The sequence below is a fragment of the Passer domesticus genome, chromosome 6 (assembly GCF_036417665.1).
Source record: "Passer domesticus isolate bPasDom1 chromosome 6, bPasDom1.hap1, whole genome shotgun sequence".
Classification (NCBI taxonomy): Eukaryota; Metazoa; Chordata; class Aves; order Passeriformes; family Passeridae; genus Passer; species Passer domesticus.
The window spans coordinates 9,432,402-9,504,490 of record NC_087479.1 but is presented as its reverse complement, the minus strand read 5'-3'; the positions used below and the strand labels follow the sequence as shown (position 1 = coordinate 9,504,490).

Below are 72,089 nucleotides of genomic sequence, written 5' to 3'. Positions count from 1 at the left end.
GTGAATAAACAGAAAGCCAATTGTCAACAAACCAGTTTCTAAGGTTGGACATTATCATCCACAGGTCCTTTCTACTTCCTTAATTTGATCCATCTGTGCACCTCTGTACCTAATTTTCTTTTCATCCATTTATTTTTGTTTCCTGTCCAAGATGATCAGAACATATTGCAAGTTTTAAGTTCTCCAAGCTCAATTTGCAATTATTTTATTTTAAAATTACTCCTTACATATTCACCTAGTTATTTCTCTGGTATTGAGTAAGAAAGAATCCTTACATTTCCCCTTAAAAAAAGCTGTATTTCCAGGTAAAGCTGATGAATTTGAAGACAGTAGGCATGGCACAGTGAGATTTTATATTCATATTGCTATCTGAATTGCAGCAGTTCAGAGTGTTTTGTAAATATTAGTGAATTCAACCTTAAGCTTCCTAGGGGGCATGGATTGTCATCACAATTTTACAGATATAGTAAAATGGCTGAATTACCCTAAATCTACACAATAAATCAGAAAATAGACATGTCTGTAAATGAAATGTGATGTCTTAAAGACCAATTATTCTAGATACAGGGTTTTAAAGGTGTCCTGTCCTGTGAAATGGGTTCCATTCTTTGCTGCAGTGGACCTGAAGGCACAGCTCAAAATGACAGTTTGTGTTGAAGTCACCAAAATCTGGAATACTTGCTTTGAAGGAATTAAAAAACAACACTACTGGTTTAACTTGCTTTTGGTGATTACTAGCGTCAATCTCAGACCACTTTCAACCTAAGCTGAGAAAAATAAAAATTTTAAGAGTAGGTATACCCCATGATTTGGTCAGGTTTGGGTCTGTGTTGGCTGTTTTGCACTTTTATTGTGATAAGTAAAATATTTATTCCCTTTCTCACCTGGATCCTGTGCTGGGCATATTGGATATGTCTAGGGGCTGGTCACTACTATTTAATGATTTAATGACAACTGTTGCAAATAGCCTGATTTCCTGATTTTTCTTTTCTTTTCTTTTCTTTTCTTTTCTTTTCTTTTCTTTTCTTTTCTTTTCTTTTCTTTTCTTTTCTTTTCTTTTCTTTTCTTTTCTTTTCTTTTCTTTTCTTTTCTTTTCTTTTCTTTTCTTTTCTTTTCTTTTCTTTTCTTTCCTTTCCTTTCCTTTCCTTTTCTTTTTTTTCTTCCTTTCCTTTCCTTTCCTTTCCTTTCCTTTCCTTTCCTTTCCTTTCCTTTCCTTTCCTTTCCTTTCCTTTCCTTTCCTTTCCTTTCCTTTCCTTTCCTTTCCTTTCCTTTCCTTTCCTTTCCTTTCCTTTCCTTTCCTTTCCTTTCCTTTCCTTTCCTTTCCTTTCCTTTCCTTTCCTTTCCTTTCCTTTCCTTTCCTTTCCTTTCCTTTCCTTTCCTTTCCTTTCCTTTCCTTTCCTTTCCTTTCCTTTCCTTTCCTTTCCTTTCCTTTCCTTTCCTTTCCTTTCCTTTCCTTTCCTTTCCTTTCCTTTCCTTTCCTTTCCCTTTCCTTTTTTTCCCCCCTTTCTTAATCTTGTGACATTAAGTTCCAGATATTCTATGCTAAACATGCAATTTCAAGTCTTAATCCAAGAGACAGCATTGGGAATTGCTGAGAGTTCTCCTCGAAGGGGGTGGGATCAGTACAAAAGCCCCATGGTGTGTTAGAGCATTACATCAGCTACTTATCAACACCATTTCTGTACTGTTTGTATTCAGACAAGATTAAGCCCAAGTATGATTCTATTCTGGCTTCCTTTAAATTAGATTAGTGCAAACCAATTGAATCCTTGTTTCAAAGAGGTAATTTGTTGCAGATATCTTGTGGGATCTACCTCTGAAACAGGATCAGTTGATAGAGCATTCCACACAGCTGATCAGCTGGGCTGAAATGGTTTGGTATTCATTAAAAAATGCATTGCTTCTGTGGCTGATGGATCTCCTTTTTGGATCTCCTTTTTGGAACTCCTATTTGGAACTCCTATGTATGATGGAAGAAGTCCACAGCAACACTTATTATTTGCTAGTGTTGGGTACTCGTTTTGGAAAAGAGCTGAGTTGGAAATCATGCAAGCAGCTGTTACATAGTTAGATTAGATAATGTAAATGTTTAGAAAATGCAAATTAGGCTCACGATAATTAGTAATGATGCTTTTCTGCTCTTATTAATAAGGTAATGCTTCTGGCAATTACATTTAAATTTCATATGAATGTTCAAAGCACTGGAATAGTTTCTTGTTTAGAATAGCAGAACTCAGTGTGAACTGTACCATGGGTTCTGAACTGAACCAGAAAATACACATCTCTGTTTCCAATCACAGAACTTTTCTTGATACATCTGATGCTGGGAAGAAGGAGAACCATGTATGATTGTGAATGATTGTGTTAGTTTTTATACAAAGGCTGCTGTAATAACATTTTGAAATAAAAGACAGCCCTCTGTGTGTTACTTTTAGGAGATGCAAACATATAAAGTGACATCTGTCCTGTGCAGGGAGCAGAACTGAACAGCCGTCAATTTAAAGCAACCTTGATGTGGCACACTTCTTAATTTAAATGCACATTTGCAAAAACAAGCCCTTTCTGAAATGTCTGGGACCTGCTCAGGGTTGACATGTAAGTCTGTGTTGTTGGCATAAACCAGTCCAAAATTCTGGCAGAGACACAGAAAGGAAAGAACACGGAATGTTAACAAAGGCTTCATTAATATTGATGTGTAATTCACATGGCAGAGAAAAGCTGCATTATTAGCCACTATTGTAAGGGTTCTGGCATTAATATTCAATGAGGCTGTGTGGGTATTGAGATTCCCTGACTTCTGGGTACACCAGTGGTCCAATAATAATGACAACAACTGTGCTAGAATTAGTGGGAACCTCATGCTATCTACAAGCTCTGCTTTGTTTTGTGCAGATTTCTGAGCTTATACTGATATCTCTTGTGGAATGGAGGCACCCATACTTCATTCTGCATTTAGGAATCTCCTGCATTTACAGATGAAGGTAAATCCTCTAGAGCTCCATGCTGGATCTTGGAGAAAATTTTTACAGGAGGTAATTTTATAATGGGTCAACTGAAAACAACCCATACTCACTTCTCCTAGGAAACCATTTATGGGCTACCAAATAAAATAAAAGTCCTTTTTTTCATCTCCTATTATAAATAAGGGTTTTTTAAAGATGTGTGTAAGTAAAAGAGTTCATTCACATCAAACAGTGGTTGAATAAAGTGTCTGCTAATTGGATGTGGCCAACTAAATATGTGAACAGGGAATCCCTTTACCATTTGTATATATAAATGAAACTGTGATAGTGTATTTGCAGGCTGTGATCTATTGAGACCCATGGAATATAACTTTATCCATGAAGGCAGGTGCAGTGACATCAGTGGCACTAATTGCAAGGCTGAAAGGCAAGTAACTTCATGAAGTCTTTGCAGGATGAAGGCCTCAGTGTGTGACTTAAAGGCTCCATTTTTTAAAGTCTTTACTAGGACTGTGTTCTGACTATATCAATACAGTGCTTTTCCACTGAATCCTCACCATCTTTCTGAAAGAGAATTTAATTTTAAAAAGAAACAAACAACTCCATGTATCTTGAAAATCCCATTATTCAGGAGCAAACCATACATTCCTTGAGATCTTAATTCATTTATGTATTCCTTTATAAAATGAAAATACAGGATCTTTCCAAGAAATCGCTAGGTGCATTGGCTTTACAGATTCTGTCTTATATATTTAGCTTCCCCCCAATATCATTGGTAGACACAGACATTTTTTCATCCTTATTTCAACAATATATTGAGACAAGGATTTCTTCCCTCCTCCCCGTGGCAGTTACCAGCACTAAAACAGCCAGTCCTCTTTAGTTCCTCACACCATTTTTACAGCTGAACATTGGGCTTTCTGCCTTCCAGTGAGTTCCATCATGGAAACCAAACCTCAGCTGAGGCCACAGTCTCAGGTATGGATTGTGACTGTACTGCAATTTTCCTGTCTGTCCCATGCCTGTTCCACGCTGCTGGTGGATTCAGATTTGTCTTTTCATCCTTCCCCAAGAGCACTGCCTCATGTTTTGCCAGTGTTTGCCTGGCAGGGCAGTTTATGTGGGGCAACCCTGAATGGTTCACAGGTTACTGCAGAGCACCCCAGTGGTAGGTGCAGTTCTCTCTTCTGTCTGCTCCCAAGCAGGGACTCACCCAAGTGTGAGTGACAGTAACACAACTACACAACCATGGTGAGGCATCCAAACCAAGCCAGAGCTCTGTGCTGGCCCCTTCCCTTGCTTAGGCAGCATTCAGAGATGGGTTGGCAGCTGGGGATGGGAGAAGAGTTGGGACACATTATGACATGTACTTTGTTAATTTTTTCTTAGTACTTCCATGCCATTCATAATTCATGTTGAATAATACTTGTGCTGTGCCACCAGCTGCTTGTTGTTTTATAGCAGTGCCACTAGCTCACTGCAAGAAAATGACAATGAACACCAAATACAGCTGGGCTGCTGGTGCAGGAATAAAATGACAGAATGAAATTGAGATCAAGTGAGTATACAGAAGCACTTGCTCCAGGATATCCTAAATGATTAATAGCATCATGGGGAGAATTATTCTACCCTTGACTAATAAAAAACTTAAGTCCTGTTGCAAATTCTGAAAATTTAAGACGATAATCTGCATTTCTTCTTACCTTCAAGACCTTATATAGGAATTAAATATTTACTTTTCTTATCCTCCACTTCAGTCGCTTTCAACACTTAGCAACAGTCTTAGTTTCATTTTTTGCCCCAGTTCATACTTTCTAATAAATTTTTCCATGTTGACATGGAAGATGTGCTCTTCTATCTCTGCAGACAACTGATGCAAACCATCTGAAAATGAAAAATGGCAGGTAATCCCTTCACACTGATTATTAATATAACCTTAGTCTGTTTTGTCCCCAGCTGGTCCTCCACTCTGCTTTAGCCCCCAGTTGTAAGCTCTAGCCAGGTATTTCCAAAGTCATGTCAAGACAGGATTCACAATATCCTCCTGATTTTAGCCCTTCCATACTGGCTACCCTTCTAAGTTTCCCTTGTGTATTTTTATTTTCCCATTTCCAAGGTTACAAGTAATGTTGCCTCTGCTGCTTTATGTCAATAACATTAGTTTTACATAGAGAATTTATATTTGCATGAGAGGGGGTTTTCTTAAAAAAAAACTACTTTGCAATGCTTCATTGTAAATGATGCAGTGTGAGACCATATACTCACATCTGGATAGTGGCTGTCCTAGTATTTTGCTCTGAGATGAATGCTGCTCACCCTGGTAGTTTGTGCATTTAGCTAAGTCCATTTATCCTTTTGTATTCCCAGACGAGATTCTCAATGCCTTCTTCTAATCAGAATTTAAAGTGAGTGATACGCAATCAGGAGGGTTTTTAGAGAACAATAAGGTGCTTGTCGTTCTACCTGTGCACTTAACAGGCTCTCATTTTTCCCACCAAATAGCAGTGGCACTCACAGGCATGAGGAGCTACCAGGAAACACTCATCCAGGCTCTTTAATGTTGAGCAGGACATTTTGCTGGAGCAAATTTGCAGTATTTCTCTATAGCTGCAGATTGGCCATAACTTGGTGTAGTCACCTGGCACTCTGGGGCCAATGAGAGCTCATGGCTATCTGTATGTTCTTTTGTTACCAAAAGATAAAAAGCTTTTTACAGAATAATGACTACTTCTGTTGCCATGCCACTTTAGGAGCCTGATTTTTAAGCCTTTTTGGGATTCAGTACCAAGGAGTGGGTGTGTGCTAATTCCCTGCGTTTGAACTGTGTAAGGAATGGGATCACTGGCGTGGAAAGAGTTTCAGCACCATCCTGTGCAAAGTAACCAACCTACAAGGTAACCATCCTTCAGGGCTGAAGATTTAAATCTTCTTAAGACTTATAGGTGCAAAATGTGTTTTACAGACCTTAGACAGGAAAGGGAAAGGAGAGGCTTGGACAGAAGTTTCAGGAAACCATAGTTTCACTTACTGAAAGGTCAAAAGTTGGACTCAATGATCTTAGAGATCTTTTACAACTAAATGTACAAGGTGCTAAATGTAAATTATTCTGTGATTCTGGAAAGAGATACCAGTGAGTTGACTGGGGTCTCCTGCACTGGATGGGCTCCTGTGGTTTGAGGTTCACTCAGCAGTGCAAGAGTTTTCATAGTATCTGTACCCAAAATCCACAGAGGCCCTGACATGGCAGCTGCATGATCCTTGTTGGATAAACTTGGCTTTTCCACTCCTGTGGTCTGCTTGCACTTGCTGGGAGATGTGTTTTTGGTGATAAAAGCAACAAAGCAGCAACAAAGGGAAATTTGCAGTGGATGGCACAGCACATCTCATCAAATCTGTCCTGAAAAGTGGCAGGCACCTCTCAGACTTTTAAAGACACAGTGCACAGCAAGGAAAATCACAGCAATTTCATACGCCACATGAGCAGTGGTCTGAATTAATGGAAGCAATTTCTGTGTTGTGCTTCCTTCTAAACTTCTGTTAAATGTCTTTCAAGAATACTGTGTAATTTTAGTCTATGCTGCTCTTTTTCCCCATCGACCAAACTGTAGATGTATAAAATAGCATATTACAAGGAATCATACTTAAATCTATCAATATTTCCCAGTGAACCTGTATATTAATTCAGATTAGATCTCCTGCTGTTTTAATTCTGTAACCTGAGTAAACCACACTCCCAATACATCATGTATTATAAAAGATACATACCCAAGACGCTGTTAAGCTAATCACTATTATTTTTCACTTGACACTCTGCATTTATATTTTTGATAAGATTTTGTATCATCTGCCTATTTTCTAGACCTTTGAGAAATACATACCTACAATACATATTCACTCAGAAATCTATATTTTTTCATACACAATTTTAAACTTCTACAATATTTCAAAGATCTGATTAACTTTTTGAGTATTTTTGAATCTTGGAATATGTATGAAGATCTTACAAGTAGAAAATCAAATATTTTCCTTAGAATTAATACTTCTTTATGGGTCTGGAGTTGGAAATAATTTTTAGAATTATGGTTCCTTCTTAGAAAAAAGCCAGTAGAACACATAATTCCTAATTTCTGTGTATAATGAGAAGTAGTCCCTTTCCTTATTGGTCAAGTGACATAGGACCCTAAAAATATAGCTAAATACGAATTAGCCAATTACAGTTAGTATTCAACAATACTATATCTCAGATAAGGATTTTCCAAGGCTTCAAGAGGACTCAGTATTTGTCTTTAACTTTTCTGCATATAAGTACATTGGGATGTCTTCTAGCAGCATTTTCTGAAGGATGTGTCTGCTCAATACACTTCTGTGGAAACCTTGTCTGCATTGGATTTTATGAGGCTGAAAGAGAAACATTATCTAGGTAAGGTCACTGAATGAAGACAAAATCAGATGAAAAAATATGCACATAATGCAGCATGAAACTTCCAACATTATTTTTTTCAGCATTATTTTCCCTGGGCAAAGTCAATTTTTGTCCTCTCCTTTCAATATTTTACATCCCTCATCTATTTGTCTCCTTGCTCCATCTGATGTGAAATACCTTCTTTTGCTTTCCTGATGTTTAGAGGTTGGAAATGTGCTGAGGGTGGAACTGAGACCTCACCATTTGTAAGGCAGCACCGTGCTCCTGGAAGAGCAGCTAATGAGCAGGAGGAGGGAGTGTCTCTGCCTGGGTCTCTGCTGGTGTGGGACGATGCCTTCCCCTGATGTCACACCGCAAGTTCTGTTAAACTTGTTAAAAAATGGAAAAGGTTGTGGCAAAGTCAGATGAGTACCACAGACTTTCTAAATTTGATCTGGCTTTTTGTCTTTAGCTAAAGGAAAGTGGAAGGGCAGGAGGATGAAGGGCCAAGGAGGACAAAAAAAGGTGGATTTGAATAGCAGGCAGGACCTGAAAAAACCCATAAAAGCTGTTAAAAAATCCAGAGTCAGAGAAGACAGCAAGTGACGAGTTTTTAACAGTAGACAGATTTTATGGCAAAGAAGCAAAGCATTTCTGTGTTTAACTGTGCTTACAATTAATCAACTTTTAATTCTGTTCATTAAGCTTCATTATTATGAAGCAGTGTATTATCGTCACAAAGGAGTGGATTTGATTAAATTTTGAAGTAGAGCAATTAAAAAATAGTACTGCAACCTAACAGAGCTTGGTAAAATCCACACACACGAGTTCTCTCACATTAAATCCAGTAGAAATGGTCCCTTTTTATCAGATAAAAGTTTGGCTGTAGGTCCTGGGACCTTCTTATTTGTCTCTCTATATTTATACTACATGCATGTGTGTGTTTATACAGTTTCATACACAGCTACAAGATTGATTTTCCCTGTTGCATATCAGCTCAGGTGCCAGTGTGGTGTTGTTAATGTTCTGATGTGTGAATGATTTTAGTTACCCCAACACAGACATATAATGGGGTAGTTTTCTCAAGTTCTTTCTTTCTATCAGGACATTTCCTATTTTATGGAGTAAGTTAGGAAGCAGTCCCTTTTAATTAAAGCCAATTGGCATGTGATATTTTCTTAATGCAGAATTCAGTTTTCACCAGACTAGAAAACCCCAAGAAATCTGGACTGAGTGTATGTGCTGACTTTCCTCAAGCAAAGATGTGACTAGCTACTCTGAGCACCACTTCCAACCTATGATAAAGAGTTTGCTGCAATGTTAAGGCAAAGAATTTTGTTGATTCTTGATCTTATAAAGAATTTGAATCCAAGTCCAACCAGTACTTCTTTACATTTCTGCTGGATATATAAAGCTCCTTAGACATCTTTTATTTCATTTACTCCTAACGCTTCTTGACTTATTTTAGGTTATCCTATAAACTTGGTTCTTCTTGCTGGTGATGCCCTGATCAACAAAACACACAAAATTTACCTCCTCTTGCAATGCAGACATTTATTTCTCTATTGTCCATAGACAATTGCACATGGTAGTTCTCCAAAGCCAAACTGTCATGTCCCATTCTGGGGTTTTTCTTCTTTTCTTCATTTCTTGTTGAGTAAGATGAGGGACTGGGCATTATTTTAGGACCTGCTCCAAATCCTGTTCACTTCCTGAGGAACTTTATGTCTTTCAAGTGAATGCTGCAGTTAAAAATGCACTTGGATGTATGAAACCAAACACAGAGTCTGGCCTCAGGAAATCCATGGCTCTCGTTTCCTCTGGATCCCTTGGGAAAATGTGCTTGTTATGAAATCTTAATGATGTCCTGCCTTTAGGAATTGCTCCTGCTGCCTTTCTCTCACATAATTACATTTGCTCTGTTGCAATCTGCAACGAACAATGTTTGGGACAGGCCAAGACTTGTTTGCCTTATTGACACAAACAGTTTGACAGAAAGCCCTGGGATTATTCATGTGAATGAACTCAGCAGGGTGTAGCCCACTCTCTCACTGCTCTAGCACTTGATTTTGGGGAATATTTACAGTCTTTCACAGATTCATGTGTGCCTAACTACTGAGGAGCACGCTCTGAGCACACAGACATATTCCTCTGTGTAGTTCTTGTCTGCAAACTCAGTTTGCTGGCCAGGAGATGATGTTCTGTGATAAAAAACATTTTCTAAATCAAAACCTGACTTTGTAATATGTCTTCATATGGTGCTAACAGGCTTTCAAATAGTGCTGAAGTGGCAGGACCTCTGCACTTCTGAGTTTGGAGTGAAGTCAAATGTTCCTCTCTGCTGGGCCAGGCCAGCGCTGCACAGCAAGGCAGGGGAGGGGATTGCTGGCTCTGGGCTCTGGATATTGAGATGCATGACAAAGTGGAGTGGCTCCAGCAAAAGCTTGGAGGCTGACTGCTCCTAGCACAGTCACCCTTCTAAGCCAGAGATGGTGCTATACATGTTGCTTTGTTAATCCCTTTCTGACTGGGCTACCCTACTTTTGACAGGATTCTCTTTTCAGAGAATTTCAGTTACAGTCAAGTAAACATGAACAAAACTGATTCATTTCCAACAAATGGCATTTTTTCCTGTAAATGTAATTGCTAATATGTCTTTCAACCAGTTTAATACTTGCTGTATGCTTTGAAACTAGTTCTGTCAGTATGCTCTAGAGCTAGCTCCTTAAAGCATCATTCTTCTCCCAGTTCAACAGTATTTAAAACTGGCATTTTTTAGCATAGATAGTTCAAAACTATGAAGACTTTTACATGAGCTTTGACTTTTTTCTCATTTTGGAAACCTACATCTTACTATGCCTGCTATGATGTAAGGGATTATGTGTCTTTTGTTGGATACAATATGGGGTGGCACCATACTACTGAGGCTTTTGGGAAGAACTGGTTCTCAGGGAATTTCCCTTTTTTGTTCAACAACCAGACAAATCTTCATGATGGCTTGGGACTAGTAGTAATAATAATAATAATAATAATAATAATAATAATAATAATAATAATAATATACCATGGGAGGTTTTTTCAACTTAAGTGGGAGAAATTGGAGATGGCTTTACACATGAGCATGGATGTCTAGAAAAAACTTTGTCTTTCTTTGACAAGGTAAAAAATACATACAAAAATCATAGTATAAAAATTCTTTTAGAGCTGAATTTTTTCTCAGCATGTATGGGATATTTGTCATTTTTGAAATTTCTTTCCTTAGATTTGCGACATGAAGGCAGAAGCAGGAATAGGAAACTGTGAATACCTGGTTTATCCTTTGAGATCAGGGTGGTGAAGTTAGTGTAAAGGTTGTTAAGGAACATTTTTTCTCCTCCCTAAATTACACGGAAAAAATAGGAACATGAGCACACAAAGAACAAGACATGGAATAAGATTCCTCTATAACTCCTTTCCCTCCTTTCCCCCAGGACAAAAGTCAAAACCACTTTAGAGGAAATTCTTATATTTATATGAAATAAGGTGGGTTTTTTTCCTGCTACCATCTAATTTCCAATGAATAAGAATTACTTTCAAGCTATGTCAGACGGGATTTTAGTTGAATTTACCCTGAGCTATATAAGCATTAGAAAGTGAAACCTTTTTTTCTCCATAGATGAGCCTGTTCATGGCTTGTATATTACAGTTTGCCTTATTACAGCTCACGGATTGAAGCCTAAGGCTCTTTGAGTTGCCCAAAACTGAAGGACCCTTACGAGCTTTGACAACCAACAACCTGCATTAACAAATGATGTGGATATTTCATTTGAAGTGGGAAGAATAAAGAACATTGCTTTAAGTCAGTGAGGAAAATGAAAGACTTAATACAGGTTGAGTATAAAAGATGAGTCCAAACCTGATTGCTTTCTGTAGAATAATTAAAAGGAGGTGCTCTATAAAAGGTACTCTTTGAGAGGTTCCTTCTTCAAGTGTTTTTCATTTATTTTCTCCATTTCTTCTGTTCTTTTGGCACACACCAATCCACTGACTGCTATCCTTATTAGCAGTTAATTCAGTGTAGTCTGACCAAGGCACTTTTCCTGAGAAACAGAGCTGGGAGACTTAGACCCAGCTTTTCATGGTGGCCACTTGGAAAAGTGATGTTCTGGTGTTCACACATGATATTTATACAGTGAGAGAGGCTCAGAAACTCTGTTTGTGGAGACACATAACTTTCAGAAGTTTTCAAGCACTTCCACTTTCTGAAATTTTTCACACAAGCTGAACCCCCCATGCACTTACTGCAATTGGCTGCAGTTACTGTCTCTGAAAACTGCAATGAGATTTTGTTAAATCCAGCTATAATCCTGGAGGTCTCATGATGCAAAAGCTGAACCACGTCCTCAGTGACATTTAAAAGTTATATTAGCCATCCCTGCAATAATAATGTACTAAATTCTCCGGGAGAAAGCAGGGGGCTGTAATGTAAGGTTTTTTAAAATACAGAAAATTTTGAGGAATGAGATGTATTAATCATAGAAATGGACCAACACACAAGAAGTAGAAGATGAATAATGTGCACCTCTGAGCTTCTGGAATAATAAGGTTCAGTTCATACACCATGAACTATGAAATGTGGTCAGTGGTTGGTATTATCTGAAAGTTATTTTGATAAAATGATACTTTCTATAAGGAAAATAGCTACACAGTAGGAAACATATATTACTCTTATTTTAAGGGATCCCATGATTGTGTTTTATATCAGCTCTTTAATCACTCCTGCTGAAATAAGCTCTACTCTGCAAGTGTACCAGAGCTACAAGCCACTGGAGCTGGGGAAGGATTTCTAAGTGGAGAGGCAGAGCTCTTGATCATGGTACAAGGCAGTTCTTCACAGCCCTTTGCCACAGAACTTCACTTTGTCTTGAGAAGGAGTTGACAAACTGCCAGAGGCACAACTAATGTCTGAAGCTCAGTCACTTCAGAAAGGGAGAGCTTTTAGGACAAGACCTTGTCAGGCAGAAGCAGATGTCCTTGTATTTCAGCTCGCCCAGGTCCTGGAGAACATTGTGCAACAGGTGTATTCCAGGATTACAGATTCCTCTGAAAACTCATTTTGAGGGATCATTTAAACCCCTGTTTGTTTGTTTTTTAATTGGACAAAGTGTTTAAAATACACCTTGAAAGATATGCAAGTGTCAAGGAAAATATTCAAAAGCACTCAGGTGCCAAACTCCTACCAAATATGGCAAGCTTTAAATCATAGAATGATGGAATGGTTTGGGTTGGAAGGGACCTTAAACATCACCTAGGTCCAGAACCCCTGCCATGGGCAGGGAATAAAACATCAATCTGGTTTTTAGGCTCATAAGAACTAGGAAAATTCTTATTTTTTGGGTTAGGCTGTGCACCAACTGAAGACAGCAACAGCATGGATCAAGGACTGTGTCCTCCTGGTTTAATCATAACCAGGTAGCAGCAGATTGAAGAGGTCTAGCAGCAAAAAGCAGCATTCAAGCTGCAGTCATGTAATTCCTGTGGGTTTTAATGAGCTATGAAAATTTATCCTGGTTTGTAGTGCAGGGAGAACCCAAATATCCAATAGTAAAATGCCTTGTCCTGAGCTCATTTCCATCATTCCCTGAACATAGCTCCACACTCCAGCATCTCACAGACCTGTTTTCTATGGTACAGCTGTTTCTCATCTCCTTCCCTGCCTTTGGAAAGTCTAGTGTATCTTCTTTCTACAAATCTTTTTTCAGTCTATGTCTTTGATATCACTGTGGCTTCTGGTAGGGTTATCCTCTGTGGATGAGTATTGGGCCACATGGGTTTTTTCATGGTATTACCTATAGGATTATTTTGATTTACTTTAAAGATTGATGGTTTGAGAAAAAAATAGAGAGAAATCCCTTGATATATTTAGGCATGGATCTGTGTCTAAAATTAAGAGCTTTTCTTCTGCCTACATCTGGCTGATTTTTTCACTAGATGTAAAATATGGATATTAATACAGTTTACATTTTATTTTTTTTCCCCCAGTTGAAATGTCACAGCAGTGAAAATGTTGTGACTTGTTTATTATTCAGGATTATTTTGCCAAGTGAATAGGAAAAGCTTTTAGGCACTAACTTGGTTTTGTGTTTAGATCATATAATAAGTCACCTCAATTATCAACAGCAAAAATGTCTCTCTCTTTAAAGAGACATTTTGATATTTATCAGTTCCTATTGTGTAGTATTATTTCCTATTCTACACTGTAGTTTAAAGGTCAATGATGAAGTCATTTGGGATTTAGTCATTCTAAAGCTCTAGTACTTTAATTTGACAACAATGATTAGGAGTTTGCAGTTGTTGGAAACCATGAGAAAAATAATTTAGCTGTTGGTCTATTTCCATGTTCAGAACAGAATTTCAGTCCTTTAATTTGATTTTATGCTTCCCTGTTGGATTTTGAATGGCAAGATGAATTTTCAAAAGTTCTGAAAATTCAGAAAATATATTGGTGGGAGTTTTTCAACATATTTTGTGAGCTGGTGAAACAATGGAATATTCTGCGCTCCTACTTCCTTTTAGATATGAATAGAAGTACTTTTCAGGCAAAATCATAGTGTTGGGGGGAAGAAAAACCCAAACCACTGAAAAACGGAAATGCAGGATATTTCAATTACCTCCTTACATTCTCAATGATGTTCATAGAAGGCATATGCATAAATTCCAGGTTTTTGTATTAAACTTTTTTCCTTTTATTTTTCTGTAGAAATAATCTCTAACTATAAAGCAATTATTCCATAGGAAAGCATAATTGAAGAAAAGACAGCACAGATTAAGGTACAAAATGTGATGGGAGAAGGACTAAAGGGATGGGATTTAGACCGAATTTTGTGGCAGGAAGACACATGTATGGGAAGTTTGCTGTTAAATTCCTGCCACTGTTGCACTATCATATTGTACCTTAGTCTCTTTAGTCAGCAAATGAAGAGTGTTATGTTTTTTTGCATAGCTAAAAAATGGTGTCAATTTGATGCACAGAAAGCCCATCTTGACTGACAGTCATCAAAGGGAAGGTATGATAAATGAAATATTTTATGCATTTAGATATTGCTGATAGGTTTAATGCTATCAAACATTAAATTTATCACCTATAATTTGGGAGTAAATAGTAAAAAATATTGCTTTTAGAATTGTAGGTTACAGCAATTCCATTTTATTTTATAGTGGGGAAAAAGAATATCCCTGAATTGTGAAGACCTAAGAGAAGACAGGTTGTATTTCCAGTCAGCCTTTTTATAATAACAGATCTTCACAAGCTGAATCTTACCAGAGTGGGAGAAGTGACTTCACTGCAGTCTGTAAGTGCCCTCACAAGGAGAAAATGAAAGTACTGAAGAACTCTTTAACCAATCTAAGAAAAGCCCTAGAAGAATGAATTGCTGGAAACTGAAGAGAGATGAATTTAGATTAAATATAATTTTAACTATCAGTAAGATTAAATGCTGGAATATGTTCCCAGGACAGAGATGTTCCATTTCCCAAGATTTTCCATCCAGGGTTAAAGATATTTTGAGCATCACTATTTTAGCTGAGTTGTTAGACAATTGCAAGGTGTTTGTTTTAGTAATTGGATGAAATTTAACAGCAGGGGAGGTCAGCCATGTACTGATCCCTTCACAGTCTGAAGTACTGTGAATCTTGGGGGGAAATCTCATATATCCGGGCACATGAAAGCTCTTGTGTTGCTTAGGACACAGCTAGATTCAAACTGTGTTTTGATTGTGTCACAGCTACTAGACCATGCTGCTGCCACATGTTGGCCTCAAGCAAACATTTATATTGGTACAAACAACTGTGTTTGTGTTCTGTAAAATAAAAACCCTTTCTCCGCTCCCTCTGTTTCCAAGGTTTTCTCTGCCTTAAGTTTCATTTAGAGGATTTTCCCTCACTGTCCTCTGATCTCCACTGTGCTTCCAGCACCCATGGTACTGCTGATCTCTGCCCTGCCCTACCCAATCACCCCTGGCTCAGTGGTGGGATTTCAGAGGCTGCCTTCAGATTCCTTCAATTACATATTTTCAAAAAATGCCTTGACAAAACTTCCAGATCCCTCTCTAAGCATGGAGTAAAGCCCAGAGTCCTACCTCACCTTTCTTCAAGTCTCAGCTATTCATGAAACTATCCCAGGTAAGGATAAATAGTGCCAAGATTGGCAAGCCTGCCCCAGTTTCTGTGCCCTCCATCCTGCAGCATTTCTGATCTCTTGTCATTACTTATTTTTATGGTATTAGCATCTTCTATGCTTTTTTGCTGATTGGGGAATGAAACACATACAACCAACAGCAGCCTGTTTTTTTCTTATCAGCTAAACATCAGTGAATAAGTGAATCTATGAATGAGTTTGAAATTCTTTCCCAAACATTTTTATTTCCTACTGTATTGCTGGACTTTAAATCACTCAAATGATCATGAAGGATTGCAATATTGCCATGATTAAGAGAAAATTAGAAAATTTATTTTCCTTCACTTTGTTCACCTGTCACTTTAGATAGCTCAGCAGAGCTTGTTAACACAATCTGGTTTCCATGCTACTTTTATTACTTCGGAGGTGCTGGAATGCCATGCCCTGGGATAAGAGCAGGCAGCCCCTAGGTTCCTCAATTCTTTTAGCAGCCATCTGATTTCATCCTTCTCTGTTCTGAGAGGCTCATGGCAAAAAAAGCCATGGACTATTTGTAGGTCAGGTATGACGGAAAGCAAACCCTTCATTCCCTCCACATGAGCTGGTAAAGGAGAAAGTAGAATTATATAATTTACCAAAATGCTGATGTTTAATTGTGCTAGCAAGAACAGCTATGCCATCCCTTTGTGCCATGGAAGGAGAATGGTGTCTGTGAGGCAGCACTGTCCACACGTGCCAGCTCAGCTCTTGATCTAATTTGTGCTTCTCTGCACTCAGAGTCCCTTTCTTGGCTTTAATGATGCTCCCTGAATGAAGAGTAAGAGCTGAGTTCAACCCAGTTCTGCACCTACTTTTCATCTAGGTCGTAGAAGTACAGATATTTTCTACTTGAAAAGCATTATGCATGTAATTCTTTCTGCCTCCCTTCTGTCATTTCCAAACAAGTGTCTAGCAGAAAATGATTGTCAAGGATCTATTCCCAGACTGAGACACAGACACAGCACTCTGCCTACAATTGTACCACCCATTCTGTTTGCCTTATGGTTGTCAATGCCTTTCACATCAGTTCATTTTCTCTCTTCCAACAGAAGGCATTAGCATATTCAAAGCATCTCCTTTCATTGTTTCATAGGGTGACCTTAGCAAAACCTCCAATCCTGAATAGGAAGCAGCACTGAAAAAGCATGTTGAACAACTAGGGATAATTGCAACAGATACTATAGATACTTCAATTCACTGTTTAGAGCTACTCAGTTGCCTTCAAATGCTTGTTTTCTAACAGTACAATAGGTTTGATTCTCTTCTGCTGATGGTCTTACATTGATAAACCATAACTGAATACAATTATCAATTTACTGAATGTGAGTGAGAAGCAGAGGTTCTGTATATTTAAAACAGAGGAATTTTTTCCATTGGTAAAGCTAAAATGGGTCTCTTATGTGACATGATTTATAGCAGTAGGTCTGATAACCACCCAGGTTCAGTCTATTGCTCATAGAATGGATAGATTATTATCTTCTTTTATTAAATTCATGCATGGCTTGCTGTTGAAGCTGTATATTAAAAGGAAAGCAAATACAGTATAGCTGTATCCTGCTATCAATTCAATGAATAGACTTCCTACCATGCCCGATCAATGGGGAATTTGGTGTGAAATCAATGTCCAGCTCTGGCCCCTAGCAGTCAGTTCTCCTGAGAACAGTATATCCATGTTAATGTCACATTCAAATAAGAGCAAATACCTATTACCCTGGAAATCAGTGAACCCTTTACTGTTGATTTAAAGGTGGGGTGGCTGTGGGGAGTAAGGCCTTGACACTTTAAGTAGAGTTTAAAAGGCTTTTATTCTCTTTATTGTTAAAGGTATGACAACTTCAGGTTTGCAATTTGACAGAGAGCTGAAAACAGCTGCATCACAGATCTGTTCCTCTGTGAAGTCAGGCAAAAGAAATTGGCTTTCTACCCTGTTGGTAATTTTCCATTATCTGCTTTACTTACTGACTGTAAAAGGTTTTTCTTTTTTTAGATCCATACATCCAATAACACCTATGCTAATACCGCTTTTTATTAGGAGGTGGGGGGGATTGGCAATGTCTGCACATCAATATTTCCTTCCTTTTTTTTTCTGACCACATGCACCCAAAGTTTCAGGCCTCCATTTATTTTGATGAGTTGCATCAGTGATAGATACATTACATCACTCAGGGCCAGTCATTTCCTGCCCTGAGCAGCAAGGCAGATGGGACTGCAGGGAGACAACTCTCCAGTCAGCTGGAATATCTTCTCCACATCTTCTGATTCAAGTGACACCTTAGGCAGACTTGTACAGATGTCATTCTTGGGATTGTAAGAGTACAGGTTGCAGGAATATTGGAAAAGCTGACACATCAGCAGGGAAAACTCAGCTTTCCAGGCTTTTGGCTGTAACATTAAAGACATTTCTTAAGCTTCTAATATTAGGTTAGTAATATATTTGTGGTCTTTCCATTATTCCTTACCTCTCTGTTATTGAAAGCATTGTTGTGTGGGTTTAGTTGATTATGGTCCTGTAGATTTTAAATGTTCTGCATTAGACTATATTTAAACAGCAGTAATCACAGGGCTCTGATCAGTGACTTGGAAATATGAAAACTTCATGGAAGGAAAAAGGGGTAGAAACACAGTGTTAAACTGTTACCTGGAGATTGTTTAAAATAGCTAGGAATCAGCTTTATTGGAAAAAGCTTGAAACCCTGGTGATTTTATTCAGCATTCCAGGTAACACAAGAGAAAGCAGTGAAGTTTTAATTACCCTAATTTAAAAATACAGAAAACATTCCACATATTGTGCTTTCTTTTTTTAACCTTGAAAGCTTAAAGAACTTGCCCAACAGATTCTCCACTGGTTTCTCTCCCTCTGTTTCTTGACATGTAAAGGCTTAGGAAAGTTGTGACTAAAGCTGGGCACAGCGTTAAGTTGCTTTATTGCATCTCTGCTTACCTCTGATGTAGAAGCAGTAAGAATAAAAATAGTGGAGGGAATGGTCCAGGCAAAAGAGGATAGAGAAGGAAGAAAAGCAGAAACACAGAATAGAAAGCAGGATTAGAGTGAAGAACCTCTCCAAACAGTAGAAAGGACAACAGTGAAAAGGCAGAGGAAAATACAGTGCAGGTCTTCAATAAACATAATTGTGACCTTGGGTCCAGAGAAGGAGAACAATGCAATGTCCAGTGCCTTTGACATCCCCATCCACACCACGTGCTGCAGTGCCCTGCTAATGAGACCCATTTTAGGGTGCAACAGGAGAGCCTTTCAAAGCCTCCCACACGTACCCTTTGACCCTGCTGATCATTAGGTGCTGCTGGCCTGATGGTGGGGCCATGAAAAACAATGGGCAGCTGCTTCTCCCCTTCCTCAAGGTCCCTGACATGAGAAATCCCACGTGACTCACCACTCTTATTTGATGTCTGTGCTCAACAATTAAGGGACACAGAGCAAGGAATGGGGCAAAGTGATCTTTTGAGTCATCAAGTGTGGTCCTCTGCTGTTAAGGTGTTGCTTCTTTCTCAGGCTGAACAAGGAGCAGCTCAAAATTACTTGTTTTCCTCCTCCTGCTCCAAACAGAAAGCTCTTCCACAACTGAAGTCTTCTGAAAATTATCAAGTCCACCCTGAGGACATTTCTGGTTAGTCTCTGCTCATTAATTCTTGTGACAACATTTTCCTTTAGCTTAATTACCTCATCTTCCTCCTCTGACATTTACCTCACTAATACGTTTACAGAGAACAAATTATCTTTCCTCTCAGGCTTTCTTTGGCTGGGCTGACCAGCACATACTTTTTTAGTTTCAACTCCTAATTTAGACTCTCCATTCTCTGGAGAGTTGTTTTGTTTTTTTTTTTTGGACCAAGATTGAAGAAAGCTGTATGTAGGTCTCACTGGTGCTTTACATGGTAGCACTGTGTCTTCTGGAAATATTGTCCTTTATACAGGCTTTATATGTCCTACCCTTTTGTGGCTGATACAGTACATCTCAGTTCCAGCTGCAGCATTTTTAACTTCTATTATAGGTTTTTTTTTGTTGTTTTTTTGGGAATAACAAGAATATTTTGTTTTCCTTTGCATTTCCAGCTCTGACTCAGAGTTGCTTTGGCAGTTACCACTTCCTCTTTAGTGGGATCAAATCAACACCACAGACTGTTATTCTTGTGCCTTTTTAGTTGATTTTTAAGTATATCAGAAATAAATCTGAGCTACAGTTTATCTCACCTGAGGCTGTTTCTCCAGCAGCAGAGGTTGAAGATTCTGCTAGGGTGAGCACTGGAGCCTGTAACATTCTTCATTCTGCCCCCTGCTTCTCCTCTTCCAGATTTATTCTGTTAGGGAGATTAGGAGATATGACCTTGCCTAGACGTTTTTGTATCCACTCAGGGACCTGCCTGTAGTCCATAAATTCTAATCTCTCTCTGACCATGCTGACACCTCGGTGTCCACAACCTCTTTGGCAGCAGGTTTGGTGAGTTCCCTGCCACAGTGCAAAGATCCCCTCACTGTCCTTCATCTTTTTTTGTACTGATTCCCTGTTGTTTCCCCTGAATGTCCCCTGGACCTCATTCTGCAGTATCAGTGAACAGAGTCTGCACTTGGCTCACCCACCCTTTCATTACTGAAATCCTTGATTATGCTCCACTCAGCCTTCCCCTGCACAAGTTCTGAGTCCCAGTCTTTTCCTCCTCACCCTTCACCATTTGCCTGCCTGTTTTCTTTTCCCTCATTTCATCACATCCTTCTGGAGACCCAGGTCTACACCAGTTGCATCATCTTGCACTTGGTATGAGGGTTCAACCTGGGTCTCTGTAGCATTAAAATTATTTCCTTTGTCTTTTTCTCAATAACTTGCTTCATGATGCCCACAATTTGCTTGTTATTTTTGGCTGCTGCAGCACAGTGAGGTGATGATTTTGAAGATTAATCCCAAACTTTTTCATGCTGTCTTTGCTTGCCTGTTCCAGGTAGACTTTGCATATTTCATTTCTGCAAATTTTTGAACCCACCTATATAATTAGTTTAGGTCACTGTTTTCCCTTTTATCCTCCTCAGCATTAAGTGGAAAATAAGAACTTGGCAGCCTTATTTGGCTCAGCTGCCCATTGACTTAAAATGAATTATACCTCACAGTTAAACCATGTGCCATTGCTATTTACAGAGGAGAAAGCACTGCACCTGCCCACCTGGTTGTCTGGTGTTTAGTGCATTTTGGTTCTCTTAGAATTTGGCACTGAACTGTTTCTTGGGCAAAGCTAAGAAGTACTGAAGACAACCTCAAAACAAGAAAATGTGTATCAGGAGGACAAGTACAAATTTACATCAGAGTGAAAAAGCCAGAGCTCCAGCCTAACAGGAGCGTGCTATGAGCAGAGTTCACCACAACAATCCCTAAATTTTGGAATACCCAGGGTAGGTAGTTACCCTGAAGATGAAGAGTAAACCCAAGCAGAATACTGATGACATTTCTATAAATTGTGAAGCCAATTCTGCATGACCTGGTCTGTACCATCCTCTTTAATGTGAATAGGTCAACTGAATTTAAATGCACACAGAGGAGGTCTTGCAGGAATCAGGACTCAGTTCAACTCTTGGTTATATAAAGCAGCTTTTATTTGCTCTAGGTTGGAATAACAAGCCTGTAACAGAGATCAAAATTAATTTCCTTGTATGTGTGCAAATAAGGCATTTCAGCAACAAGCTTTGCTAACTATGCAAAGCAGAACAAATGATGGTGGGGGCAGAGACCTTTTTCTTCCGTCTCTTCAGTGTTTCTTTAGAAAATGATTATACAAGCCCTAGTCTTTGACCCTTGTGCTGAAGTGGTAACTTTTAATTACAATAAATTGGCCTGCATGAAGAAGGGTAAACCAGTCGCTTAGTATAACATGTTATCATCTTCCTGCTATTTTGCTATTAGGAGTCCAATTTTGCTAGCAATAAAGATCACCAATTGTTCTCATATTAATGAAAAACAAACATACCGCACAATAAAAAAATCTAATTATAATAATTTAACTTAAACCTACAGGTGCAGCAAAATCAAGCCTAAAATTCTGAAAATTATTTTCAGATTTCAGTCTTTCCAAGAGCCAGTTTAATGTCCTTGGATTTATGCCAGACATAGGCTCTTCTTCAGTAAGTCTTTGTTGTGTAGCACAAACAGATTAAATCTGCAAGCACAAGCCTCATTATTATAACACTAATCAATAGTGCCCTTCCCCTTCCTACCTTTTGAAACATAAATCTTATTTCCTTGTGTTGCAAAACGAACCACAAAAACTTCGCTGGCATACTTATAATGTAATGTTGCAGGACAGGAGTATTATTTATTATTACGAGATTTGAGTTCATAGCATGTTAAATTTTTTGGAAAAAAAAACAAAACAACAAAGCAGAAAAGGTCTTTCAAGATCTTCAAAAGAACCTACCTGTTTTCTTGGTATATATGTCTCATTGAGAGATTTTCAAATTAAATTGTCAGTTTGGTCCTTATGTGCATTTGAACCATTTCCTGCCATTGCTGTATACAGGGGGAGGTCTATGGAGCTGCTCCCTATTCCCCTGCATCCTTACAGGGGAACCTGTACCCCAGTACTCAGTTTTTGGTTCTCAGTCTTTTACTGTCCCTTTCCTGGCCTTCCTACTGTGTGCTTACATTTGGATTGAAGTTCCTTTTTCCTCTTGGGCACCAATGACCAAACCTGTTGTTAGGAGCAGTGGAAGAGGACACAGCTGGAAGGAGAGCTTGGTAGAGGTGTCTCAGCTGGAGCTGCATGAATCCCTGACCTGTAGGCTCTGGGTATGGGATCAGCTGGATCTGGAGAACACAGCTGGAGCAGTTCAGGGGATCAATAAACAATCCTGCAAAGTAAACAATGAAGGAAGGAGATTTGAGAAGTAGGAGGAGCTGGAGGGTGACTGGGAACAAGATTGTCCAGAAGGTTGGACATGCAAACTGATACTGGTATGAGAAACACTCTGAAGGAACAGGAGGAAAAGGCAGAACTCAGAGAAAGGCCCTTATTGAGCTGCTCAAGAAGTTGTTCCAGTGGGAACCAAGTTAATTCCTGACTGCTTTTCTAGGCAGGATGGACATATACTGAAGAGTGTTGCTGAATTTGGGATCACGCAATCTATGGTCAAATAAAAGAAATTAACACCAAGAAAGAAAGATAGTGGAAATGACAGATGTCTTTTGACAAATGTCAGGCAAAAAGGAACCTCAAGACATCTTCCTTCCTGAGGCAGCACCAGACACATACAGAATGCCTCAGGTGGCTGCTGCCATCTCTTTAGCCTGGGTAGGCAGCTGAAGGGGAAGTTTAATGGTTCTCATAAAAAAGAATGAATTCTTCAAGGCATAACCCAGAAGGCAGGGGAAAGAAAAATGTGTCCAAGAGGGAAGATTTAAAAAACAATGGAAAACCAGGCATCTATGTTGAATCAAAACTTGAAGAAATGTATAAAAGTAGATCATTCTCAGTTGCTCCAAGAAGGTGTTGAGGAGAAACTGCTTAGGACAGCCATCACCTTTGTCCTTATAGGGAGATATTAGGAAAAGCAGAATAGAAAATATTTTTTACTTTTGCTGCAATGTGACATTCTCTCTTTTTTTTTATTTTTAATTTTTTTTTTATTTTCTTCTTGTTTTCATTTTTAAGGTGGGTGTTAGTTTTTTAATCATAACTTTTAAAGAAAAAGAAGTCATTAATACTGAGTTTCAGCAGGTCCAGGATTTCTGCTCATACTTTTCCATGGATTTCTTACAAAATATCTCAAACTAAAGACCTTGCTTACTAAAAGTCAAGTGGAGTTATACCAATTTTCTTGAAGCTGTGCTAGTTTGCACCAAGGGGGGGCTGTGGTAAGCTTTACATCTGGGTACTGCAAACCAACACTAAAAAGCAGTTTGTGAATAGCAGTTTGTGGCTTTTGTATTTTCCAACTGTGCTATTGTTTCAGTAGATGGAAACTTACAAAATAATTCCCTTGTGCAATATTCTAAATTAGTATAAGGAATGTATTATTTTGCTGGAATCCTTTATTTCTGCCATTTCTCCGAGCAGACAATAAGCAGTTTCTTGAGAAGAAGTGATAAAGCATGGTTTCCTGCAGCTTTATGATGAATTCTTTGCTGTTTTTCAGATGATCACCTAGAGAAAAACCCTTTGTTGTAGGAAAATACCAAAAGCTGTTTTCACTTCAGTATTCTCTATAGTTTAGTAGGAATTGAACTATTATTTCTGTAATTTCTTCAGTGAATGCATTAAATGGATCTTTCTTTATCTGTCTACCTTTTCTCATCACCTCTTACCTGTGGAAATGCATTCTTGAAATCCTTACCCTTTAGGGCAAATTTGCTCAAATTTTGAGTCTGATAGGTTCAATGTGAGGAGAAGACAAATTCTTATACACACACACACAGATGACATAATTGAATAAGCCTCCATTCTTATAGAAATCAGATTAAGGTAATCCTGTAATTGTTTTAGAAGATTTTTCTACATGTTTCTTGAACTTCTGGAACTTTGTTACACACTGCGTTAGAGATGAAAACATCCCTCCTTACCAGAACACCCCTGTAAATTTACTCCTGTAATTTTTTCCCTCTAATGGAAGGAAGTTTTTTCTGTTTGTGATCAGTCCTGAATGGGCTAAAGAAAGATAGTGACCCACAGTCTGCAGCCTGGCAGGTAGAGCAGCACTGAACAGTGTCTGACTTGTAACCAAATGCAACCAAGCAAATGGTGAGGAGAGGTCCAGGAACGTGTGTACATGTGTCTTCACAGCAACAAAATGGTAAATCAGAATGGTTTATAAAACAGGTCTGGGACAGAGTACAGCCATGGAGTGCCCAGTCTCTTCTGGGGAGTGTGCAGGAAGTGGTGCTGATATGGAGAAAAGGGATGGGAGAAGAAAATTGCTCCATGTGCCTTCATGTAGCCCAGTAAAGCTGGAACTTGAATGGATACACACAAATAGTGGATACACAGTGCACACACAAATAGGGGATGCACAGTGCACACACAAAGAATTGATGCACAGTGCACACACAAATAATGCTCTCTTGAGACCATTTAGCATAAGGGCTCTGTGCACAGGCAGCAGAGCACACAGACTGCATGAAGCATTGGGTTTCTAAATGTGCTCTGCTCTGTTGCATAAAGAGAGGGGGGAAGAAAAATCTTCAGCAGCCCCTGGCACTGCTCAGGGCTGTTTTTCTCTGTCCTGCCAATGGCCTGTGGTTCCTAAGATTGCCCCAAGTACTTCTCATGGTGCTGTTTCTCCTTTCCCCGAAGCCCAAGGCCAAGCAAATACACAAAATCCCACAGATATTTAGAGGAGAAATTCATTTGAATGTGCCCTGAAATCATGTGGAGGATGTAACACTACTCAGCAGAAAGAGAAACTTGTGATAGGTTTCTGATCACTTATTTTCTTGATGTGAGGATATATTACTGCCAGGCATTTGTGGATTTAAAATCAAACCATTCATGTTACTTTAATGTAGTTTGATGTATGTTAATAATGTATACATGCTTAATTCAGTGGGAACAGTACCATGTCTAAACTTGGAGAATATTAAATATGTGCATGCTATTAATTTCTGGAGCAAGGGAACAAAGAACTACCTATTTTTTCCAATTTTTTGACCTATCTCTAGTATTCAATTTTTCTTGGTTCATTTTATAATGTTTGATAGGATTTCAGTTCTTTATTCCATTGCATTTTGATCTTATTATTTCCCCCGTTACAAGGTGCTCTGACATTTTTGGGTTTTTGTTATGTATAAAACCAACATAGTTTTGTAAAGTCACAGCTCTTCTGTTGGCAGAATGCCATGATTATTTAGCCTGTAACTATAATCTAAATGAAAACCAAGGCTTCAAACAGATTACAATGTACCCTTTATTTCTTACCAGGTTTGTTTTCTGCTTCTGAATTCCTTAAACAATTCACAGTTATGTTAACTGCGACCATGTTTGGGACAGCCAGGGTTAATTGAAGCCAAATTGCTGAATTAGAAGTTTTGGCCAGACCTAAATCAGCTCTAAATCAGCTGAAATGGGTTTGCCTTACAGCTGCTGAAGATCTGGTTTACTGGATACAGAAGTGGGAGGGATAAAAGAAATGGTTGAAGGAAAACTCTTTTCTTTAAAGTTTGCTCATCGGAGCATTGATCTCCCTCCTGCACAAATCTGTTTCCTTTCTTTGCAAGGAGCATGGATAATCTTAGTAAAACTTCACTTTCAGACAGTTCAAGTTTGGTGAGATAAAATCTATGCCCTGAGGAACATGGTCCTGGTCCACCAGAATGTTTGCTGTCATTTCTCAGTGATGGAGTCATGAGGGCCTGATTTTATTCTTATTGGTTATACCTGAGACTGAGTGGGAAATGAAATAAATCTGGAACTTGTTGCAGGAAATATTTAGCACTTTGGGACATTAGGCTCAAGTGGGTATGGATTTGTTTTATTAAACCCAGATTTTGGAATTGGCAAAGGACCACTGAAGAATGTTCATTAGTTGGTATCTATGGGTCTAAACACACCACTGGGTGTATTTTTGAACCCACTCAAGAGAAACAGCTTGGCTGTGCTTGGACTTTATTGTGGATTGAGTTTAAACCAGGCTACAGCCAGTGAGGTGATTGATGGGCATCTGCATATTTCTTCTGACTCCCAGGCCTCCTCTCTGTGTGTGGGAAGCAGATCAGAGGCATCAATGCAGGTTACTGTGTTTGTTACTAAAGGTGTCTTTGACACACAATCCTTCCTTGTCAGGGGTGTTTCTAGCAAATGTAAATTAAAAACCTGCCTCTTCAAGCAGAATGTGCTGTGCATAAAATGCATTTGCCAAATACTTTCAGCACTGCAATAATCCATTTCATGATTTAAAAGCCTTGTAAACATGTCAAAATGGTTGGTTGGTTCTACCATCTTTGTGCCATCTATTGCACTGAATAAATAAAGGAAAATGCAATTTATTCAGTGCTTTGGAAGCACAACATTTCTCTCACTGATGTGTGACAACTATTATCATATTTATTGTCAGCATTACACTCCTAAGCATGCAGGTGATGCATTGTGAGTATTTCATACTGATAAAGCCATCAATATCTTCCTGCTGGACCTTATTTGCTCAGTGGAATCTGCAGAGCGAGCTGGGATGATGGGAGGTAACTGATGAGACATTCAAACAAAACAAAATAAGGATAAAGGAGGAAATGCCATGTTATCTGATAGGATCTTAACTGAAAAACAAACAAACAAAAAACCAAAAGTTGTTGGGGGCTTTTGAGGTGGTGGCCAAAGCTAAAGTTTGAAGTCCTCTGTCTTTGCTGCCACTTGGGAGCTCAGCAGCCTCCAGAAGGACAAGATCAGGGCAGAGATAGCACCAAGTAATTCCAAAGAGGCTGCAAAAATATCTCACTGCATCTAATATAAACCATTTAACACCTAATCATTCTGACTTATTTACATTTTCAAAGGCACCACTGAAAGGAAATGAAATTAAAAAAGGCCTCCCTCACAGGGTATAGTCTAGGGGAGGAAAGAGCTCTGCAAAGTCCCAGGGGTTTTCTGAGTCATTGTTCTCTGAGACACAGAGGAAGAAGTTCTGCTTTTGCAGCCTGTCAGCTTTATAGTAAATGTTTGTACAGGATCTTTGATCTCTTATTTATACATATTTCTCCAGGACAGGGAAGCAAGCAGAAAGAGAAATTCTATTTATATAAATCTTTCTGTATCCCAGAGGTCAAGAAAACAGCATTTCAAACAAAGTGGGGGAATTTATCTTTGCCTCTTAGTTTGCAGGAGAGATGCATATTTTAGATCATGCCTCCAGATGAGGCTCAGGTATATCAGTGCATGACTGAATGTGTTTAGTAGGTGGCACTGCCATAATTTCTCTGGATGGGCTCATGTGTATGTGACACTGGGATATGTTTTTGGGTTGTCTCCAGAGTCTCCTGGTTGTCTCAGCTCTCTTTAAGCAAGTTCCACCTGCTTTTCTCACCTGGAAAGGAGATGAGGTAATGAACCTAATTTTGTGGTAGGTAAATATAAAAATATGGGGTTTTTTTCAAGATAGCTGTAGATCTCAGAGAAGCTCTTGGGAAGTGTTGTTTGGTCTTTTAAATGATATTGGAAATGTCTAAATTGATGTGCATTATCTTTTTTCTTTTCAGAGTATCAGCTCTTCCCTCAAATTTTGATTTCAAATGCTGCTTATTAAAAAGCTAACAAATGCTGGATTAGTTTTTCTTACAAAGAATCTTTGTGTTTCCTTGCAAGCTGGATGTTTTAGTAAGATTCTTTCTTATTTGAAAAATATTTTTAATAAAAATAAGAAAGAAAAATGTTTGGATGCAATTTCTCTAAGGCTGCCTAGCTTGTAGTGGAAATAGCTCATGGAGATGAGACAATATTCTGTCCAAACAGTTATGATCACATGATGATAATTGAAGTGTCATGTATACAAATATATAATAATTAGCAATTAATACAGTGAAAAATTGGCAGTTAAAACAAAATGGACTAGAATTGCTAAAGACCATAAAAAAACAACATCACATGATCACACAATGCTTTTGTTTTTAGACAATAAAATAAACCATGGAGAGCATATTTCTATCATTTATGTGAAATCAAGTAGGTTAATCATTTATGATTTTTATGCTTCAAAGCTTATGTGTGCTACATGCTGTAGCAGATCTAAACCATTATTCTAAAGCCCAATGTACCATGCACGCTCCCTGCTGCTGCAGCATCAGCCTCATCAGATTGGGCTTTGTCTAAAAGATATTTTAAATATGTTATAGGATGAAAGGTGCTGCTTGATTATGCAAAATCACCATAAGAATGCTAGTTAGCAAAGGTACATAGCTCTTGGCATTTATTTCCTCTGAGAGCTCAGATAATCAGACCTGGGAATACACACACAGAGACGTGATTCAAGCCAGGTATTCCAGAAAAAGTGTCACCGAGGTTCTGGGAAGATGAAACATGAAGCTGCACTAAACATTTCCAATGCAATTGCTCATCTGAAGCAACCACTAGCTATTACATGCACCCCTGTCTCTAGCTGAGTAACAAGGCCAGGAAAAATTTCACAAAGGTGGAGGAGGAGAATGTAAATTGTGTTAGTGCATCAAACATAAATAAAACACGTGGAATTAGTGGAAATATTGGAAAAACATACAGCACTCTCCTGTGTTTAGCTGGAGAATTAAGAGGAGTTTCCTTCAGTCAGCTGCCAGCCAGGAATTGCCTGTAGGTGGGCATTGGTTTGTGACTCAAATTGAGCCAAATGATGTTCCCACGTGAAGTGGCTCATGAGCCACTGAATGGGACCCCCACATCTGTGTGGCTGCCATCTAAATGATTCCTGACAAATGTCTGCCTAACGTTTAATGGAGGTTCAATCTTGGCATTTGGGAAAACTATTCCATCATCAGTCTTCCCATCTGACAGGAAAACTTCCCATCAATCTGACTAAGGTTTGATCAAAACATGAGGTAGAGTTTCATTCTCCATCAGCTCCACACTCACTGTAGCTACCAGAAAAAGAAGAAGGACTTTTGCTTGGGTAGGGGTGTAAGAGAGAGAGAAAAGGAGGCTGGAATCAAGCATAAACCATCTTGAAAGTCAAGTAAAAGCGGGTAGCCATTGTTTCCAGGAGCAATCTTGCCTCTGAAGCAACCTCCATAGAGAACACGACTGCATACAGTGACACACAGATGCCATAAATAATAATGGATCTTAAAAACATAATTTTCTATCAGGAGTTTGCATGCTTGCAAAAGCTCATAAATAACTGGTGTTTATTCTCCACACGGCACTTTTGCAGTAGCTGATAATGGCTGAGTAAATGGTGGATGGGATGAATTCCTCCACTGATTTCAAATAAACCTTATGAGTTGGAGCAATAAAGAATGTTAAACAGTGTGCACAAAATAACATGCTGTTAGATCCCATATATGCTGCCTCAGTAAACACTAAAGCATTTTAATCTTGGTTCCAGCATAGTAAATAGCAAGATAATAACCTAAGGAAGAATACTCTTCTTTAAAAGTCTTTCAAATGCTTGTGCATACTGCTGCCCTGTGCTTGAGACTCTTGGCAGATGCTTCAGTCACTTTATTTCTGTGTCACTGCATGAAATTATCCTGAAGTTCAGATGAACATGTTAATTTGTTCTGAATGTATTAGAGTAACTTAAATCCTGGGTGGATGAACATAGCTGCAAATGGAGCTGACCCTACACTCAGTTTCAGTAATGACCAAATTATAAAGCGGCCCATGCCAGTAGCAAGTAGAAATTTTTGTTGTCTCCATTATGCAACTTCTTTTTACAAGAAACTCTCCTGCCCCAAGTACTCTTGCACAAACAGGCCATAGACAAAATTACTCCAAAGCAGCAAACAGCCATAACCAATATCCTGAGAAAAAAGAAAAAAGCCCACCTAAAATGCCCATGCCTGTTAGCCAGCCCATGGAACAGCTAACTCATATAATCATGGAATGGTTTGGGTTGGAGTGCACCTCAACAATCATCTAGTTCCAGTCCCTGCTGCCATGGGCAGGGGCACCTTTCACCAAACCAGGTTGCTCAAATCTTCTTTCTACCTTGCCTCAAACACCTTCAGGGACATCCACGGCTTCTCTGGGCAACCCATGGCAGTGCCTCACCACTGTCACTGTATTTACCTGAGAAATTGTGTTGGCAATTGAGCCAGTGTGGGCCCTTCTTCCTGGCACATCCTTTTACATAAATCACCATCAGGAAAATAAAGGGCCTCATCTTCCCTGGTGGCTTCCCACATGCAACCCCAAAATTACAGCCCAGGAAATTTGTAGGAGTTGAAAAGCTGGATGAAGTTCCTCAGCCTGATAAGAAAGCAGCTGGGAGCACAGTGCCTGCTGCAGTCAGGAAGCTGTTCCTCAGTCCCTTATGTACCAATGCACACTCAGCTCTCATGCCTGTGTCCTGTAGAGGGGAATGATAAAGGAGGAGGTTTTTTCCCTCTGGGATCCACTGGAAGCTCTGACTGAGCAGGAATTGTGTCCTGTACATAAAAGTTAAATGGAAATCATTTGGACCATTATACACAAACCCCATGGATGGTGTTTGTAACTCAAGGTAAAGCTGCTGTGTGCTATAGTTTTTAACAGAGAGAGAGAGAAGAGGGAGGTGCTACTGGCTCCAGAGGTTGTAATACTTACAAATTGGAGTAGTGGCACTATTAGCCTTGTAATGTGATGTGAGTGAGGTTCAAAGAACTGAGAGTGTTTTCTGCATCTTTGCCATTCTCATTAGCACAAGTTCTTGAAGGCACTTGTGTTAATAAAGGAGAAATAGTGGTAGATGCATAAGGCTAATGACCATAGAAGTGAATGAACCAAAACTCTTGTTGAGTCAAAAGTACGTGCTAAATACATTAATATCCAAGCAGAGTGAGATGCTCCAAAGCATTAAGGTAGTTAATAGGTGAGGTGCAGTGAAAAGAGCATCTTGAAAATGTGGAGGATGTGCCCTCCCCTATGAAATCTGTGAGGTCTTCTACATCACTGAGTTTATTGCAGGTTCTCAGATCAGCTGGGCTTTACAGCAGTACAGTTTGGCAGTGGATTTAAAAAGAACTGAAAGACAACGCTGTGAGCTTTGTGCAGCACACTACTGAGCGAGTGCACTGACCTGCTGTGACACACATTGAAACCTGTTCTCTTTGACTTCATCAGGCTGAGGGGATGCAGTGTGTTCCTGGGCCTGAGCTGAGATGTGTGGTAGCCCCTCATTCACTGAAGTGGTGAAGGGTTGCCCTCTGTAGGGAAAGAAAATTATAATTCAGGTACTTTCTGTTTACGTCAGGTTTCTTTTGCTGGTGTCTGGGTGGAGCCTGGCAGGGGCTGAGCTTGGAGTAGCCTGCTGTAGGAATGTGCTTTCTAGGACCCACCTGGGAGGGAAAATGAGGGAACAGCTGGTGAAAAATTATTCCGGTGTCCTAGATTTCTCTTTATGGTCGTCCATAATAAATGAGGAATGTTTTTATTAATTTAAGGTGCAGGATAAATTTTTAGATTGAAGATGTTTGCAGAGGCAGTACAAGACCTTCAGTCAGAACAGCATGACATAAAAAAATCTGGACCTTGGATTTAAGTGTCAAGTATCATAGTGAAGATTAGGTTTCAACTTCTTCAATGCTACATTCTACTTTAAAGGAGGTTGTATCAAAAGAAATGGTCTTTTCAGCTCAACTATCTCTCTTCTTTTTTTTCTGTGATATTTGGCTAGCAAAGGGTTTCAGTGATTCACTTTCATGATAGCTCTTTGAGCAAACCAGTCTGTGGGAGCAATGTCTTTTAATCCCCAACAGTAAGATGACCCTAAATGTTTTAACCACATTCATGTGTTGCCAGCAATTTTTATGCTATTGATACAGATGGTATGGATAAGACTCTCTTTATCCTTCCTTTAGAGCTAAAACCTGTGCTGGTATCCACAGTGTTTGAATAGTCTGGTTTTAATAGAAACATGAAAACACCATATGGAGCCAGACAACCATTTCCTTTCCTTAGTGTGTTTGGTGAGTTTGAGTTTACTTTAACATGACATCTTATAAATCATGTATCATGTAGTGACCATATAAGGTTACCTTTTATTGAAAGGATATTGGTGTTGAGAGCTTGCAGTGCTTGGGTATTTATTAAGGAAATGAAAGATCTCTAGAACATATGATATATCTTGTGTTACTAAACATTATTAGTTTACCAATAGAAAAGTGTTTCTTTCTCTCGCCTCTCTGAGCCTTCAAGATAAAACACTGAAATAAAATTTGCCCTTGGATTAAAGTCTGATACAGTGTACGTCCTGTTGGAGTCACAGACTATTTGACAGTGTGTTTTGAAATCACTCCCAGGTTCATGTTTTATGCAGGAAGGAAACATACCTGTGGAGATAGCCTCAGGCAGTGGTAATTAAAATATGACCGTGTGCCACATGACCTTAAGGCATATTATTGCTTCAACCCTTCACCTCACAGTTGTTAAAATACTGGGCTTGGCTTATTAACAAAGCACATCTCTGTGTAAGAAATGTGCTGGGCAAAACAGGTCTGTTGTCTTCCCCTGTGTGGGAAGGAAGCAGTAAGTGCAGCTCAGTTAGTTCAGTGACAATGTAATATATGTACAATTTCTGCCATGGCAGCTGCAAAATGCCTGTGCAGGTGTTGCTGCATAATGAATCCATCAGTTTCAGAGAGAAAGCACAAATATAAAGGTAGTAGCAGAATGGAAACTCTAAGTACGGGTTCCCATGCACCTGGTCTCCTAGACCCCACAATTTTTCTGAGCTCTCACAACAAATATATCTAAAGAATGTGTCCCTGGCCTTTCCTGTGTGTGAGAGGCTGTTAAGCAGAGAAATCCACTGTTTCAAGAAGAAAATCCTGATTATCTCCTGGGAGAGCATACTGCCTTGCAGGGAAAGGGGCTACTTTCATGTGTGACCCTCTTATTACCATGAAGCCATTTAGACACAGATCTCTCAACCTCTGTCTCAACAGTGTGTGTAATGTAAAGTGACAAGGCTTTTGCAACGTGTTGGAATTGACTGTACCACTACAGCAACATTTGATTTCCTACACCTTTGTTTTAAGAAAACAGGACTTCCAAGCACTTTTCACAGATACTAAACTCATCAAAAAAGGCGAAAAAAAAAAAGGGTCAACACAAAAGAAGCAGGATTTTTTTGGATATCACTTTAAAATTGTTCTTTTCTAGATAACTGTTTTGTACAAATAATCCTTGTGGTAACACCTAATGCTCAGGTGTTGTTAAATAATACCTTTAAAAATGGGGAAGTAAAAGCTAGGAGAACTCCCCAGGTGTGTATCCCAACAGTATCAAAGCCACAATGTCAGGCACCAAGCACAGACTTGACCCCAAGACTTACAGAACTTGGTAACTTCCATTGGCAGATATTTAGGCAGATCCTCCCTGATTCCCCATGCAGCTCAGTGGATTCTCATGAGGAATGGTCTTGGTGGACCCCTGGGTGGAGCAGGAGCTGGTGCTGGTGGTGGTGAGTGCCTGGGGTTTGTCCTTTTTGTGGACACCCCACAGACCCCTGTTTGTCCTGGGTGCAGTGTCAGTGCTGGGTGTGGGGGCTCCTTGTGAGAGCTGTGCAGACACAGCACATTAATGCTTATGGATGGGGCTGCTCTGGAACAGTCCTGCTTTGATTCCACATCTATACACACATGCCACAGCACACTACACCCATAAAGAGTGTAAATAGACTTGACACTGCAGAAGGATAAGCAGAGACAAAAGTGACAGCAGAATAAATAAATCATCTACCACCACAACCTCTCTAGACAAATCCTTAATGTTTGCAGACTCTGAGGCCAGCAAATAAAGGACATTCAGAAGTACAAAGCATGGTTAATGACCCTATTACAAATACTAACTGTACTTTCCTTACATTCCTGTTTGTTTGCTTTGTCTTCTTTGTTTTCTTGTTATTTCATAGAAGCTCATCCTGTTTAATTTACTTTCTATTTCCTACAAATAGCTGTGCTCTGTTTTATGTATTCATGTTTAAAGTCATGTTTACTTCAAAGGCAGAGGGACTCCAGATATTCTTAGTTTTCTTCACATCTGGTTTGTTCTTGTCCCATGCAGAGAGGAGCTCCCAAGCATTAACTCAGACCACTAAATGTCCTGCTTAAAGCTCACACCTTTTTCTGACATTGCTTGCCTCATCAATTTTTCCCTTTTCTTTCTTTCCTTCACCTTGCAAGGACTGCAGCCTGTGTAGGGGCTCTGTTGTTAGACACAAAGGAGCTATAAGTCCAGTCACTTCTTCTGTGACATTCTTTAAACATCGCTTCTCCATCTGTACCCTATCCAAGCACGGATGAAGCGTGGATTTTCCCTATGATTTTTGAGCTTTTCAATAGAGGTAGCTTCCAGTGACTGTGAACTTTGACAAGGAACACCACCCTCTTAGCAGCTGATGTAATTACCTACTTTTGCACTTGGGAAGATGCTAAGTGACTGTAAGTGCAGGGCCCAATTTAGCCTTGATGCAATTGTCATACTTTTTGCTTTTAAATCACTTTTGGAAATGAATTCAGACTTCATTTGGACTGAAAACAAGTGAAGTCATTTCCTGCAGAAGCTGAATTAAATGACAGGAGGCTTCTTTGATGAGTTGTAATTTCTAAACACCTATTAGAACCAGTGACCAGTGGAGTGCAATGGCCAAAGGTTATGGTCTGGAGCCACGATTAAGTCTGGCCTGACATAAAGGTGTGTAAACCCTATCTCAGGATTTTACAGTTGAACAAATCTACACTGGCTGAGGATCAAGCCTCCTTCTTCCTAGAATCACAGAATGGCTTTCTGGTGTTGTGATGTAAAAATCCTCTCATTCTAGCACCCCTGCAATGGGTAGGGACACCTTCCACCAAACCAAGTTCCTCAGGGCTCCATCCAACCTGTCTTGAATTCTTCCAGAGTTGGAGCATCCACAATTTCTCTGGGTAGTCAGTTTCTGTGTTTAATCACCATCACAGGAAGTAAATTCTACTTAATATCTAACTTAAACCTGCCGTCTTTTAGTTTAAAACCATTATCCCTTATCTCTGTTTTTGGTTTTTTTTTTTTGCCATAACTGTCACATCTGAAACATAGTAGATAACTCCAAAAAAATTTGAGGAGCAAAAAAATCAATCATGCACCTCTTTCTATCCATTAGATTTACAAAATCAGTCATTCCAGCAGTATGATTTCCTGTTTGCTGATGTAAGATAACAAGATCCCACAGCCCATGGGAAACTAAGTGTTAAATGTGCAAAATTTTTCCCTTTTACTCCTCATATTCCTAATAGAGCAAAAGGGCAGTGAAGATTGAAAAATAAAAGCCAATCCTTAAACCAGAGTTGTGATCAGTAGAGCATAGGCAGTGGTTTAAAGTAAATTTTATAGAATTACAGGCAAAAATTCCTTTCAGATATGCATCACAGATTAAACAGAAAACAAAAAAGCACACAATGAGTGCAGAGTTATACTTTCCCAGGGAAAATATATTACCACAGCTTAAAATGACAAAATATCATAAAGATTTCCACTTCATGGTATATTATTTTATATTAGAAAACTTCTAAAGTGCTTTGGGCTGAGTTCAGAAGGGAAACATTTGGATTCATTATTTGATACCACTTTATACCCTGTGGTAGTAAAGCAGGGCTTGCATTGTCCCCTTGGGGCTGCTCTGAAGCAGCATGGCTTGTGTGAGCCCCATGAACTGCTGGGGTACAGACTTTGAGGATAGAAAGGCTGTTCATTCAGACCTTATTTTCTCTGAAGCTCAAGTTCTTCGAGCCAATTGCTTAGTTTCACTCCAAACAGAAAGTAGTTGGTGGCTTTTATTTCCATCCACCAGGTTTTGCTAATCAAAATGAGCAAGAGGACTCATTCCCTTAAAATACCGTAGTGAACCCAAGTGAAAAAGAATGAAACCCAGGCATTAATGTGAAAATTTATTATGGAATCTGCTCAGTGATGCAAAAAGAAAATTAAAACCCTTGTTGATAACTTGAATTGCTTTACTGGTATGACATTTTACAGCAATAATTATCCTTTTCCTTGAAAACACACTTTCGTAGGAAGATTTTAATTAGAAAGTTTTTCTTTCTCTCTGTTGTACTCACAGTATAGAAAGGAAACCCCTCAGGGTCCCTTCCATCAACTTATAGATAAAGTACTTTCTGCTTTACATAAAATATGGATGTCTGACACTGAAAATGGGCACAGTTTGTGTTGCTCTCTATTGGCTGATGAGGTAACACAACTTGTCTGCATCATCTCTGCCTTCATTTTTGTCATAGGATATTTAAATGTTATTGTGAGAAGCAGTGGGCACAGAAATAGGACTAAAATAACTTAAAGTGCCCTTCAAGACGAGTCTGGAGTTAGGATTTTCCTTTTTAAGATGTGAGGATTTTGAAACAATTTGAAGACATGTAGAGCTCAGATTTTTGTATTTCTGTATTTCTGATGCAACCTGTATTTCTGATGTAACCAATTGTTTTCTAGAAACATCAACTCCTTCTTCTATAATATGAATCAAAGAACCTGCCAGTGTGTTGTAGTTACTTAACTATTAGAAGAGGCTTCTGGTATGTTAGTCCTTGTGGCAATAAAATTTGCTTAGGGAGTGAAAGTAAATTTATGGCCTATTACTACATTTAAGTGTTTTCAGACCTAGCTCTGGGTTTAGGGGATTTTTTTTTTTCTCCCTTAGAGTTTAATTTATTAAACATGACTAGATTGTGGTATTCACAGAATTCATGCCTTTATACAAAAGTGTATTGGAAGGAAATATTTAGAGGTCATCTAGTCCATTCCTACTCTAGAACAGAATCAGGTTGTATGTGGATGTTCTCTCAGTGGTGGAGACTCCACAGCATCCCCAAGGGACCAATTCCATTGCAACACTGGATTTTTTTAATGAATGTCTAAAATCAAACTCTCTTCCTAAATTATAAACCGTTTCTTGTTCTCCTCACTGTGATCACAGGGAAGAGACTCTTTACAAAGATTATTTACAGAGACCATTGCTGTGTTTTAATCTTTCTTTCTCTGGACTGTGCAGGCCCAGCTCTTTCTGCCAGATGCTCAGATTATTTGTTGTTTCTGTTGCTCATATTTGGACCTCATTAACCTACATGTTCCTTAAAGCTAAGAGGCCAAAACCTAATTGGACTAAATGACCTGAGGGTTTACACACATTAAGTAAAGGGAAAAAAAAATATTCTTTAGTTTTCATGTTTATCTTCTGACTAGCTGTAACACAGAGATTCTTACCTAGAAAGCTGTAGTGCCAAATCAGTTATTCCTAACTTCTACTGCTGGGTCATTGTACAATATAACCATGGCTTTGCTTGATTTGCATGTTGTTTTTCCAGTTCTGGAGCACTAGTGCTTTCCCGGAGCAGACAATGTGCAATTTGATAGCACCACAATCCCTTCTGGTTCATTCACAATGAATGGTATCAGGCCGAGAGAGACCTCTGTGGAGCCCACTTCATGCAGCTCTTGACAGTGAACCATGAATAATTATTCTCTTCAAAATGGTTCTCTAATCTGTTTTGCACTCACTTTCTAGTAGGTTTCCCCTAGTCCACATTTTTTTTCTCTTATTTATCAGGATGTTATATGAGACAGTGTCAGAAAACTTACTGTGCTCAAGATACATCACATCTACTGCTTCTTCCACAGCTGCAAGGTCTATTATCCTGTGGGGGAAGGAAATTGCATTGGTGTGACACAATTTGCTCGTGACAAATCCATGCTGGCTGTTACTCATCTCCTCCTTATCTTCTAGATCCTTATAAATAGTTTCTTTGATTATTTGTTCCAGCATTTAAAGTAATATAATTAAAAGAGTTGTCAGTTAAGCCCCATTTTCCTGCACATTCATTACTGAAACTGCAGTAAAAGGTGAATTTTGTCAGTTTGCCCTTAACCTAATAATACTAAAAATAAAGCTGCAGGTCTATTTGGAAAGACTGTGCTCTGGTATGAAATCCATGGTCTGATTCCAACCTCTTTTACTGAACACATTTCTCTTTTATCTTTCCCTTTTTTTGTTTTAATAGGGAAATTAAATCAGGGAAATAGAAACCTCAGAAGCTTCATTTTCTCTTTCAGGTCCAGCTGCAGCAGCCAGGTTTTGCCCTGTGGGGAAGAGTGTGCAAGGCTCTTTCACCTGGCAGGTGGGACTGAAGGGAGATGCTCTGTTGTCCCCTCCTGGCAGAGGCAGCACCACCCTGCACTCCTGCTAGGAAAACACTCTCCAGCAGGGAGAAAAAACAATTGTTTCTGGTGGGGAACCTGGCAGCATGGTTTCAGGAGCAGGGCTACTGGGAACCAGAAGGGGAGGGAAAACTAAGGCCCTAAATCAGACAAAGCCCTTAAATAACTTAATTCTCTTTGCAACACAGCTAGGAATGGAACAGACGAGATTTCATCTGGCAGAGTTATTCCTTTTAACCCTGCTTTTCTTCAGTTATCTAACAAGATACGTACAAGCTGTAAGGCTTATAAGAACTCTTTGTATTCAATAATCATCTCCAGTTAATATTTACAGCACGGTGTGGCAGGCAGAACGGAGTGACCTTCCCACTGCCCCCTGTGCCCTCAGCCTCCCCTCGGAAGGAGGCAGGCGTGGAGTGTCCCCTGATGAAGAACTTTTCTGCAGTCCCCAGCCAACTTCAAAAGCCGCTTGCTGTGATCTGAGAGGTTGTTGCCAAATACACAGTGCAGCCCTTGGCAATAAATCTCTACTAACAGGTCTTAATCAAGTACATAAATGTTCTACCTTTTTTCCACATTAAAAAAAAAAAACCACCACAAAAAAAAAAACCTGACCCAAAAAAACCCACCAAAAAACCACCCACCAAAAAACCCCAAGTGAAAAAACCCAATGAAGAAACAAAACCAAAAAATATAGTCAATATAGAAATACTATAATGTACAACTTCATTGGGTTTTGGGGACTTTTATTGGGTGCTACCCTATACACAAACTATTAAATTTATTACACTGGGATGCCGCCCAGCATTTCAAGTTGATGTGCATCAAACCAATTACATGCAATCTTTTGGTATAGGGCATATTAGGTTTTTTGAACACAAACACTTGCAGAAGAATAAATGTAAATAAGAAGGTAATCCATGTGGTCTACTCCACAGCCTGGCAAAGTAAATGAAAGTTTCTGTTCACTGCCACTCCCATACAGTCCCCAAACCACCCCCGCTCCCAAATTAGAATCTAGATTGTGCAAGGTTTAAGGTGTGTGCCTGGACAAAGGGAGAGTAAGGAGCAACCTGCACTGCCATGTGTCTGAAGCTTTCTATTATTTAGCAGAAATCATTAACCATTCCTTTGTTAGACCATGCTGACTGTGAAAGGAAGTTCAAGCAAACTCACTGCTGTGTCCAGTGTTTTTTACACAAGGGAACTACAGCTGTTTGTGCAGATGTACAAGCTCTGAATTGCTAAGGTTAAAGCTATAGCCATTTGTAAAAATAAGAAGAAACTATATCCAGTGTTTCTCTTACATTTTAATTTATCTGACTAATTAAAAAAAAATTCCTATGCTGTTCTTGCTACTCCCTGTAAATTTTATCTTCCTATTCCTCCACTTCCAGTGATTTTCCTCCAAGGCTTTGCAGATGACATGAAGCAGAGCTATTTCTATGCTCAGACACCTGAGACATCCTCTGAACAGATTGTGAGCAAACAAGAATGTTGGAGATGTATCACCTATTGCAATGTTTTGCAAAAATTACCTTCCAGTACAGGACATCATATGTGGGATTTTTTACGTTTATGTTGAGGTGCAAGTTTGTATGTTCTAAAGGAAGATAACGAGTTTCCTAGTTTTCTCTGGAAGAATAATACTGGTTTTGGGACATAGATGGATCATGATGAGAGTTTTGAATGAATGTCAAAATGGAAAACAATAAACAGATACAATACATGGTTGTTTTGGCATATTTCTTGTTCTGTTGGGTTTCTCCATCCATGTTTAAGTGGGACACAGCAGCACTTGTCTGACTCACATCTTGTTGCTGTGCTGAAAATCCAGGGCATGGGATAGTGTCCACACTGCTTTTTAATAAACATTGATTTCAGTAGCTTGCTGTTTGGAAAGGGCTTTACTGACAGCCCCTTGCAGCTGCTAAGGGATTTCCCATGGCATAAACAGGTTTTTCTGGCTTAAGTCTTGCTCCATGAGCTACAAAGAATCAGTTCTTGAAGAAAAACATTCTTTGAAAGGAAGTTGCTGTGAGCAAATTTCTGTTTGAAATTATTTGTTGTGTCATGTTTTAAATAGTTGTGGCCTGCACATCCCTTGTGAGGAGATAACTGGATCACCAGCTAAACATGAGCTAACTGTACCTGACAGGGGACTTGCATCTCTCTTTCCCCCTGTACTCTGCTGTCTGAAATACATTTGCATCAGGCCCAGATGCACTGGTACACCACAGCTCATGAGCAATCAGAAAAGTGAGGCAGATCCTTGTTGAATATCAGCACTCTTGTGTCCAGGTGCCATCTGGGCCTCTTCAGGGAGCCAAAACCCTACTGACTGCCAAAGCTGTGAGGCTGCAGTAGGAAAAGACCATCCTTAACTTGCCTGGCCTTTTTCTTGCTTCCTTAGTCATTGCCTCTCTGGCACAGGAAAGGAGCTCTCTCTTTGAGCTCTCCTCTCACTCAGGGCGTGGAGTTCTCATTGGAACATGATTCACCCAATTTATGTGCTCACCCTTCCCTTCCCCCAAGTATTTCCGTGAGGAATTCATGACCTTGCCTGCGTACTTGCAGGAAAACAGTGTTCCTTGGGCTAAAATACATAGCAAAATTAAATAATTTTTAAATTGGAGTTAGTCAGAGTAGGGATTTTTTTACCAAGCTCATCACATTCTGTTTCACATGCAAATCTCTCCTCTCATTTGATGAAAAGTACCAACTTCTTTAACCTTCTTTTCAAGTAGGTACTTTCTCTCATTTCCTGTATATATGCCATACCTGACCAGAGTTCCTTGTTATTACTAATGAAACATAATCATTATCATAGTAATAACCATCTTCTTCATTTACACAGCACCACTGGCCAAGCCTCCCAACAAGCCAGGGAAGGAATTAGGTTCTCTCATTAGGAGTTTAACAAACTGAAGGCATGACAGGACACTGTAATAACTATAATATCACCAGCCTGGAAAGGGAATAGGTAAGCAGTGTATGGTGATTAGTTCTGGAGAGCTCATCAAGAGGTCCTCTACAGGAAAAGAAGGAGGCCGTGGGGAAGCATTGTCTCACAAACTTGTGGGTGAGCCTTCAACACAGAGAGGAGCTAAATGGCCAGCACCCCTGAATTTCAGTAGAAACTAGATACAGAACTGCTCTTTGAACTCTTTCCAGGCTGTCTGTTGGGGTGATTAAAGAACACAGCCACTGCTCTGGCAGGTAAATTCAAAAGCATGTGAAACAGTTCTATTTATTTGTTTGGATTTTTAATTGTGCCCAGATAGGTTTAGTGTCCAGAAATGACAGTGCAGAGGCTTTGTTCAGGGAATATGAATCCTTTTCTCTGCTTTCATTCCCTCCTCTGCTCAGGCTGACCTCTTTGTTCCTACATGACATCTTGTGTACTCTTTGGTTGTTCAGTGATTACATTGCAGGCTTTACACAGACAGCCCAACCTTTGTTACCATCATTAAAAAAAATTCCCATGTTGTTTTCTGCAGTGCTTTAAGGCTATTTGCAAATTAAAGCCAGTGGATAATGCAACAGGCTGCTTGCTCAGCAGCCTTAGTGGCAGGAAGCAAAGTGGAGGCCTCCTCTGCCACGTCTGTGCCTCCTCTGTAAAAACAGATTTGCCTGGAGCCAGTCCACTTCCAGGTTTCCATGGGGTCTGTGTCTCCTCCTTTCTGCTCTGGCAGCTCTGGTGGTGCTGCTTCATCCCCTCTGGGCACATGTAGCCGTGGGACAGGAGCTGTGGAGGCAATTAAGAATGACACAGAAAATGAATAATGGGAATATGCTGCACCAAGGCTGGGGCCAGCTTCCCTTCGGTTCTTCAAAAGGGACCTTACCCAGAGAAATAACTGCAGAACTTGTCTTTCTTGCTCAAAGTCACCCCTTACCTCTCTGCTCTTCCTGTGCCTTCCTGAACCCATTCCTTTCCTAGAAATACTCCCAGTTTTGCTCCCTGCCAGCATATTGCTTGTCCACACATTTTTCTCTAGCTAGATCCAAACTTATTATTCAATCAAAACTCAGCAGGAGTTCTGTTGAATTATTTTAAACTCACTGGGGCAAAAGCTGTGCCTTCCTATTCAACACTGAGATACCATGCATATTGATTGTGGCTGAGACAGAATAAATGAATACATTCATATTGATTGCATTTGTTCTTACTCACTATTAGACTCACTGCAGGGCCCTGGTAGATTTATGGTTTCCTTTTATGACTATTAGCAATAAATCCTTTTTTTTCCTCTCCTTCTCTTCTTTCTTTAAGTAAACTCATGTTCTGCAGAATGAATTTGAATGAAAAGAGTGGATTGTACAATGACTTGTAGGAAAGTTTCTTGAGCTGTCTTTAATTTCCCATTCACTTTGAAAAATCTCTTCTTGTCACATGTGAAATTCAAACATTCTTCCCACATGCAGTTCAGATGCTCTGGGCCCCCCAGACAAAAGTTTTGTGCACCAGTGTGCTTTTTCTAATGAGCATGCAATTTCTTCCCTAATATAATTATGGCAGATATTATGACTAGGGACCAGACATGCAGAGAGACACTGCTCTTCCAACCTGGGAAACCACAGAAAATTTGCATAATTCCAGGTACATATTGGAAAATTCAGAATTTCAAGCAATATGAGCTTGCTTATTATTTTATTTTCCAGGGCTCTGTTCCATATCACATCTATACTGCAGGGAATGGCGTTGTGAAGCTTAGGCATACTGTGCAGACTTAATTTCCAGCCCTTTGGAGAGTGAGATTTTGGTCCATGAGCAGTAATTGAACAATCCAAGTGTATTGTACCTGTACTGCAATATTATATTGATGGCATAGAGCTCTGAGCCCTAAGAAAGTCTGACATTTCTGTCTGCCAGCCACACACAACAGATTTGAACAGAATTGGCAAAATGGGGAGAGGAAGAAAAGGGTGAGAAGGGTGACCTCCCAAAGCAGAAAGGAGGCAGATGGACTGGCACCAAAAATAGAATGAAAGAGCTGCAGTTTGTGGGACTGATCAATGGCTCTGGAGAAAGAAACAGAAATATTACAGAGTGTAAATATTGATGGGTGTACACAAATGAAAAAAAAATGGAACAGGAATGGACAAGATGAAGAGAAAGTTCATACACAGTGTCATGTAAAAGATATCCTGCTGTTGACATCTGCTAGGCTCAGGAGGAGTCTCCCACAGAAAGATGGTAAAAATCCCCTCACTCAACACATTTAAAAATAGACTAAACAAACCTCAGTGATCCAGACTCTCACCCCTTTACTCACATGGGCCGTAACTCACTCCAGCAGTCATTCTTCCAAAGCCTGGGAACACTTGCAGAGTTAGAGGGTCTGAGCTGCATGCAAGGCAGAAATCCAGCCCTGGGCATCACAGCAGAGATAGATTCAATGAATTATCAGCTCTTTCATGACCAGAGCACTGCCTGGACACATTGGCTGGCTGCAGCCAATCCCTTCCTGCACAGGCACGAACTCTAGTTACTTTAAAAAGTTAAAGCAAGGCTTGTATTAAAAGGCTAGATCAGGATTTGGAGGCTGCATACAGCAAAATACAGGCATGCTCTGTCTCACTTCATTCTGCCTCAGCTGAGCTCTGACAAATGCATGAACTAACTTTCCTCCCTACACAGCTCTGAGTGATGACAGTATCTTTATGATCTTCAAGAGGAAGTTACCATTTGCTGATAAACATCTCCTCTCTGAATGTACTTAGTAAAAAGACACATTCTTTTGTATACATTTAATTACAGGAGAACAGATTTTGTCCAAATAATTAGGTAATTTAAACTGTGCAGTCTTTCTCAGAGAACTATATTTAACCTTCATTTGAATTTAATTTACACATCACAGTGCCCCTAAAGCAGTTCTGTAAGCCAAAACACTGATCAAATATTTTTTAAATGTCAAATGTTACTTAGTTGTGGATAGCGCTGAATTTGTTTTTAGAGATAACTTCTTTTGATCTGCTGCTATTTTTCGTCTTTCCCATTGTCATGTTCCTCTTCATCAGAGGTTTAATCCATACAACACTGGAGTTTGTAGACAACTGTAGAATTCAAAGAAGATATGTGGGGGAGCCCTTCAAAAGTTTCATAGTATTAAACAAGATACATGTTAGTGTCTTGTCATTAGAGCAATTGGAAGGAAAAAAAAAAAGATATTTTTGAATTCAAGTATTATTAAAGGATTATAAAATATGAAGGAGTGCTGTAAGGGATGAGCTTACATCACTGATATAAAATTGCATAGTTTTATTTGCTTTAATGCCATGTGCCCATTCTCATTTACACAGCTCAGGATCTGGCTCTATATATTGAAATATCTATATCTATCTACATATCTATGTATCTTGTACTGCAGGGATATAGATTTTCTCTTTCCTATTGTCTTGGACATGTAAATTTTACACATTATGTTCACAAGCAGTGCAGCAAAAGTAAAGAGCAAGAGATGGAGTCTCCCAGTATGAATGAATTATAACACTAACTAGGGTAGGTCTGACCTACATTAAACTAGTTCACTAGAGCAAGGTTTCCATGAAGTGACTTGTATTTCAAGGTTGCCTCTAAGGTTGATTCTTAGATTTAAAAAAAAAAAAAAAAGGGATGTTTCTAAATGATCACTAGAGTGTTATCAGCCTCTTTGGAACAAGCAAAAGCTGAGAGAGCTCCAGAGCTCAGCCACAAAAACAATAGAGCTGTAAGAATTTTCCTGTAGCAGCATCTCCCACTGGGTGACAGCAGTTGAAAGTACTTACAATGATTATGATTAATTTCATTAGTGCTTGATTCACTTTAATACTTTTCTCCTTCTATCTCTGAATGCAGATAATTTTTCCCTCCAAGTAAATCCAGGGTGACAGTTTAATAGGCTCAGACATGCTCAGATCCGAAATGAGACTGTAATATTAATATACTATTGACCAGTTATGGATTAAGCAAACTGAGGGCACACTTAAGTAAATGATTTCAGAGGGACAAGTTAATGTGCTAAGTGGTTCACAGGCAATTATTAAAAATATTTTTCATTTACTTGGAAATTAATAGATTTCTTTAATTAATCTAATAATGTCAGCCTATGGTATGTTACAAATTTGTTGTATGCTTGAAAGGAAAATGACAACTTGGTGAATCTGGAAACCCCAGGGTTTCTTACAAAGGGAAGGAATCAGTCACAGATAAAGCCAGCCTCACAAATGGCCAGAACTTCCAACAGGACATAATCTTCCACAAGTATTGTTGACTTTATTCGTTGTGTGAAGAGCATTATGAATGTAGAAATTAAAAAATATACATCATCAAAATCCTATCTATAAATTTACTATTCATCTAAGGGTCTTTGGGGATTATTAGCACCTAGCCACAACTGTATCTAGTCAAATGAGCTTTTTTTCCTCCATCAGACTTGCATCTTTCAAATCCAATTGAAAAAGCAATTAAAAAAATTGACTGCAACAAAATTTTTGCAAGAAAAGCAGCCTATATGCCAAGAAGTGTTAAAGTGTCACAGAAGGAAAAGAGGCAACAGGATGATGAAATCAGCTAAAAACTTTGCATGAGTTTGATTTGCCCAGAAGATGCTAAGATAATATGGTTATCTGAGATGTATTAATAGCCCATCACCACCAACTTTATGCTGGAGAGACTAATTTAAAAGATAGTGCCTCATTAATAGTCTTATGGTGGTTTGTATTGCAAAAGCACTGAGAGACTCCATCTGTTGAATATTTTACATGTGTTAACATGGGATCATCCTGGCCCCAGAGCCATACAAACTCAGAAAATGGCTCTATTTGTGCCCTGGTGGTGATTAGGGCACCAGGGCACAAATAGAGTCACACAGAACTCACCACTTGCTCAGAGACCACTGCTCTCAATTTGCAGTAGATGATGGAGTGACCAAAGTTCAACATCTCACCCTGAACTCTGTTGTGTGTTCAGCTCACCAAGCCCATCTGCAATTCCTCTGGTGGAAAGCTGCACAATTTCCAGAGCAAAGGTAGGGCTAACCAAATCAAAACAGAAGGATTTGTTATCTTTTGACCCCTTTTCTCCCCATCCTATCATGCAATCATTCCCACTTTAATGATGTTTTCTCATCTGAGAGGGCTACCATTGTAAAATTCTGAAAATCAGAAGCTCTTTTGTTTAACCACTTCAAGGCCCAACAAAAGGACAAAACAAGGGCCAAGGATTTCACCATCTTAATCTCTCCACTTTTATGTTATCCTAATTACTCTGAGACAGGAACATTTCTCTCTGGTTTTCCCAGAAGTTTTCACACACATATACCCAGGATGGAGATGCTTCTTTTGCCTGTCCCAGCTGTTCCTCAGCGAACCACATGAGTTAAGGAAAATGAGTATCTTTCCCCAGCTCTCTGTGGGAGAGTCACTATCAACAATGTAAGACCAGCACATTCCCACTTCCCTGGCAGAAGCTGCCACATCCTCAGTGACCTGGCACAAAGAGGAGTGTCTGGCAGAAGGATTCACTGGTGTGTACAGATTTGTTGCAGGAGGGAAAGAAGAGGCATGGATGTTTGCCTCAGGACTCCATGGTAGAAGCTCTTGCAGAACTAAGCTCTAGCTATTCTTTACACTCATCCCTCTTGCCCCAGGAACATTTGCTTTGGAAAGCTTTCAAAGTTTTCCTTCCAAGCTAGTTTGGAGGGGGGAAAAATATTGCTACCAGAGTTGAGAAAAACGTTTTGGACTCATTCCATTCACCATGTACGTGGATGTGTCTGTGTGTGTTTGTGTGGTAGGCGGGAGGGAGGAGAGGGAAGTACTTTCAACTTGCCGATGGGTTTTCCAGTGGGTGGAAAAGGCATTTGAAATCCATGGAGCCAGGTTGGGTTACAGCTGCTGAGGATCTGGGGCAGGCAGCTGCAGTGCTGTGCAGGGCTGTGGTTTGGAGAAACCTGAACAGAGCTGTACAGAAGGAAAAGCTGAAAGAGATGTTTGGTAGCCGGACCTGTTTCTTTCATGTGTGAAGGACAGCTGTGCAGCTGCGAGGAGCAGGGCCTGGATGCCTGCAAATTCATCGGATATGTGCATTTTCTCCCTCTTTTGTGGGTCAGATTGCCTTCTCTGAATGTTTGTGGTGAGTTTTATCTGAGGCGTGTCTGCTCCCTCGCATTTGCAGCTGAGGGTGGCAAATAAAATGGCTAAATATTGCTGTAGGCAGTTCTGTCACCAAGTCTGGACTGAGGCAGCCTGTGAGAAGCCTTGAAAGCCACTCTTCTGAAGCAGACCACAGATAGACAAGGTTTGCTGCAGGCAGACTTTGCAAGTGTGCCTTCCCTTTTGGAAAAAGAGAGAATCACAGTATGTTATTTCTTTTCTGTCTGAAAGAAAATGAAATTGGATTTGCATTCCTGTGTGTGTACAAACAAGGCTACAGTGAAAAGGGATTATCATTAAAGTTAGATTCGTGGTAGTGATTCTTCAAGTCTTTTACTTCAAATTGTTGCCTTCTGAGCACATTAAGGTTGAAAGACATCACTTGATTGCCAGAAGCATGGAAGTCAATAAATCAGTGGCATACAAAAGACTCATGAAGGGTAGACAACTCTTATTTCAAGTTTTCTGGATTCTGGAATGGAGAAAATTCTGGCTTAGAGTCCCAATGAGAGCTGTAGGACTTCAGCAAAAAAAAAAAAAAAAAGAGGTGAAAATACCACTTCTCATTTCTTGTCATCCCATTTGCCTCTCCTGAAAGCCATGGTGGTATAAAAAGGAGAGAGAAAAGGTGAGACTGCAGGTTTTGTTCACTCCTCTGCTGCTGAGGTACATGTGGATTTCAACAAATCTTTATATCTAAGTGAATCTTTCCATAGAATTTGTATCTCTCTAAGACAGGGCTCTCCCTTTTCAGTATGACATGTATCTAGCATAATTTCTGCATAACTATCCTTAGATACACCATGTCTCTTAGAATAATTATGCTTCATTAAAGATATCATGAAGCTTACTATTGTCTTATAAAAGAAGTATGCAGATAATGAAAGCTGCAAATACGGTGTAATTTACTCCAGGTGATGATTTGGCCTCAACAATAAACCCTATCTTTTTTTTTTTTTTTTTTTTTTTTTAATTTGGTCAAAAGGAAAAGATATGGCTTTTTCAGCCCCATCTGACATGGAAAGCCTCTGAGTTCCTCGTCAGCCCAGGAATCCAGGCTTTAGTAATGCCTGGGATTTGATTATGCTCACATGACTCGTTTCTGAGAGGAGCTGGTAAACTTTGTTTTGCTTCAGTTATTGGTTTCTAAGGCTATGAAAGGTCAGGATAAACCATCCATAAATGCAGCAGCGATTAAAACCTCACTTAGCTTATTGCACAGTATGTAATTGTTCATCCAATGTCACATAATAAAATCTGATGGAGATAACTGCCTGGTGATCCTTTCATTTAAAGGAACAGTCATGCACTACATCTACTGCTACTTACATGCACATCAGTGCTGTTTCTGTTAACCTAATAGCTGTGCATTAAGTAGGGGATATATTAACCTGAATTGTGTCATGGTCTGTCACTCTGCTACTGCTAACTTTGTCTTATAGTTCTCATCAGGACAAAAAAGAAGAGCAAATAGTCTCTCTGATGATGATATCCTTAAAAGATGGCTGATGACACTGCTTTTGTGGCTTACAGGTTCTCCTATTTGTGAGAAAAGCTGAGAAATGTCATCCAAGCATTTAGAGCTCCCATTTTCCTAACAGCTCAGCTTTCGATTACTGCCAAAAAATAGGAGCCAATTTTCCAAAGAGCTCCATATAGAGAATGCTCCTGACGTAGCATTGGCTCGAAAATGTGGCTATGGTAATTGTGTAAGGAGCTATGCTGAATGGATTTAGAAAAGCTGGGTGTGCCCAGAGCACTGCTAAAACTCTGCAACTGTGATGCCCCAGTGCTATCCCCTCTAAAGCAGGGGTCACTACTGTACAGTTCACTGCCTCTCCACGCCCTGTGTGCTTCCAGTAAAACCTGGCACTGTATTTGCTCTCCACACACCCTCTGGAAGTGCCTGCCCTCTCCCAGGTGAACTGGAATCCAGCTTCCCTAAACCTTGAATTGCTATACAGATTATCACAGCCATAATCTCTCTCTTCTCTTTGTGTTTTTTGCAAGAGAGTCTGCAAATGCATAAGCTAAATACTGCAGAAAGAAATCTGCCTCTTTTGTTCCCTGGACTCCTGACTTTTTCTGCCACTGTGCCAAAGCTAGTTACCAGCATGGCAGCTGATAAATACAGGACAGGCTGCTTTTCTCTCCTCACTGTATGTACCCTGAACCTGTTAATGTATCCCTTGCTGCTGAAAGCTCTCTCTATAGAGAAATGCTCTTAAATAGTCAGAACTAACACAGCTGCTACTGTGTGCCCACCTTTTAAAAGTTCATTCCCTCTGCTTGCTTTGCAGTCTCCACTTGTGCTGCCAAAAACTGCAGGGCAGGGTACACCAGGGAAAGGAAGCCAAAAGGGAAGCTGCCAGCACTGCCAAAGGAGCTCTCAGCCAGCAGACAAGCTGCTGTCCTTGCTGGGGTTTGCAGCAGGGAAGCTGCTGTGTCAAACCTTATGATATTAGTAAGTGGCTGGTGACTTGTGGGGCAAGGGAATTTTGTGTCTAAAGTGTGGCTTGGTTTGCTTTAAGCACTGTCCTCCTCAGAGTGTGCCACCTTTCATTCAGTATTCCCACGGAGATGTCTGCCTGTAGCCTCCTTTCCTCCCTCCCCATAGTTGTGTACCAAGCCTGATATTCTGTGTAGTCTGGAAGAAGACCTTTTGTCATCCCCAGTCAAACCCAATGAACCAGGAGATCTCTAACTGAACAGGTCAGAACCCAAGATACCCTCAAAAAAGTTGTAAATGTTCTGCAAAGTCTATTGTAGGCTATTTCTGCTGTACTCCAGAGTAAATATAAGTACTGGCACCTTGGCCAAGAGGATGGTGTCTCCCTCCTACCTGTGCTTGGTAGGAGTTACAAAAACACAGCCTTCTCTGTTCCAAAATCCCCTACCCTGCAGGCCTTTGTTCAACTAAGCATTCTCAAAACACACCTACCACTCTGCTACAGAGAGCTGACAATTCAAAACCAACTTTTCATAATATGCTGATGCTAGGAAACTTTGCAGGTGGTTAGAAAGCAGTTATGGGGCTCCTTGAAGAGCAAGCAATGGAAAGTACAACTCTGGACAAGTAAGTAAGGCTGTCATAGAGGGGAGAAGAGACTTCTGCCTTGGTCCTAGGATCTAGAAAGTTCAGGGAGCAGGAGCTGGAAGTCAGCCCCCCTCTGCTTGCCCCAGCCTCAGGTGCTGGGCTTGGTTTTCCTCTGGCTTAATCTCAGGGCAGGAAATATTGTCAAATATCCATTCTGCTTCCTGTACCCCTAAATTCCTGACTTGGGTGTTTAAACAGGAGGAGGATTAAAGGATTCAAGTCATAGAGACATCCAAACTTCAGTTCCTGGCAAGGTCTTTCTGCCTGTGAGAAGTGCAATGCCTTGCATACACTTCAGCTGACATGGCTAATGTTTTCCCATTAATCCCATTTCTCTAGGCATTTTATCATGAAGCCCAGGTTCCTACCTTAGTTTTATCCCAGGGTTACTGTTTCATGCTCTCTCTTTGCCTTCAACAGCCCTTGATGAGTGCTGAGGTGAGCAGCAGCAGTGCACAGAGCACGGGAGCAGCAGCTACAGCTGTTATAAAAGGGCAGCCCAGGTGAGCAGCCCATGGCAAAGAGCAGCAGAGCATCTTTGAACTACAGGTGGAGCCTGAAGGAAAGGCAGACCTGGAGTGGAAACAAAACCTGCAGTGGGGAACACACCACAGGAAAAGAACCTGCAAGATCTAATTAAGCTTAGGGGCCACAGAGAGATTCTAAGGAAGAATGGGCATCTGGGGAGAGGGAACATTGCAAAGAAAGAAGATCAAGAAAATTGTCAATTATCAGGAAGAAGTCTTGGCTCATTAGGACAATTGCAATTGTACAGTTTAAACATCCCTCTCCATCACAAAAACAGAGGAAAACAGATCAGAGAGCCTACTATTTTGGCAGCACCTGCTGTCTCTGAAGAGGCAGATTCTGTCAAAATATCAGCCTCTTATCCTCTTTCTTTTGTTATTCTGATGGACTGAATTAAATCTGGGGTTTAACACAGTGTGCCCTTGCCAGGATTCTCCGCTGGTCATTTCATGCAACATGGGTTTGCAGTCACATTTTTTACCAAACTCCTCATTGCATAACCTGGCAAATGTAATTTTCTTCCACAACTGATCTAAAAGATATGTATGAAAAACATTTCTGAAGTTCAAAGTTGACATGAGCAAAAGAGATTGGCAGAATGTACAGAACTGGCAGCAAACAACATTTTATACCCCAAACCCTCCTCAGCATAGTGGTGTGTTCAGCACCTGCATTCAGTGTGAGAATGAGGGACCCTCCCTCTTTGGGGATGTGTCCTTTTGTGGCTGACCTGAGGCTGCACAAGGAGCCCCGTCAGGGCTGATGCTGGACAAGGTTCCCCAGACTGCCTGAGCTGAGCTCCTCCTTTGGTGCTTGCTCCCCAGGGCTTGAAAAGGATGCTGAACACATGGCCTTTTTCCAAAATAATGTAATTGCAGAAAGCTTGAGTTAGAATCTTCTCAAATCCATGCCTTTAAACATTTAATATCAGGTTTTGCTTTTATGCAGCAGACACCTTTTTTTCTTCTGTAAATGGGGACTCAGTTGGAGTAGGTGAATAGTGCAATATTTGACCTAAAATACTCCTTTCTCTTGAGCTGGGCTACACCCCCAGAATGACCATTTATACATTTCAGATATTTCCTGATGTTTGAATTTGCCATGAAAGAACCTGGAAGTTGAGGGCGGGAGGAGAAGGCAGGTATCTGTAATTAATTAACTGTAATTAATTAAAAGTAAAAAAAAATATTCTTTTCTGTTCTTCTGAAAAGAATAAGAAATTCCTTGTCCTTTTTAGGTACAAAAGAAATCCCACATACTTAATCTAAGACACGGTGGTATCATTTGAAACAGTGGATACTGAAGCAGACGTAATATTTGCACTAGGCTGTGAAATAAATAGGCATTTGAAAGTGTGTTAGGATGTGAATTTCCATAGTGCCTTGAGGGATGTAATTTTTGCATTGTGTGAGCAGTTTGGCTGAGAAGACCACGCAGTGAGGCTGAACAGCTGTATCCTGCCCACACATTGCGACGCGAGGGAGAGGCTGGGAGCCCGAGGGAAGCCTTGTAAGGCACCGTGCCCCTGAAGTTTCTCAACAAAGAAGTTGTGGGGATGTGCTGTCTAGAAAGGAGCTAAAAGGGACTATTCCCCCTCCCTGCCCCATGCAACGTAGCATAAACATCAGCTTCTGTCTGCATGCTTTTGTTTATTTATTTTGATATGAAACACCGCCTGCTGCTTTGAAGCTCTGGGAATGATGGGTTTCATGCCTGTTTCATATCCAGCTTGGGTTTTGCTGCTAAAGGTGTGACACCAGGCCAGGAGGCAGCAACAGGTTGATGCAGCTGTGCGTTGGCACCAGGTCCCTCCTGTCCTTCCTGGGTGAGCTGGTGGGGAGCCAGCTCCCAGAGCCCCACACCAGCAGACTGACCTCCTATTGACTTTTCTTCTTAGTGGAAACCTCGTGAAAAGGGAAGCAAAGTTTTACCAACCCTGACACCTCCCAGGGATTGGGATAGATTTGTCACTGTGCATCTGGCAGCTGATTTGTGTTTAAGACTCTGAGGAGACCACACTGCACTCCTTGTGTGTTGTTTGTGTAACTGGAGGATCATTTTTAAACTAGGTGATAAACTTCCTGCCACTTGCAAAAGCTACTTTTCTGTGGAAGAAGCAACCACAACAGCAAAAACAACAAAAGACAAGAGTCTCTGAATTATTTAGAGTTGCCAAAGGTGTTGAGATAGGAGCTAATTAAAAAACAAAAAACCTATCTGCAATGCAATGCCATAAAAGAATAATAAAATTCAAATCTCATTTGTTCCACTTCATGTTCCTCGTATGCATAAACCTCTATAAAAGGCAGCATTTGTGTTCACATTGTATGCTGAAAAGATATCACACAACCACTAATTCAATTGACATTTTTAACTGCTCATTGTACCATATATTTCCATTTACTAGATTCTTTAAGTCCTTTTAAGTGCATCATGTATGGAAGAGGGTAAAATAAGAGAGAGCCATTTACTTCCATAATGAGATTGGTGGTGGGAGATGACAGAGCACTGAGCTGTCAATTTGAGCACCAGCCATACTTGCAGGATTTAAAATAGTATTTGAAACATTTCTACCAGCCAGCGATTGTATTTATGTTGTGCTAGTTATGTGGATTTGTGTTGCAAAGAAAAGTATGATGGAGCATTATCTCATTTGAGCCAACAATTTAGAGATCACTCATCTGTTATGATTTCAAATGAGATATATTATAACATCAACAATGTCCACAACTAATAAAAACATATTTAGCTTCGGTGACAAAACATAGGTTTTCTTTTAATTTTTGGTTGGAGGTGTTCAAGGGGGGTTTTAATATGCCAAGATGTTTATCTAATGCAAAATGCAAATAAGGGTTCTGGATTCCTTTTTAACTGTTGGGTTTTTTTTTTTTTTTTAATTTTTTTATTTGGGTTTTTTTGTTTTGTTTTGTTTTGTTTTGGGGTTTTTTTTTGAGGTTTGGGGTGTTTTTTTTAATCCTTATAGCTACAAGGCAATCTTTTCTTCTGACTGTTGTTCCACATGGCAAATTCACAATGAAATCAATAGGAACGATTGGTTTTTAGATCCACTGTAGGACTGGCTACAAGCATACAAATGAAGCTGGAGAACAAAGTCACCCGAGCTCTCTTGCAAGGGTGAGATGCAAACACACAAGGCTCAGAAGTGGCCTCACTGTCTCCTTTTCTCTTTCTCTGTTGCCCCCAGGCAAAAGGAGGAAACACTTCCAGCAGTACCTGCAGCTCGGGGCCAGCCCAGGTTTTGCAGCCCGGTGTGCCAGCGCGGAACAAAAGCTTTTCAAAGAAACCTTTTGTCACCCTTGGAAGAGGAGGAGGCTTTATAGTAAACGCAGTGATTTTATGGGCAGAAAAAAATGCTGAAACATCTTTTGTGGTGAAAATAAAAGTGATTATTTCTGGGTTTATATTTACTTTTTAAAACTTAATAATGAGGGCATCTTTCCCAGCCGCTGAGCTTTTAAGAGTCCTTATCTATTCTCCCAAAACAGGGCGCATGTTTGGAAAGCAAACAAGCAACCCAGAAAGTAAATTTGAAAGATGCTCGCACTCCTCTGCTTGAGCCTGAGGTGAACAGAGTGAGTTCGGTGTGGAAATAGAAACACCCGGGGCGTCTCTGCAGAGGTGGGGAGGTGCAGGAGGGAAGAGCCCGTGTCCTATCGACCCACCTGAGCAGCGGGCAGCGTCTGGGGCGGCTTCCTGCGCTTGGGAAGCGCCGATCCCGCTGCCCATCCCCGCCGGAGCGCCCGGCAGCGCTGGTTTGCGGTGGGCAGGATCAGGAGCTGCGGGAAGAGCCAGCCCAGCCGCTCCCAGCCCGCGGGGGCTCGGGGGGACGGGGGCGGTGTGCCCTGCAAGGGACAGCGGCGGCAGCTGGCCCCGGAGCTTGCGGGATGTGCTCCGCAAAGCAGCCTGGCGAGAGGGGAGAGCGGAACCCACTGCGGGGGGAGCCGAGCCGAGGCGCTGTGTGCTAGAAGTAGGCTGGAAACTGTCGGGAAATGGGTGATAATTGTTAAGCACGTGCTGTTAGTTTGGTTGTTGTATTGTAGAAGGGGTTAAAGGGCAGTTGTAAGAAATACGGTACTCAGCGCACCGGATTACACCTAAGCAAAGTGCATCCCACCCAGCGAAGCGAGCCAGCCTGGGCAGAACTGTAATGGACCAGTCGAGCGCCTTAAATCTGCATGCAAATGAAGGACCCAAAAATAAACCAATCCAAAGGGACAAAAACAGGATAAAAAGGGGCTTCTGACCCACTGAATCCGTGCCGCTCCATCTGGGATATCGGGGACATCGCTGCTCAAGGAGACCCAGCGCCGGCGCTGCAGCATCCTCGCCGGGAGTGATCCCGCTTTCTCGCTGGTCCCCACGCATTAGACCTTTCTTTTTCTTATAAAAATGCTGAAATCAGTTTAGCGCCGGGAGTTGGTCCCGTTTTTAACACTGTGTGTCCACGGCAGAGCACGGCTGCTGAGCCCTCTGCTCCTGTCACAGCCGGTCGGGACAGCCCCGCAGAGCTGACCCTGCTGCCGGCTCTGGCCAAAAAACATCAGCGTGTCCAAGCAAACCCTGCTCGCTTCTCTTGGAGAATTGGCTGGCAGAGCTGTGACTCTCTCTGCTTTTTCTTAGATACTTTGGGAATGACCTTACTCTTCACTGTCTGCCTGGCAGAACAGGTCTCTGCATCTATTACTGAACCTGAATTATATTAAACCTAATCTAGGTGATCCTAATAGCCTTTTCTGGCCTTAGAACCTGTGAAATATATTAATCTCTGCTAGATGAAATAATATTTTCGGGACTAATATATTAATGACTCTTTCTTTAAATATTTTAATACCTAAAACTGGCAGTCTCTGTCACTTTCATTTCATTTTATCTTTCCCAGAATAATAAAAAATAAAAGTGTATATTCAATCTACACAGAAAACCACCCTAAGGAATTTTTCTCTCTCCCCCTTTTTCCTTCACCCTCCTGGGACTCACTAGCTCAGCTGGCCATAATTTTTGATAACTGTTGGATTCTATTAGCTAGCACTGCAGGCCTTTGAACCTCTGTGTGCATAAACTAGCTTCTCAGCCACTTACTTAGCTTCTCATGATTATCTCTGGGAGAAGGTGAATCGCTCCTTCTCAAAGATGCAGCTGTTGGCCAGAGCATATTCCATTAAATTTACTTAGCACTAAGCCATTACTACTGTTCTTGGCAAGTCTCTTTCCTTCTAAATCAATTCTATTTGACTTGTACAGTGCAACCACGAGGAATGAACAAGCACATTTGCAATCCCCACCACCAGTAAAACCACCGCAAGGTAAACACACATAAATGTACACAAACACACTCAGGCACACACACACTGATTCTTGCCAAAACAAAGGAAGCTGATCCTGAGTTGAATATAAAATCAGACTGAAAACAGTTTTAGCTTCATTAATTCTGGCCTCTTGCTTACTGGGATTTGCCAGTCTCTGGCAGACCCAGATGATCTGAAGATACTGGAAAAGCTGAACTCCTGTTTCTAAAGTCCAGAAATAAGCTGGAAATAAAAAAAAAAAAAAATAATGCCTGAAAACCTGTTTTTGTTGTGTTTCCAGTTTAGTTTTAGCAATGCTTAGAGAGCTGAATGACAGCCCAGGAATAAATAGCCCACATTTTGGGGTGCCTTTTTGATCTTCCCACTGCTGCAAGTGATACACTTTGGCATCCCAGCCCAAGCTGATCAGAGGACAACAAGCAGTCCTTGAGGTTTTGAGACCTGTTTTCTTTCCACATTAGAGCAAAGAAAAGTAAAATAGAGGTGAGCTGGAGGAGGGCTGTGGATATGTGTGAGTGATCTGAAAGGATCAGATGAAGGAAGGAAAGTGGGTGGGAGGGAAAAGCACCTGGACCATGTTCTGCCCTACCAAGTGCAGGTGGCCTCACATTTGGTCCTGGAGGAGAAGCCCACACCCTGGCCTGCTGACAAGCACTCAGTCCACTCTGGGCTTGGCCGCTTTCCAAGGGATGCTTTGGTGGTAACTTTTCACCAGACATAATTACAGTTCCCACAGTGCAAGTGATGGATACCACTATAAAACTTTCTGAGCTTGCTACCTTTGGGGATTTTTTCCCTTTCTTTCTGTGTAATACACCCTTCTGGTGTCCTGAGTGATTCACTGTCATGCAGAGCTCAGAGGTGATATTTTTCAGAAGCCATTACAATGATACACCACTCACCAGAGAATGACAAGCACTTTTATCTCACTCTTGTTCTTGGATCCATGGTGCTTCTCTTTTTTCCCCCTTTAGTCAATCATAACTATCCATGGGATTGTGTACACTGAAGCAGGATTCCAGATCTTCTCAACTTTTGTGCTCATGCTAACAGCTACCACACACTTATACATTGTTTACATGTGTAATGAATGGGTTTTTTATGTTACATGAAATGACTTCAAATTACTTACAAATTACTTCAGCAGGGCTGATTAAATATTACTCTTCCTTCCTTCCAAGTTCTAATTATTCTCCTGCTGGTGGCCAGCTGTGACTGGATGCTGCAGGTTCTGATTCCCTCAGACAGGAGAGAGCTTTGAACTCAGGTCCTGTATTGGTGTTTTAACCTGTATGATAGAGAACAAGAAGAGGATGGCATTTCCTTCTAGTCCCTGCAGATGAACCCCTCTATTCCCAACAGCATACTGCCTTTGATATTTCTCTTCTTTGTAATCTGAATCTCCACATCCATTTTGGGAGGAGGTCTAAGATGGTCAATGAGAAGTGGGTGGGTGACTAAAATATAAAATTGTTCCTTGTTTATCACTATGTATATATATTTTGTTGTCCACTTCTCCATCCATAGCAGACCAGCTGAGGCTGGGGAAGGAGAGGAACTGCTGGGAAGGAGGGCTCTCTGTCTGTCTGGGAAGCTGCTTTTACCCTTTTCAGGAAATGAAACAAAAGAAAATAAGGCCAAGAAGGTCTCATTGGCATGTACCTGATTGTAACCTGCAAGCACAGCAATGGGGCTGGCTGATCTCAAATCCAGTTACATGTCTCCCCAGAAATCTAGAAGACTGAAGAAAACACTATTAGTTACCAACAGAAATAGCAGCAGGCAGATTGTCTTTTGATAAACAATAATTTCATGCTTTGTTGGAGCAAAAGAGAAGAAAAAAAGGGAAGCAAAAGCATGAGGGGGAAGAATAAAAATGGCAGGTGACGATTGAGGAAATGCTATAAATTAACAAAATATTGATCAAATGCATTAGTTATTGCAGACTTTAGGAAGCTACTGCTACTTAGATGCTAGAACACTCTGTTTTAGGGAGCTGTGTGACAGCTAAGCTTTTCCAGATGTCAGGGAGTTCTCATGCTTTATATTTCTGCAGAGACACAGGGGTTAGTCACTACTTTTTTCTATTGCTCATCAACAGCTGGTGGCAGATAGACCAGGGTTTTACTGGAGCTGCCCCCTGAGCTGGTGTGGTGTGAGCCTCACACCCCAGGAAGGAAAAGCTGCCAGCAGCAGGCTGGTGCTGTCCTCTTGGCAGGAGAAAACCAAGCCAAGACAGATTCAGACTCGGCACAAACATCAGCCCTTTCTGCCATACCTTGGCCTTAGGGTCAGGGAGTTTGGGTCTGGCAGCTCACTGGGAGGGAACAGAATGGCTGAGAAACACTTTTGAAAGCTGAAAGTTAAAACCTGGTAGTGAAAGTCCTGTTATTCTTGCCTGACTTGTGGTTTGTGAATGGCTCAATGTCCCATCAAGCCCTTTTCACTCCAGCTCAAAATAGCACAGGCAAGTCTGCTGATAGTTTCGATAGCAGCAATTTTCAAAGCCTCAGCCACAATACAAACTGAGGGCCTGATCCAGAGATAATTGAAGTGTTTCCCTGAATTGAATCTGAGCCTAAAATGGCAGAGCCAGAATGGGAAAAGTAAACTTTACAGAAGTGAATAGAAATATACTTGAAAATGAATTCTGGAGGCAGCTCAGTCCAGCTGCTTGGCTTTTCCCTGCCTTTGGCAAGGTGGCTGCAGGCACCAAGAGCACCAAAGCTGAGCATTATCATGGGATGAGAGGCTTTCTCCAAGCTGCCCCATCTCCTAATCAGAAGTGAGCCCCATCAGCAGCCTTGTGCTCCAGGCACATTCCCACTGCCCCATTACCAGGACAGGTGTCAGTGAGAAGGAGCCATGCTCAGGGAGCAGAAATCTGTTTTGCACCCCTTGTAAAATTGCAGCCCCTCTGCCTGTCTGCTTGCTTAATGGTTTTTTTCCCCCACTACAGGAGTAAGTACAGCAGTGAGCAAACTTTGAGATTGCTGTTAACCCACACAGATTGCCTGCTTATTTTTCCCACCAGGCTCAGAAAGTTGATTAACTTTAGATGGACTAAGGCTGATTCAAAGCCTGCTGAAATCTGTAATAAATCACTAAAATGAAAATATAATTTCACTTATAACAATGACAAAATGCCCTTTGACATCTGTAGACAGGCCAAAATTCCACTTCAAGTACATGCATGCTGAACTACAGTTAATGAGGGAACATATATATTAGCAGTTAAAAAAAACCAACAAAAACTACAAAACAACAAGGAGGTTGAAAAACATTTTAGTAACAAATCAAGCAGATACCAATTGATCCTGCAGTTTATTTGTAGCCTTTATACAGGATAACTTTCCTTAACACAAGAGAGAATCCCAGTGCATTTTACAACCTGAGAATTAAGTTTGCATATCATCAGCATGGAAGCACCTGATTTTAGGATGCTGTGGAAAACATTCAACACAGCTGTTGGATTTCTGCAACTCTACTGTCAGACCTTAGAATGTTCTCTTCTCCCAAAATGAAGTGGGTTTGCAGTGTTGAAGATGCACAATTTGTGAGAAGGCTGGGAGGAGTGTGCATGTGAATGTGTGTGTGGGGACACCTTTGTCCCATTTGCACTTCCATTTATGCAGCAGATGATGAGTCATATTGTATAATTACATAGATAGAAAGTTATTTGATGTTTAATTTTGCCTAGACAAATGTTAGTTGCTTCCTAAGCAGTATTTTCTCCCTATCAGTGTCTTCCTAATAGCTGTGGATTTTTAATTACTGATAATTAGTATTTACATGGAGCCTTTAGCAAACAATTCCTGAAGTACTTGTCGTAATTACATATGTAAATTGTTATGAAAGAAAAATATTTGCAGCTTGACAAAAGCAAAGCTGGGGAAGTAGGCAGAAAGCAGAGGTCAAGTTTTGATGTTTAAATATGAAGCAAAGGTAGGATAAAGTTCTATGTTTTTCTACACTGTCAGATAAAACAGAACCAATCAATCAGGATTTCTGTGTGACTTTGTTTTTTTGTGAGAACAGAAATGAGAACAGCTTCTGTCGATTCTGATTTATTGATGCTGACAGAAAGAGTTGAAAAATACTTACATGATGCCTTTTCTTAGGTGGCCTTAGCAGTCCTGGAGAAGGGTTGAAGGAAGTGTCTTGCTGAGGCACTGGACTCTGCGTGACACTGTCAGAGAGCAGATGGGTTTATAAAACAGGAGACAGATGAAACAGAGCTGAGAAATTTCTGCAAATCTCTCAGTTAAGAATCCCTGGGCAATGCTGAGCTCCCAAAGTCCTTTTTCAGACTTTGGACAGGGCTGCATGTCAGAAATATCAATCACAGACACAGTTCAGATGGATAACGGGAGATAACAGACTTACAGCACATGTGTGGAAAGAGATACAACCCTCTTTCTGTGCTCTCTGCATAATTCTTGCCTATCACATCTGGCACTTTCTTCAGCCACAGCTCTGAGACTCAGGCCCCCAACAGCATCTGTGACCCCTAAAACTCTGCATGCCTCTTGGACCTGTGGTTGTTTCTGTTACTGAGCCCTTCTGGGCTCACACAAGAAGGCTAATTTTTTTCTTGTTAGAAAGGGAAATTAGGTTTCATTACTTATTACAGAGATAAAAGCTGAAGTTTTTTCTCCTTGTGAATGTTTTAGGAACCTGCTGAGCTGATCAGCTCTGTTGTCTGATGAGCACTCTGCAGTGACATGAGGAGTAGATGAATTAAAGGCTTTGTCTGCTGCTTGTTCTTATTCTCTCTTTTTAACATCCTAAAAGTCCACTAGGGACAAGCAAATAACAGTCCAGCCCAGTTCTCCCTAGCCACATTTGCCTTGTCAAAAACTGTCCAGGAGCAACCCATATGACTCTCCCCCCACAGATCATATATTCCATTAGTATAAATTATTAAAATGAAATATTTTACAAGTGGCTACAGACCTATTCTGAATTAATCCCTTTATTCCATTATGAGACAATAAACCTTTACATTTCTGAGAGCTCTTGTCAGACATTCTGCTTCACTCAGGAATAAATATATTCAAAGGTTGGGAGGCTCTTCCTCTATCCCACTACATTCATATTAATCAGGCTGGCCAGCATGTAACTCTGCAGATAACAATCATCAGATGCTCCTTCCTAGAGAAATTTGGTTTACAGCTCCACAGGTAGCACAGATCACATTAGGCTCAGGCCCTGGTCTTCTCCAAGGAGGTCTAAGTGCTCTGGCAGGGCAAGCTGGACCCGCAGCTGAACTGAGCATAACTTCACAGAAAATAATTTGTTATTGCCTGATTGGTGCCTGTTACATGTGTAGTGGGAGCTGATTAATCCAAAAGGCATGCCAGGCTTATCAAAACTGTGATCAGAGGCAGGGTAATCTCTCTGGTAAAAGCATGGAAAACTGAGCAATGAGCTAAAGCTGTGCCTCTGGCTTCCCCATGCCATGAGATTCCTTTCTTCCATTGTTGTACTCAGATGGCCAGTATTGATTGCTGCTGTAAAGAACCAGGAAAGTGATGAACCAGCTCTATTTCATTCTCTATCTATAGCTGAAATGTTTTTCAGACATCTTATGCAAGTATTTTTATTTGCTTTTGGGACACAGCGTAGTCACATCTATACAAGCAGGACCTTCTTAGAGCTGAAAGAGGAAGATATGGATTTAGAGAGAAATCTGAGTGAGCAAACTCTAAATTGGGGCTTTTAAAGTACATGTTTTCAATGAAGTCTCATGTTGGGAGTGTGTACTGTGTGTAGATACTTGCTTGGAATGGATCCAGTGGCAGGGTCCAGATTCATCAGGGATAAAGGGCCTCCTAGTCAAGTCTTCAAAGCAGTTTCACAAAATCAAAAGCCTTCAAATTTAAGTGAAGGTATATTATCCAGTTGCCCATACGCTTTAACTTCATGGCTATTTTGAGGTGATATATGTTTTCATTAGGACTATTTTATTCAGGAGAAAAAATTGTGGGAGCTCAGGAAATCTGACTTTTCCTAATATTTGAGTGCCATCTAAATTAGTCTTCTTTTGCACAGTTCTGAGTATATGCCACTGTACATAATTATTCCAGCTTTTTTAAGCAATGGGAGACTACCACTGGTAACAATGTGCATATAAAAGCTGATGAAGTATGAGCTGAATAATTCTTTTTCTCTGTTGAGTACAAAGGAGGTACAGGAAGGTTGGACTGACTGTCAGACTCTCCCTTTTCCTGGACTTTAAATCCTACCATCTCAGGACTACGGTGAAACATCTTCATAGTTCTGCTACTGTGCACACCTAGGATCACAGCTTGGATCAAAGGAAAATATGGGCACCTGTCTCTTACTTAGGTTATGCTGAGGGTTGTAAGATTATACTGAGGGTTCCCGAGTTGCCCTAGGACTGTCACACAGGCCATAACCAAGCCATATCATGTCACCAGGTGGGGTTTGCTGATGGCAGCACAGGTGTGAGTTGGCTTCAGTCATTGCTGGAGTACATCTGCCTGCTTAACCATCTTCCTGCAGGCTCTGCTGTTCAGCTATTTCCTCCTACCCACCTTGTGAGCTCTGTGTGTGGGGCAGGGAGAAGAGAGAAGACACCTGGAAGTCTTATTTGCAGACCTGAGAAAACAAAGGGATGGAAAGAGAACACAAGATTTTAAATTCCTTCTTTCCATATTTTTTCCAGCCCTGGCTCACCAGATCCTCACTCCACTTGGTTTGGCCACTGGGATGTGGCATCAGACTTCACCCAAAGCACTGTCTCCTGTTGTCCTGCTCTTTGTCACTGACACCACTACAGACCCCGATGTAGCTTTATCTTTCTGCACCAGGGATCAGTACTGAGCCTTGGGCCAAGATTTCCAAAACCAGCTAATGATAATGAGTGTCTTAATTTGGGGAAGTGTGGAGGAACAATAAATTCACTGGAGAAAATGCTGAGTAGAGTGTTACCCTTAGAAGATGTGAAGGAGGAGCACCTTGAGCACCTTGTCAATGTGTATCATGTCATCCTGATGTATAAGAAATTATTTTATTGACTTAAACAAAATAAATCTATTGGCCATTTTCACCCTTGTCCCAGCAGTTATTTACTGCAGTGTGTCAGTAGCAAAGCAAAATAAAAGCATATGTGGCTGTTCATCTTACAGCATTTTACCTTTCTGTGGCAAAAAGAAACTTTCCTGCACCTGACACCTAAAACAAACAGTACATTAAAAGATGGAGAACAAGTTCTCCATTCCCCCAAAGTGTGCCTTATACTCTTACTGACCTAATTTTTAGAGACTTGATAGGTTTTTAATGTAGCACCTGATGTCAAAAGAGAGTTTATAGAAAGTATTTTCATTAACAAGCTCTTAATTCTATTCCCTTTCAGCAGATCCCTGCTCTCAGGGCTCTCTTCATCATAAATTTTCTCCAGTCAGCCTACTCAGCTTCCAATCAGTGACAGTATTTCTTTTTCTCAGATTGAAGTATTGATAATCAAATCAGCATTTAGATAATAGAGCCCTTAATGTTCTAAGCAATTTTAGACAGCTGAGGCAAACTTTGCCATCACAAGCCATGATTCCTTACAGTAGCAAACAATACATCCAGGTTTGAATTAAAATGAGGCCAGTCTGATGTGGGGTGGGAATGTAGGCAGCCAGCTAATTGAAATCCCCTCCATGGAAGGGAAAGCCATGAAAGGCTTTTTTTAGCCAAGAGAATTTCATCAAAAAAAAAAAAAAAAAAAAAAAAAAAAAAAAAAAAAAAGAGGAGAAAACTCTGTCTGAAGGGAGTGTTGGTTGTACATTCATTTTCCATGAATGGTTTGTCTCTTGTCATATTTACACACAAGTGAAACTCAAATGCATGTCAGCAATTGAAGAGTAATCAGCAGAGTAGTGCATCTCCTTTATACTGAGGCCCATAAATCTCACTATGTGCCATTATTGGTGTAAATGGAACAGATGTATTGATTATTTGCACCTTTGTTCCGACTGGAATATTTACTGCAGTCCTCTGACTGCTACCAAAAATTGTATGTGATAAATTAAGATTACGGTTCCGTTCTATCTAGCAAGTGATTGCTTCTGTGGAAAACAGAAATAACCATCAGAGCTATAAACAGATTATTATGGATGAGTCAAAATTACATTTAACTCATTTTTACTAGCCTGACTATAAAAAACTTCTAGGAAAAGAATTATTCCCCAATAGGACTATTTTATTCCTGATAAGACAGGCATTGCCAATTAGTGTTTACTAGGACTTAGTCTATGAAGATTAAGAGATGCTTAAATTAAGTGCTTTGAAGTAAATTTAAAGCAATTCCTTTTACTAACAGAAATACGATATATACACACACATATATATGTACCTTTGTGTGTGTAATTATACATGAAAAATGAAAATGTTATTTCTTTATCCATATGTGTATGCATATCCATTATCAGGATGCTTCCTATGTGATGCACTGCATTTACATGATGATTGGAAGCAAAACTGCATAGCTGAAGGCTTCCTGACAGCACATCAAAAACTGAACTTGCAACTTAAGGTTGGAGCAGAGGATCTTGCCTTCTTTACCAGGGGAGAAATTGGGAAGATAAGGAGGTGAAGCAGTGCTAGAGGGCTGTGGAGAAACTCTAATGACATTTACCTACGTGCATTGCTGCTTCTCTGTGTGTTGAGAGAGTGGGAGAGGAGCAGGTGACTCTTTCGTCTTGGCTCTTGGAGCAGTGGCCCCATGGCTGCTTTGCCACCTCCAGCACTGAGGCAGATCACTTGGATTCTTCCCACAACTAGTACAGATACAGGAAACCTGTCAGTCTTTCATCTGGCATTTCCAATTAATTGCATTTTCAAGCAGACCAAACATTTAAAACAAATACAGCATTGCACACATTCTCCTTTTTGCAACTCTCTATCCTAAATTTATCTTGAATGTTCTGAGTGATACCCTCAGACCTTCCACGATCAGAAATAAAATTATAAGCAGAGGAAGTTCCTAATAGTGAAACATAACTGCTTTTACTTGGCCTTGGGAGGGTGCATAAGGTGGTCATGGTCAGAGCAGCAAGGGTTTTGTACAACATCTGGCTGTGCTGTAAAAAAGTAGAAATAAATAGACCTCACAAAACTAATACCAGAAAATCAAAACTATTTTTCCAAATGAAGCCATAGATTTGTCAAAGCCTGGTTCTTGGGAAGACAGAGGATACAGGTATTCTTCATCTCACCTCAGTGAACTGGAATTTACATGTTACATTCCTGTCTGTGTGCAAGTAAGACAAACAAATATGGCATTTGCCTGATCACACCAGGTGACCACCAGCAGCATCTGTAGTGCTATCAGTTTGAGACAGAGATTGGAAAATGAGCTGGGTTTATCTGCTCTGAATACTGGATCATAATTTCAACATGGATTTTGAAAGTATCTAAAAGGCAGATGCCAAATTAAAATGTGCATTGATTTTGTCAAATAGGAGCTCATACCAGGCTAGTCAATGACTTTCTCTGTTAAAATAATATTGTAGATCTTGTCTGTCCTGAGTCAGGGAAGGGTATTGGTTGTACCATCATGTGGGAAATATGGATTAATGAACATGATGGGGATTCACAGGGAAATAAAAAGAAATGGTAGGACCTGGCTTCCAGGGAGAGAGCAACAGAGAGGAATAAAGGGGAAATATAAGGCTGAAGAAGATTCATTAGTAGAGTTCCTCAAGGATAAGATCTGGTGCCAATTCTGCTCACTATTTTTATTAATGAGCTTGGCAGGACTATTAGGAAATTAACTAATATCAAACCAACTTACTGACGCCAAGGTGCTGGGAGGCACTCTTAGTGGAGAGAAGGAGTGAACTGGCATGCAGAAACTGGACTGACCTCAGAATTACATTCAAGGGCTGGAAATCAAGGTCATGCATAAGGGAATAGTAATTCTGCTGCACATTAGGAGTTCATAATTTGGAAATTACTTTGGGGCAAAAAAGAAGACTGCAGAATATTACCATAATACAGCAGTAGGGTGGTCAAATTCACTCTAAATACATAAGGGCAGAAGTGTTTCTAACAGTGAGAGGGAGGCACAAGCAAAGCTGTGCAAAACCCTTGTGCATTGTATGGTCACCATCAGGAAAGATGATTTCTGACTGCTGTAGGGACAGGGAAGGCAGGCAGCAGGGCTGGGAAAAGCAGCACCTACTTCATAAAAAGAGACCAAAACTCTTGGACTGTTTATCTCAGTGACACAAAGAGTGGTGGTGGCTGCTGTGCAGATGCATTTGTGAGTTCAGCATGAGGAGGGAAAACCTCTCTTCAAAGTAAAGGAGCTTCTTGGTATAGGCCATATGGGAACACACTTTGGGATCAGAAGATTGTATCTGACCAACTCAGCAAACAGATTTTGAAACAGCTTCTTGATTATAGACAGAGCGAAAACCTAAGGTTTTAAAAGGGCCTTGAAATGCCACTTGATGTGGCATAGGTGGGGACTGCATCCCTGAGGACCCTTTCAGTCTGCCTGTCTTTCTGTGCTCTGCCAGGTCTGTGTATAAAAAAATTGCGTTCTTCTCCAGGAGTCATCCTTCAGGAATATTTATATTTAATACCACAAATCTAGAAAATACTCAGAAGTTATTTTAAAGCAAAGAACTGGGTCTGCTTCTAAGTTTTTCAGCCAAAAGATGGTCTCAAAAATTGAGTATTGAAAAGATATCTTGGACAGAGCAAGGAAGAACACTTGTGTCAGCTGCATTGTGCCTTTTCTCTGAGCTCCTGTCATGTTCAGACTGCTAACAGAAGCAATGAACACGGGCTTCCTGAGTTAAATCTAATCCCTCCACTCTGTTAAGAGAGAAGGGTATACCAGCTTTGAAACTCTTCTAACTACTCTGAAGGCCATCACCATTTTTTTTATGTTCCCTTGAAATAAGGAAATTCTGTTGAAACCGCTTAATCTTTCCCCATGGAAAGCTGTTAAAACGGGATCTATGGACTCCATGAGCAGTTGAAGTTATTTGTTTGTAATTGCATGCACATCAGAGGTCAAATAAAAGGGATTCTTTCCACTGCCTCATAACTCTGAATAACCTCTATAAACTCTCTGAAAATCGGCATCTACTTTAGTTTCCCAGCGGTAACAGCTATGAATATTGCAATGTCTCTTTTTAGATGTACACTCATGGGTTAACTTGGCTCAGTAAATGGTAAAGACTACATGCCAGTATATATCTTTGGTGTAGTGTCCAGGAATAAAACCAGAAAAGTGCCAGACACACAAAGAATGCCAGGATGTTGCTAATGCCACTCATCCAAAGCAAACCAACTGCTAAAGACTGACATAAAACCAGGCCCCAAAAGTAATAGAAATGTTATCTATTCCCTACCAGCCAGAAATCCCAGTGTGCATGAGCTAACAATGTGGGAAATGTAAACCACATTATCAGTCACATTTAGAAGTTATTATGATCCTCTTTCCCCCCTGTACAGACAGTCAAGTTCTGATAGCTCTGGCTAGTGAGCAAACTGCATCACTCACCATAATTATACATCACCCCACAAAAACAGAGATATATGCTATAGGCAAGGCTGGTAGCACAGCCTATTAATGCTGCCTGGCTTCCTCTTGTTAGAGCCTGCATTTGGATACTCACAGCTTTGCCAGTGTCCCAATGAAAATTCTAGGCCTCAGGTTTCACATACAGAAAGTGTGGGGAAATGTCACAGCATATATGTCATATCACAGTCGAGATGGCCATGGTACACGGAGTATCACCATGCAATATCAGAAAGCTTCAACACCACTTTAGAAAGCTTCAGATATCTGCCCATACAAAGGAACATCATCTCACTTCAGAAACCTGCAAGCATCTTGTTCTTTAGGCCCCCTTTTATCCTCTCATGTTGACGCCCTGCCCCTGTGTGCCCTCTGTTCCCTTTGTGGTTGCTCAGTGCCCCTGGGCACTCCATGGCTCATTGCTGTCAGTGCTGCTCACCTGCTGCTCACAGCTGTGCCCATGGGGATGAGGCTCAGCCCAAATCCACTCCCAATCACCACAAACTGTGTGCCTACAGGGAAAAAAACACCCCAATTTTGAGCAGTTCAGTTTCCTCACTTACACTGAAGTCAGAGCTCTGCTGAGGGTGGGGTGAGGGAGTGGTGAGGAGAGATGAGGAAGGATTGAGGCCTGTCCATAGTGTGCTGTGCTCCCTATTATTGTCCTTTCACCCTCATCTTTGTGTTAAGGCCTGTCAGTTGGGTGTGTAGGTTAAATGTGGCTTTGGGATCCTAAGATCCCATGAGGAAGCAGGGAACAGGGTTAGAGGGGAAGGGGTGCCAAGGTTTAGCACTCCTCACAGCCAGGAGTGAGCCATGGCAGTCACAGCAATTCAGGGATGCTGGGGAGAGCTGGGTGGCTGTGCAGCCTCTCCTTACCCACCAGCACCACACAGGAGTCCATCCTGAGCGTGGAGATTGAAATTATCAGAAAAGAGGATGCTATCTTGATTCAGGAAACTCTTTGGTCAGCTTGTGTTGAAAGGACCAGAGCCTTCCAGTATGAGCTCTAAGCAAAGCAAACAAGTGAAAACTCAGATATCTGCAAGCTGTTAAAAGTGTGCCCTGCATTTCACGCTTTCTTTTCCCTTCTTATTTGTATCCTGAGCATTACTGTTCTATCATAATAAATGTTTGAATGATACCATAAATATTGATCTGGAAGGAAGCTGATAAAAATGAAGCATTGTTATGAGCATGTCGTGGGGTTTCAGAGTGAATGTATTGACTGATGTGCTTCACAGATTCAAATTACTGATATTCACTGGTTAGTTTTCAGGGGTTTGTAATCATATCTTTGAAGCATAACAAATCAATTGGATACATAAAAGACTTCTAGGGGAAAAAAAAAATCACAAGGATACATTTGAACAAAACACAGAAGCCCATGTAGAATTTTTCAGAATCAGACACATCTAGGAGACAATAACACTGCATGTCTGATCTCTGGACCATTGTGACTGTGATGAAAACTGTCTATGTTTTAACTTTATCTGACCAAGTTCTCAGTAAGATACACCCTGAAAAGCGAAGAAAAGTTTTATGGCCAGAGAGCAAATAAAAAGAGGGAAGAGTTTCAAGGAAAAATTGAAAGAAAAAAGGGAAAAAGAGCTGATAATGTGTAGTGCTGGGAAAGATGGAAATAACTGAGAATAGGCCTGTCTGAAACTTCTTGAGCTCTTTCCTTTGAATTTACACTGGAAACAAGCAAAATAATTCCACAGTGTTGTCTCCAGCTGTCCTGACTGATCATTTTTACACAGAAAACAGGCATTAATTTGCTATTTCTATCAGCAGCAAATTGCAGGGTCAGTGTCTGAAAATGAAAAATCCTGGCTACAAAAAGAAAGATTGTGCTCAGCTGAAAATCATTCCAATAATGAATGCACTTTAACACATCTGTTACATCCTCTGCTAAGAAAAGTATTGCTTACAACAAGTAGAATGTTTCATCTGGCCCACTCCTGTGACTCTCAAAGACCTGGACCATCTATTTAAAGGCACATAGTCCTCATTAAAAGCGTTCACTTCTGAAGCTTTTCACTGAATGGTGTCTGTCTATGTGGGAGTTGCCATCAGTGTGTGTCCTTTGGTGTGGAGTGAGTAGGAGTAGTGAATTAACTACTTGGTCCTTTCTGATTTTCAGTATTGTGCAGACATTATCTTGGATGGGAGAGACTTCGGAATTTCCCTGAAGCCATGTTTTTATCAGTTTCATTGCTGAGTAAAAATACTCTTTCACAGTAAGGAAATGACTTCTGGACTTCAGGGTTACATTGAAGTTCTGACAAACTGCAAGGGCTGTGAAAGGGCTGGATTTTTATTTGGGGGGTATGACAGTCGCAATATCTACTTGGTTTTACCATTATCCTTTAATTTGGTGAGAACAGCATCCAGAGAGCCCTGCCTCAGTCAGTACACAAGCACAGTACATCTAAGCTGTATGCAAAGAACTGTCCCTGGCCAAGTTTAAATAAAGGAATAAAAAGGAGTGATGCTTACAGCAAAATAACCAGGACTGCCCTAAGTGGTTGTGAATCCTCCAGCAGCTTTTGCCACACTGAGGGGCAGCCTGGATAGGTGTGTGTGTCTGGGGGGGATCTCTGTGCTCACCACACACTTATCTCACCTCCAGGCTCTCTGTCTGCTATATTTGTTATGAGAAGAGCAAGGACTGGTGCTTGCTCTATCTGGTGGGGGCTACAGAGCCTTTTTCATGTCCTTTCTGTCTCCAATGAAAGCCTGGCCCCTTGCTAGGAATCCTGGCCCTTTTTTACCCTGCTCCTCCACCAGCAAAGCATCAAAACATTGCATTACGGATATTTTAGGAAGTGCATTATTTATATTTTACGATTTTTAAGGAAATGTCATCTAAAGCAGATAAAACATCTTTTTTTCCTGAAATTTTGGGAAAAATTATTAAAGAATGTATCTTATTATCGGAAAGGCTCAGTCTCTTCCTAACAGCATCCTTCCCTTACTCTTGAATCTAAAAAAAGAGCACCAACTTACCAGCTTGTGGATAAAGGTAACTTGGACAATGTGGTGTTGTCAGCATATGTGTAGCTTTATTTTTATCCATACATTTCATGGCAGATCAGCACAGATTAGTTTCCTACAGAAGCCTGGAGAGATCCCCATTAATTGGATCACTCATGCAATTGGTTCTTTTGTGACAAAGCTCTCTCTGGATACCTCAATGGCAGTCATGGAGGGCAAAAGTAAAGAATCTATGAGGTGAGACGTGTTGATGGATGTCTCAGGAATCTCCAATGATCACATTTGAAAGCATGTTATCACTCAACAAAATGTTTATCATTCACACAGATTGTTTCCTGCTAAAATAATAATAATAACATAAAGTATAAATAACATTATAGTATTTGCAACAAGAACAAAAAGCAAAAATAGCAAAAAAGGAGAAATACTTTTTTATACAGTTTATGAAAGGAGTAATCAGAATAAATTTACAATGTTACGAAATTCTCATTATTTGGGATCTTCAAAACCTAGATTGGTTAAAACATAAAAACTTCCTGTTGGAAATGTGTCTGCCCTAGTAGCGAGTTGAACTATTTGACCTAAGAGGCTGTTTTGATCTCTATCTTCCACAATTATACAAAAATAGTATAACTCATTTGAATCTTTTCCTGATGAGTATATCTGCTTTCCTTCAGCCCCAGGAAGCCTAAATCAGGTGGTTTTCCTAACTTTTTAATTAACTATCATGGAACTTGGAGGCAAACCAACTCTAGCTGATATGAAAGGTAGAAGCTGTGGCAAGGAAAAGAGAAAGATTAGCTATTTAAATGACAATGGAGAATGACAATGAGGGATGCTGACAGGACTATGACTTGATTAAGATGGAGCTTTTCATTAATTTTTGTAGAGCAACTCTAATTGTTACAAAAACTATATTCAGCACTTTTCCATCATTTTAATTCTATTTCAAATGGATTTAATTTAATTTACTCAATGACTAATTTTTGGCTTTAAACACATTAATGAGTGGTCCAGTTTTTCCAAAGGGAGAAAGGGCTCTGGCCCCTGAGATGAATGGATTGACATTCATTT

The 72,089-nt window shown here is 40.3% G+C and overlaps 2 long non-coding RNA genes across 2 annotated transcripts; both read right to left on the bottom strand.

The window, feature by feature from the left end:
* Positions 1–17,861: 17,861 nt before the first annotated feature.
* LOC135302307 (uncharacterized) lies at positions 17,862–22,303 on the bottom strand. Its single transcript, XR_010364000.1, has 3 exons — positions 22,204–22,303; positions 19,770–19,876; positions 17,862–17,941 (listed from the first exon to the last, which is right to left on the bottom strand). It is a non-coding gene; the product is annotated as an uncharacterized LOC135302307 (long non-coding RNA).
* Positions 22,304–39,588: 17,285 nt separating this feature from the next.
* Positions 39,589–60,688, bottom strand: LOC135302058 (uncharacterized). Its single transcript, XR_010363746.1, has 4 exons — positions 60,569–60,688; positions 58,127–58,205; positions 57,597–57,752; positions 39,589–42,122 (listed from the first exon to the last, which is right to left on the bottom strand). It is a non-coding gene; the product is annotated as an uncharacterized LOC135302058 (long non-coding RNA).
* Positions 60,689–72,089: the final 11,401 nt, after the last annotated feature.